The 72,089-nt window shown below is 43.8% G+C and overlaps 1 protein-coding gene across 1 annotated transcript; it reads left to right on the top strand.

Annotated features, from left to right (window-relative positions):
* The first annotated feature begins 55,931 nt into the window (after positions 1-55,931).
* LOC122099969 (transmembrane protein 250-like) lies at positions 55,932-65,206 on the top strand. The gene is made up of 2 exons (XM_042670410.1): positions 55,932-55,974; positions 64,434-65,206. The coding sequence occupies exons 1-2, from the start codon at positions 55,932-55,934 to the stop codon at positions 65,027-65,029; spliced, it is 639 nt and encodes a 212-aa protein (XP_042526344.1). The 3' UTR covers positions 65,030-65,206.
* The last annotated feature ends 6,883 nt before the right edge of the window (positions 65,207-72,089 follow it).

Here is a 72,089-nt window from a genome sequence, read left to right as displayed (position 1 = left end):
TCAGTCACGATGACTGGGCTGGGGGTGGGGACTACCACACCCTGCTCTCTACTGGTTGAGATGAAGATCTCTCTCTTTACTGGTCTGGCCTTGAACTGAGATTCTGCACATCTCTTCCTCCTATCTAGATGACAGGTGTGAGGCACTGCTCCCAGCTGTCTTAATCATTTTAGATTTTCCCTTTGCTCACTGCCTCCCACTCACTTCCCAAGTGGGGCTTGGTGCAGGGCCTGGTGGAGAGTGGTGCTTGGGGAGTTTGGTGTAGAGTCAAGCTATTTGCCCGTTCGACATGGCTACTAAGAATTCTCTTTTTTCTTTGGGTACACTGGACTCAGGTGGAAGAAAAAGTAGAACAGATCCATTCAAAGATCTACTTCATCCAGATGGAGCTGGAGAAGATGCAGATGGAGCTAAGTCACAGGGAGGTGCAAATGGAGTTGGAGAAGGCAGCCAGCAAGAATGCCAAGAATTGTGAGGTGGGATCAGGTGGGTTGGCAGCAAGTTAGCCAGCCTGGGGTGCAAGGAGCTGTGTATAACATCTACCGGGCTGTAAAGATCATGGTAGGGAGAGGGGCTGGGGACGCTCGGGGGGCTCTGCCAGGCTGCTCCTCTGAGGCCACCTTTGCTGTGGGGCAGGTACCAACATTGCTGGTATAGGATTGCCTGAAGTGGTGACAGCCTCAAAATGTGTTGGCTGCTCAGGGAGGCCATAGTACCAACAAACCTGCCTGTACTGGGCCTCTTTCTCCTCCTTCCTCTGGAAGACTTGGAATGTGGGTGTGGCAGGGAATACCAGGTGGTGTGGGGAGGTTTGGTATAGGAAGCATGGGGTCCATGTTGGGTCTGCTGGGGTGGTTATAAGGGCCTCGGCAGAGCATCTGTCTGTGTGCTGGCTTGCCAGCAGCCCTGTGCTGAATGAGAACTTCTGTCTGCAGCATTTTGGTTAACAGCACTTTGCTAGAGGTCTTGGCTAAGTCTGCTCAGTGTGGAAATGCCTTGTAAGTCTCAGGCAGAGATAAACCATTGTCTCTGGACTCCCTGCTTTCATGAGGATGGCAGTCTGGCCTCTATCTTTATTCAAATGCCAACTACATCTTTCCTAATCAGATAAGCCTTTTTTTCTTTTTGGTGTTAGTATTGTGGCTTGAACTCCAGAATCTTTGCTCTCACTTTTGTTCAAGGCTGGTAGTCCATCACCTTCGGTTCTGGATTTTTGCTGATAAATTGGAGATCAGAGTCTCTCAAATTCAGTCTCTGGACTAGACTTAAACTGTGGTCTTAAAGTCTAAGTCTCCTTAATAGCTAGGATTACAGGTGTGAGCCCTGGGGCTCAATCTGGTCTTGATGGGAACAGCTGCTAATGGGTCTGTTTGAGTTTGCAATGCGTATTCCTGGCCATGGTGTGTTGTCTTGGCTCAGAGAGCTATCTCTGTTAGGGAAGGCAGGTGCAGGGGCCTAGGATTGGTATCTAGTGGTCATAGCATCTACCCAGAGGCTCTGGTTTCATTATGGTTTTTCTGGGCAGAGTCTCTTGAAGGCAGGACCTGCTTGTCTCCACTGTCCAGCACTGAATCTGGCCTTATGGGTGCTTAGAACATTGGGATTCATGAGGGGGTCACTGCAGGGCCCTGGAAGGTTCTTCCTTAGAGAGAAAGACTGAAGACACATAGGGGCGACCTAGCATGGGCCTGGCCTTGTCAAACTGCCCTCCTAGAGGCCTGTTCTTCCAAACCCATATGTATGCTGAAAATTGGGGACCCATGAGTTATCTGGCCATGAGTAAGTAGCACAGGGCAAGTAGAAATGCTATTAATGGTGAGACTAGGGTCTGAGGAGCTGCCTGACCCCCTCTTCTGTGCTTGGGAGCATGCAGTATCTGTAGAGACAATGTTTGTGCCATGTGTGTCCTTCTCTGTCTCCCTCCCTGCTTGACTCAGCTAAGAGCCTCATGCATGCTAAGCACAGGCTGGACACAGCTGTGTTCCCCTAATGTAGCATGTTTGTTCAGACAGGGTCCCCTGCATGTTTAGGGGCTGTACTTCCAGTTACTATTCCCTCAAATCCCTTTGAGTTATTTGTCAGCCTTCTCCCATGGGGCTGCAGTCCTGTGTGTGCTTTTATTAATCCTTCCTTCATCTGGGATTAAAGTACCTTGGGTAAGAGTGACAAGGTTTTACTCTGAGTAAGACTTGAGCAAGTTTCCTAGTATGAGATTACTTCCTTTCTGTCATTCATTTTTCTTAAAAGTGTCTACTTTGTCCTGCTTCTCTCTCTCTCTCTCTCTCTCTCTCTCTCTCTCTCTCTCTCTCTCTCTCTCTCTCTCTCTCTGTGTGTGTGTGTGTGTGTGTGTGTGTGTGTGTGTGTGTGCTTGCTTTCTTGCTTGCCATATTTTTGGTTGATGGCATACCCTTCTGCAGGAGTAAATTTTGCTTGAGTTCCTTTTGAGTTGGCATACTTATTCCTATAGGACACCCCAACATCCAGAGCCATTTCTAACAGTAGTGGCTCTAGGTATTGTTTGTGTAGGAGCTGTCATAGAGGCGTTCAGGGAGAGAGCAGCAGTGCTAGGTTCAGGTGACCAGCCGTCACCTCTGTCCTTCCAGAATCCTGGCCCTGTGCTTTGCTTCCTCCATTCTCTGTGGCTGACAGAGACCCTGTGAAATCCTTGTGGGATCATGGAGTAGGAGGTCTGAGCAGAGGTTCCAGTTTTGTCCCCTCCTAACCAGCTTCCCCAAGCTTAATTGTTGTGGCTCTTAAGGGTCTGCATAGTGTGGCAGTTGCAGGTAGGCCAAGTGTAAAGTGATTGTGTTTGCAGGTCAGTGTTTGTGCCTTGTCTTGTTCCAGTTATCTGGTGGTTGCAGGAGTGTACTCATTTAAGGATGATTTGAAGCTTCTTTCCAAGGTTGATTCTGAATTTAAAAATTTTCCATGTTCCATCTCCTCCCTGCAAAGATGGTCTCTGTGAACAATGTAGAGTATGGTGTGATTCATGGCAGGTGCCTTCTGGGACCTGGCTCCTTAGAGTGGGGCCTGGCTCCTTTGAATGGAGCCTGTCTTCTTGCTGTGCTAGGAACATTGGTGCATGCATGGCTTTTCAGATCTTGTCCTGGTTTTACTTTGGCTTGGCTGATGGGCCTGTGGCTTTTCTGTGGCCTGAGTGGCCTGAGGCTGTCCTGATGCTTCTTTGTGTTTGCATCTCACTCTGGCCAAGTTCTTCCTTATCCAGAGCATGAAGTGGACTGCAAGCAGGAGCTTCTGGCCTGCATTTAGCAACTTCAATAGTCAGAGACCTATGTGGAGGAGAAGATGCAGGAGCAGCTGGAGCACTACAGAGCAGTGCATGCAGAGTCTGGACACTGCCAACCAGCATTTGCATGAGTAAGAGCATGGCCTGGCTGCAGCCAGTGAGATGAATGGCAGACTCGGGGAAGGCTTGTCAGGCTCGGGTTCTGGGGGTCACCCTTAGGCCTTTAGCTACTTTCCAAGGAATAAGAATATGGTTATAACTCCACCATGGTGGCACTGAGAAATCTTCACTTTAAATTAGACCTCTCATGGTGTATCTGTACTTTGGCTATGATGGTAGTGACAATATTAATTTTTCCTTCTGTGTTTTCTAGTAATACTGAGTACTTTTTTGGTCTTCCTAACTAGGAATTTTAATGACTGGCTGATACATCTTGTTTTCGTGTGTGTGTGTGTGTGTGTGTGTGTGTGTGTGTGTGTATGTGTGTGTGTGTGTGTGTATGTTTGTGTGAGATAGATGGTCATATGTTCTAGAAACTTGGTTATCTTTTTTCCCAGAAGATGCCAGTGAGTGGCATCTGGATTCCTCTGGATTTGCATTTCTTTGATTACCAGCGAGTTCTGTTAGCATCTCCTGCATCAAACCAGGGTGTGAATGAACTGTAGTCCAAGGGAAAGCTTTGCTTCATCACTGTATTTTGGAAACAGCCTGACCCTGACTGTTGGCATTAGTGGCAAGAAGATCCCCCCCCCCCCGACCTTTCCTGTCCCTCTGTGTGTTGAAGATCACGGGTGCCTAGAGGAGACAGATGAATGCCTCTGGGGAATGTGTTGCTTCACATCATTGGTATTCTGCTTCTACAAGCTTTCTCCATTTGATAGACTCAGAACAGACTGCAGATTATTTTGTCTCTGTAGCACCAGGGGCATGTTAAGATTGTTTCTTCATCTGTCTACTTAATGAGCATTGACAGGAAACACAGGATGTGACTGGCTTTTAGGGAATTTAGCCCCTATCCTTCACTGGCTGCCCTGGGCCTTGGGTTCTTGGCCCCATGTGCTACTCTGTGATGGAGGGGAGCCTTGCATATCCTTAATAAAGTGAAGAGGTAGGGCCCAGAGAAGCCGCTGTGGCTCTTTAGTCCTGAGTTAGAGCCTGCATGTGGCTGCATTGCCCTTTACCCAGTTTATGGCTCTCCTTAATGTGAAGCTGTGGCCCCAGCCCCCTATGACACTGTCCTCCATCACAGTGCCCAGTGCCTGCGTGTTTTCCTGAATCCAGTGACACATGCTCCTTGTTGGACATGGAATAATACCTCTGTCCTCTCAGGGCTAAGTCAATGTGCACTGTTGTGACAGAGAAAACTGTGCAGGTTTGTTGGAGGAGAGCACTATATGCCTTCCCAGAGGGATGTAGGGGAACAGTGTTGCTGTGTTCGAAAGGGTTGTTAAGGACAGGGAACAAATGCTATGGCCTCTTTGCAGAAGGTGCTAAGGTACTCTGGCCCAGGCTACCCAGCATCACTGTGCTGCTGGCTGGATCCAGTGCCTTGCCCTCTGAGTGCTTGTTCTGTATTTTTGATGTCAGGCCCCGTTTGCTTGTTTGTTTATGCAGCTGATCTGGCTGTTCTCATAATCCTGACCAGCATGCTCTTCCTCCAGTGTTACAGGGACTTTTGCCCAGACAGGTGCTCCAGAGTGAAGGGTGTTGGTTGCTTCATATGGACTCACAAATCATCCTGGAGGCTGCTGGATGGACAGCTGCTCTAGGACTGCCCTCTTTTTGAGTCCTATGTTTCCTCAGTAGTTTCTGGCTTGGCTTGCCAGCTTGGCAGTTCTGTCCCCAAGGCCATCTTTCAGCTCTCCAGTCTGGATGGCTTTCACAGCATAGTCTCGAGGACAGCGTCAATGTCATTTGTTCAGTATTCCAGAGAAGAGATTGCTGCTCTGAGTTATGTCCCCATATACTGTTGGGACACAGCACAGGTCTATTCAGGAAAAGTTCAAGGCAGAGGGTCTGATGACGAGAGGCAAGGTGTTGAGGTGGGTACATGGTGGTCAGGAATGCTGGAAAGTATGAGGCGTTGTGGCTATCAGGCCTTAGGTCAGCTCCATCCTGGCTGGAGGCAGCTTTTGTTCTAGAGCCCCTCAGTGAGACCAGCTTTCTCTGTGGCCTACCTGTTCCCACATCTGTCAGCTTGTGGCAGACAAGGCCAGTCCCAGTCTGGGAGCCTCCCCAAGGAGTTGGTTTCATCTGCTGGCACCACCTTCCTGGGAGAAGGGGCTCTTGTTCTTACCTCCAGGTAGCAAAGGGAAGGTGATTGTCATTTCCTGTTGCTTCTTCTTCCTTGTGGAAACTGTACCTACTTCTCTGTGCAACTGGGCCTCAGTGACTCTCCAGTGTCCCTCTATTTTCAGTGCATTGAAGAGGCAGTCTCAGAGATGCAGTGGAACACGATGGACCAGGAGGTGCAGGTGACACGCCTGGAGTTTGAAAAGCAGGAGCTGGACCTGATGCACAGGGGAGGGGCCTGGGACTCTGCCTTGCACTAAGTCCTGCAGTGCAGTTCTCATCCACAGATTACAGGAGGGATCTACATTGAGGTCTCTGAAGCCAGGACACTTAATTGTCAGAACAGGGTAGCATCTTAATATTTCTGAGCTAGAACTGGAGCTCCTTCCTTTCCTCCATCCTGAGGTGCTGTGTCTTCTTGGAGTGTGATTCCACAGAAGGATTATCATGAGTATGGATTTCCCCTGGGTCCAGTGCCATTGGCTGGAAAAGACATTCCAGGGGCAGAAGACATAAAAATCATGCATGGGCATGTGGCATGTGTAAAGCCACATGTTTTCCCCAAGAGCTGGCCCTCACCTTGAGCAGTTATTATCTGAAGAGCATTTTTCCTTGGAGGAGAAGAGTGGTCAGGCCCCAGTGGGCCTCTGCTACCAGTAGCTATACCAGGACTGCACCCATTGTCCCATGCAGATGAGGATGTGGAGGCCACAGTACTGGTATAGGGGCTAGTCCTGGTTTTGGCATTCTCCTGAAATAATCATGTATGGTCCGTGCTGGGAGCTGGCCTTGCATATGACAAGAAGAGAATCAGAATATCAAAAATCTGCAGGCCAGCCAAGAAACAAGACCTTGAGCAGAAAGTTAAGATGAGTTGCCTTACATCAGCCTGCATGTGGGTCCTGTAGGAAGCTGATGGCCTTGCTCTCCTGTTACTCCAGGCCTTTCTTAGCTGGAATACGCTATGTAGAATGCGATGGTATTAGCTGATTGTCCCTGTGTGTCCCAGTGAGACAGTGCACAGACTCTTTGCTGGCCAGTTGGGCTACAACAATTGCTTTGGGAGGCTCACATCCTGATGATGGAAACCTCTGGACACCTGAGGGGTGAGTAGCCATCAGAGACAAAACCCAGTAGGCTTAAAGAGGATTGTCCCAGAATTGAACTGCCAGAACATAGCTGAATTATGTTTCCAGGCCAGGCCAGGCCACCTGACCCGCATCAGGCTGTGCTGCTTTGCTGGAGTAATGGTGCCTTTAGCTCATTCCTGTGGCTTCTATTGCCTGTAGGAGAGCATTCACACTGTGGGAGAGGTCTCAGTCAGCTGGCTGTCTACCTTCCCTGCTCTCTTTGCTGGCGTAGTCCCCCTTTGCCTTCTTTGTCATCTTCCTGACTTTTATCTCTCCCTCTGCAGCCCTTGGGCTCTCCTCAGAATCTTTATACAGCCATTGGTCCTCTGTGTCAGCTTGTTCCCTTGACTTGACTTGGTACCTAGACAGAAGTGGCTTCGTTGGGCTTGTTGATTGGCTGACTGACTTGGCTGGTCTTAATATTTTACTCATCCTGTTCAGTGACTTGTTGAATCCTAAGGAGAAAGATACAATAAGGGAAAGCCTGTCCTTGCAGTTATTTGGGTGTGTTGCTTGTGCAGCAGCAGCGGCAGATTTAAGTGTCAAGGAGGTATCTTGGGTGACAGGCACATCCTGCTGTCAGGAAACTGAGGGCTGGATGGTAGTGAGGTGCCAAAGACATGGCTTCTGGTGTGTGATGGGCAGGGCTGCTCTAGAAGTGGATGACAAAGGTGCCCTGTCCAAATTACCCTCGTCATCTTAGTCACTCAAAACTTGCTCACCTGAAGTTTTGGCTGCTACTGTGCTGGTAGGAATGTATGACTATGAGTTTGCCTGTCAACTAGAATGTGGCCAGGGATGATCCTGAGTTGTCTGGGTGGGCCAGGTGGCCTCAGGGAAGTGGGGAGGAAGGCCTGCCCCAGCTGTTGCCAACTGTGAGGAGAGTGGGAAGGGTCCCTGAGCCAAGGGATAGAGGTTCCTCTTGCTGCTGGAAAGCAGTAGATGGATACTCTGAAGCTTCCAGAAGGATCATGGTCAAGCTGGTACCTTGTGTTTAGCCTAGTGAAACCCATTTTGGATTTCTCATGTGCAGCAGTAAAAGACTGATTTATTGAAGCTGCTGAATGTATGCAGTTGCCTTAGCAGAGCAGCAGAGACCTGGCTTAGGGTAGGAAAGGCACATGGTATCTGTGAGAGAGATGTGATAGGCACTGCTGTGTTTCTTCTCCCAGCCTCTGCTGGTACTTGGCTGGTGTTCTGAGGGTAAATGCCCATGCTGGCAGCATTGAAACATTGCCTTATGAGCACAAAAGAAACCGAGGGTCAGAGAAGCCTCCTCTTATCTACTGTACAAGTTTGAGTTGCACTAGGTCTGCTGGCTTCCACCTGGGGTCATCTGCCTTTCCCTCTACTGCCCTTCTGGTGATTCTTGCTGGCCTTGCCTACTGTGCCCAGCATGCACCAGGCTACTGTAAATAAATCCTGTCCCAGTCCAGAAGATAGCTAGTGTCTGTCCACCACTTTGGCCCTTGTCAGCCATCCCTACCTCACTGCCACTTCCTGATCTTCCCCATTTGGATGGTGAAGAGTCTATTCTTTCAGGAGAGCTGAAAGCTTGGGGCTACCACAGAGCCTCTGACCCTTGTGCTGTGCCTCAAATCCAGCTTGTCTATCAGGTGCCAAGATGGTTCCACACCAAGTACCTTTCTTTTTCTTTGCCCATAGTATTAATAGCTTTGAAATTAATTTTGAAAAGGTTTAGATCTCTAAAGTCATTATGTGAAGTCCTGCAGGAATGCTTGTTGGCTGTATGACATCTGTTCAATCTGCACAGTGAGGAGTGGTAACAGCATCTGCTCACACTGAGTGCTCATATTGTACCTGTGTGTAATGATGTTATGATGAAAAGTTACTCACCCTGTATCTGCTGGCCCATAGAGGGCTCTGTAAATTTAAGAAGCACTAATCACAATCCTGTGCTGGGCACCCCATTGCAGGCTGATCCAATGCACATGGTCCTCATGCCCTGCTTTATTCCAAAGGACCACATGCCCTGCTTTAATTCCAAAGGACCAGTGAGGATTACCTTTCGGGACTATGGATTGGTGACGTGCAAGCGTGTGGGCAAGTACTGCCCCTTGCCTGGTCCTCTAGGCCTGCTGGTCCTAGCTTGTCCTGGGGTTGGGGGAAATTTGGCTGTTGCATTAAATCCATCTGTATGGGACTTGACATCCTGCAAGATAGCTGGAAGATGGAGAGCAATGGATCTCAGGGTTCAGGACTGGATCTGCCCTGTGGCCACCAGGTTTTCCTGATTTGCACTTGAATCTGTGAGACCAGGATGGATTGAGGCTGAAGTATGGCATGGACCTTTAGCAACTCAGACCAGCAAGACTACTTTGAAGCAGATTTGGATCATTCCTATGTCTGAGATCAGGCAGGCACAGAATGGACTTAGCTTTGTGATTGTCATGGTCGGTTTTACATGATAATTGTTTGGTCTGTGATGAGGAGGTCCATAGTTGTCTTTTCAGAAGCTGCTGGTGAAGCAGTGGAGAGGGGATAGATTTAGGACTAGAGTACTGTTGTTGATTGACAGCCGGATATAGAGTGGGCTGTAGGTTGGAGTTGTTAGGTGGCCTGCCCCTAAGTGCTGGTGTTGTGATACGGCACAGGGGCCATTCCCTTTGCCCTTCCCTTCTGTCTAGTGTTCCGCTGTTTATGTTCTACAGCATAGGCTCTGCTTGCCTTTCCATTGTGATCTGCAGACTAATAATTTCCCATCTTAACCCCTGTGTTCCAGGTCACAGGGAGGTGAAACACTCATCCTTCCAGATGAGCCATTGAGCATGGACCCAGTCCTATGGAGTTTGTTTTGTGTGCTCAGGATTTAAGATTTCCATCTCCCTGGTTATCTTTACTGATATTTTGGGAAAGGAGGCCAGGATTAAGACTGTCTTGTAGAACTGCATTGTCCTCAGAAATCTGCCACCAGCCCATGGCAGAACTGCCTTCATTTCTCTGTCTCTTGGCAGTACTTCTTGAATTCTTTTTGCCTTGAGACTTCAGAGGGTGCATTCTGGGACAGTGTTCCCCTTTGAACTCCACCTGCAGAACAGGCTTATGGAGGCTGTCCCAGCAGGCTGTTATTGGATATTTCTTCCTCTTCTCTGTGAAAGTTAACTACTCACAGGTATTCCTTCTGCCCCTGGGGCCACTCTGGCCTGGTGAGAAACCTCTGGGTCTTGTTTCTTGTTAGGAAGGACACAGGCCCTTTGTGCCCACATGGACTAGCCCTGTTGAGTAGATGGCATACTGGTGTGCCCAGTGTCTGCCACATGGCACTGTGCGTCAGGCAGTAGGAGCTGCCCCTCTGGCCAAAATATCATAGGTTTCCACAGCTAGCTGGAATTTCCACTTTGTTCTTGAGTACTTTGCAACTATTTCTATGCCCAAGGGCCCTGTTATAAGTTTGGCTGGTCCTTAGGAGGTCATGTGCAGCATCAAGTCTTATGTTTTCCCCTCCATCCTGTTCTAGGTTCTGAGTGGGGTTGCCTGTGCCTCCTCCAGGACTGAGCAAGAAGGAGGGAGATGGATTTTGTGCTTCTCTGTTGTCTTCACTGAGGAAAGGGTATCTGTTAGGGTCTGGAAACACCTCCCTGTAATCCAAGCTATTTAGAAGACTGAGATCAGAGGATCTGACAGTGATGTTTTTAAGCCAATCAAGATAGAGAAGTCTGGGAAACTGTCTCCAAAAAACTAGCAAAACTTCTGATACTGGTACCAAAAATGAAAAAAAAAAAGTATCATTCCTCCCAGGTGTCAAGACCCTCCAAGGGGGTGAGACCTCCCCCAGGTAATGAGGTTCCCTGAGATGATGAGGCACCTCCTCTCCTGGAGCACAAAATTGCTCCTGGCTCCTGCTGTGATGAGCTGGCAGGATCACATCCTGCCCTAAGGAAGTGTCTCCTGGCCTGACTGGGCTTTCTGGGTTAGAAGGAGTAAACCTTGTGGTAGCCCTGGTCTCCAGAAGCTCCTTGGGAAGTGGCTTCTGTTCAGGGAAGATTCTTCTGTGCTTCACTTGTGCTGCAGGGAGCTAGTATTTTGGAAGCCTGAATGCTGCTATGTGCCCATCTCCTGTGCAGCCCCAATGTGTCCTACTTGTTGCTAGCCTTGAACTCAGTAGACCTGAGCTCCACTCCCATGTTATACTCTTATGGGGGAGGCAGACCTACTAAATTTGGTCTCACCAGAATCACCTTGAGCTTGAGGGCAGCCAGGGCATGTGCACAGCGTATGAGGCCCTGAGTTCAGATCACATATGCTTCTTGTCACAGCACCAAGGAGGGCAATAAAAAAGAAGGTTTCCACTTTAAGGTGTTATACCTATAGTCCTAGGTCCTTGGAAGGGTGAGGTAGGAGGACTTCTTAAGCTTAGGACTTCCATGGCAACCTAAGTAATACAGTGTTGAGTCTTAGGTACTCCCCAAACAAACAAATCCCATGGAGTTTAGAGAAAAAAGAAGACTTTTCCCCTCCTTGCTTTTCTTGGGGGTGGGAGGTCAGCAGTTTTAGGGTACCTTCGATCCTTCTGGGCAAGGAGAAGCTTGTGCCGAATGAGATTGAGCATGGGGCTGGGACTGGGTGAAAGGGGTAGAAGCAAGGGAAAATTTGGTCCCTCTACTGTGGCTTGTGTCCCTGCAAGAGAAGTTGCACATTAGCAGGTTGGCAAGTCATGTACAGGTATGCATGACAGCTAGTTTAGGGACCTACTCCTAAAGCTGCCTCAAAGCAACCCGCATTTGTGGCCTGCAAATATGGCCTTGATGTGTGTGTGTGTGTGTGTATGCATGTGTGTATGCGTGTGTGTATGCGTGTGTGTATGCATGTGTGTGTGCCAGTACTAGGCTTGAACTCAGGGCCTGGGCAGTCTTAGATTTTTTTGCTCAAGGTTAGCACTATCACTTGAGCCACAGCTCCCCTTTCAGCTTTTTTGGTGGTAAATTGCAGATAAGAGTCTACAGACTTTCTTTCCTGGGCTGGCTTTGAACCATGATTCTCACATCTCCAGCGTCCTGAGTAGTTAGGATTAAAGGCATGAGCCACTGGCACCTGGCTCTTTCTTCTACTTACTTTTTTTTATGATCTTTAGTTGTCAAAGGGGTTACCATTCATTTTGAGCACATTGCCTCTTATTGGGTCTTTTATTGGTTATTTGGGGTAGTCTGACCCATCATTGTTGGTGTATGTTGATGTATGGCTACTGCTGGGTGGCACTGCTCCCTTTGTGATCTTGGCTTTTTGTTGTTGATTGTGAGGCTTGAAGTTGGGGCTTGGGCACTGTCTCTGATCTCTTTTGGGCAAGGCCAGTGCTCTACTTGAGCTACAATGCCACTTCCAGTTTTCTGGTGTTTAATTGGAGATAATGATTCTCACCGACTTTTCCTTCCTCAGGCTGGCTTGAACCATGATGCTCAGATCTCAGCCTCATGAGGTTGGATTATAGGCATGATCTACCAGTGCCCAGCTGATCTGGCTTTTTTATGTGATCACCTTTTGCAGGCCTTCCTCAGCCCCACTGCTTTCCCACTGCTTTCAGCTAACTCCAGAGGTGTGGCTGACTAGTGTGAATAGTCTTTGTCCCAGAGTCTGCCTGCATCTGGGCAGCACATAGCTGTTCTCTTCCCTTTTCTAGGGACCCTTGTCCCTGGGGTCCTTATCAGAAAGATACATGAAGTAAGTGTGGCTCTTTTCTGCGGCAAATCTCTGGCTTCCCACAGGGCTCTGTGTCCTCAACTTTGGATTGGGAACAGTACTCCAGCCTAACATCATTTCCCACAGTGTGACACTGGTCATCTTTACAATATGGATTTCTGTGTCTGATACATCCAGAGGGATTAGGGAGGTGGAGGCAGATGAGCAAGTTGGCTGGGTAGGTCAGTTAGAGTAAAGCATGAGGAAGAGGCTTTGGACTGTCTATCTCATGACTGCTTCAAGCTGTCCTGAACACAAGGTCATGTGGCTTGGGGATTTTGGGCCTGACCTTGAGTCACTGGGTGGGGAATGTAGTAGGTATGTATGATACTGTGACATGGGACAACAGGGGCCTGGTGTGAGCCTGGTGTTGGGTGGTGGCTGAAGGATTTAAAGTGCAGGGCAAACATGGGCAGTGGCCATATGATGAACTTGGTCTTATAGGGTGGTTTGTCTTGAGAGTGACAAGTATGGAAAGTAGATGACCAAAGGCAGCTATTAACTACACAGGAGCTATGTAGGAGATCTGGAGGAAAAGTGGAGATAGTCCTGTAGGAAAGATGGGGACAGTGCAGTTTATCCAGGAATTCAGCTCTATAGAAAATTAGCTATTATAGTAGAATAAGACAAGGGCATGTGCATATCTCACAGTCTTAGAAAAATGCTACTCATTTATGATTGAAATCTGAGTGCATGGGAAAGAAGGGAAATTCTATAACTGATTGATTCCTAGTAATTATGCCTGAACTCAGGGCCTGACCACTGTCCCTTTGCTATTTTGCTCAAAGCTGTTACCACGTGAGCTCTACTTTTGGCCTTTATTGTGGTTAATTGGAAATAAGAGCCTCATAGACTTTGTTACTGCAGGTTTCAACCTGTAGTCCTTAGATCTCAAACTCCTACATAGCCATTATTACAGGTGTGAGACACAGGGTAGTTAGAAAGATATAAAGAGACTATTCTATTGAATTTAAAATGGATTGCTGCCAAGATGATTGACACTGAGGATGAGAAGAAGATGTACTGAACATCTTCACCTGTGCAGTCAGGTAAGGGGAAGAAGGTCATGACAGACCAGATAAAAAATGTAAAACTGTCTCTTATTTAGAGACTACATAATTTTGTAGGAATTCCCCAGGTATCAATAAAAAGCTATTTGCACTAGTTAGCAAGGTTAACAGTTCACAGGGACCAGCACCAAGGGACAGAAATAGATTGTATTTACATATAGTAGCAGTGAGCTGCTCAAAGGACATCCAGTTTACAGTAACATCAAAACCATGAACTGCCCCTCTCTCCTTGGCCCCACCCTTCCCTCTTGCAGATCAGGTACCCATTTGCTGGTACTTATTTTATTGGCTTTGATTTAGTCTTTTTAAAGAATTACACTATTTGTACTCTCCATAGAGTCCTTTACACTTCAGTTAATTCATTTGTAACCCCTTTCTTACCACTATTGTGTTTACTTGTAGATTACTAGGCACATTCTAGCTACCACATGAGGGAAACTATGCTGTGTTTCTCAAGGTCTGGCTCACTTTGCTTAATATGGTGGAGTGATGCACTCAAGAATTCAGTGAATATACCACAGAATTGATAACTGTAAGGGAAGGGGTGGGTTGGAGGAGGGTGAAGATGTTTAAGTGGTGACATGGATCAAGATGCATTGTATACATAAACTATTTGTTATGTGACAAAAACTTCAATACATAGCCTAAGATCATGTAAGGGAAAGGGGTTGGGTGGGCTGGGAAGGGTGGTTAAGAATGTTGAAACGGGTAACATTGATCAAGATACAATGTGGGGCTGGGAAGTTGGCTCAGTGGTAGAGCGCTTGCCTTGCATGCCTGAGGCCCTGGGTTCAATTCCTCAGCACCACATAAGCAAAAAGAAAAAACCCAGAAGTGGTGCTGTGACTTAAGTGGTAGAGTGCTAGTCTTGAGCTGAAGAGCTGAGGGACAGTGCCCAGACCCAGAGTTCAGGCCCCATGACTTGATCCCCCCCCCCCAAAAAAAAAAAGATACAATGTATTTGTAAACTGCTTTGGTGAAGGGCACCTCCTTTGTCTCAGTAGTCGCCTTTGACTCAGAGTACTGTCTGAGTGCTCTGAACCCTGTGTTTTTTGGTTTTCATGGTAGCTTCATCATGTAGGCATGAGCAGTTATGTAAGCCACTGATGATCAACACTGCCTTGGCAGTGTTTTTAGGGTCTCCAGTCTTTTGATCTAGCCTTTGGCTTTCTGGGGCCCAGCCCTAATCTGAGACTTCCATGGGCTGCCCCTCATCAGCCAGCTCAGCAACACACAGCAAGTGTCATCCCTGGGGATCTCAAGAGTTGTAGCAGCTGTGCACAGGCCAGATCTGCCTCATGGTATCACAAGGTACTACATTCATATAGTGAATATCTAGTGCTGCCAGAGTGGCAGTTTATTTGACCATGTCCTAGCAGAAATTTTTTGGGTAGAAATTAACAAACTATGATTTCTACGGTTCTTATCAATATGTAGGATCTGGAATGGGCAGGATAATTTAGAAAAGGAACAAGTTCAAGAAATGTTCATGTAGGCTGGGAAGTGGTAGAGTGCTTGCCTTGCATGCATGAAGCCCTGGGTTTGATTCCTCAGTACCACATAAGCAGAAAAAGCCAGAAGTGGTGCTGTGGCTCAAGTGGTAGAGTACTAGCCTTGAGCTGAAGAGCTGAGAGACAGTGCCCAGGCCCAGAGTTCAGGCCCCATGACTGACAAAAAAAAATGTTAATGCAATGGGGAATCCCCAGGAGCCACCACTCAGACAAAATGTATAGCCAATGGAAAGTCTTTGTAAGCTGTCTGGCAGCCACACTCAGGTGGCAGGTACCCTAATGTAATTGCCCACCTTCCAACTAAGTCAGGTTAATATAGCACCTCACTCAAGGTTTGAAAACACCCTTTTTTACTAATCTACAGTTTCAAGCAAGCAAGTAGGAAATAATATGATCGAATCTAGGTACATTGTGTTCATCTACCCAAACCAAGCCATTTCCTAAAACTAGGCTCTTTCTGAAGCTTACCAATTCCAATGGGAATGAAACTGTTTCTTGAAGCTTATTATCTATTATCCCTGAACAAGCAGGAACTAGTGGGGAGGAAGAAGCAAAGGGTACATGATGGGATAGGGAAGTTGCATGCAGGGTGATAAGGATGGTACTTGGAGGAAGTAAAGTGTATGTGACAGGATGGCGCTTAATCATAAAATAGAAGCATTCTGTTCAATTCGCTACCACGTTACAAAGTACTTGGGACAGTGAGATGCTGGGACAAAGACGGGTAAATGAGTAGGACAGAATGGAGAGTTCAGAAGTAATTGAAGAATATGGTGTTCATTATTTTTTTAATAAAAAATGTCTTAATAATTCAGTGAGAGAACGACTTTTACTCTAAATGGTGGTATAATACAGGACATCTGTGTGGAAGGGGATGAGCCTGAACTGTGGCCTATATACCAAACAAAACTCCAAATGACATGTAGGCCTATAGAGAGAAGTCAGAACTCTGAAAACTGATGTTTGTCAAGAAGTACATACAGAACATGAATTAGTTATACATGGGGAAAAATAGGATGCATTGAACTTTAGTTTGCTTTCAAAGGGAGGTAACAAAAGGACAGGCTATAGACAAAGTGTTGGCAATGTGTGTATATGTGTATCTGACTGAAGATGTATACCAAAACCATATAATAATTTCTTTTCTCTAGTATTGGGGATTGAACTCAGGACCTCAGCACTTGCTAAGGCCAGATTAGAAAAGGCAGAAGATGGGCTCAGTGGTGGTGCATCTGCCTAACACCTGTTAGACTTTGAGCCCCAGCACTACCGAAAAAGGACAAAAGCTTTTTTTTGAACAGTTGCTTTGTAAGTTTTGGTATATGATTGTTAAATAAGGACACAAAAAGCTGTAGCAGCAGTAGTCATTAGGGGAGTCATGTGTTAAGGTCACAAAGTGCTCAACTGGTATGAATATCCCTCAAAGACTCATGGGGTAGTTGAAAGGGGTGAGATCCTTGAGAGGTAGGGCTTGGTGGAAGGATGTTACGTTATTGGTGTGTTCCCATGATGGGGATAGTGGTGCTCTCTCTCCTCTCTGTCTTTGCCATCCAGCTGCTGGGAATTGAGCAAGCTCATTTCTGCCAGGTTGTACTGTGTAGTCACAGGCCCCAAAGGAGAGGTGCCAACTGACACAGACTGACACCATGAATGAGTGATCATTTCTCTGTTGCAGAGAATAATACAGAACATGCATATTGCTGTTGAGCATTGCAAATAGTACAGACAGTCACTCTGGAAATAGATGGACAGCTTTTTGTGCACTTAGAATGTAACCTAGCAATTCCAGTCCTAAATATTTATCCAAACTACAATGCAGCCTCATGAGGACTTGTTCAAAGATGTTTATATGAACTTTATTTGTAGTATCACCCAAAGAGTGGGATACTCATGTGTGTGTCAATAGGTGACAGGAAATGTGAGCATTGTACATCTGCACCATGGAGTAACATCTAGAGCACTGAGGAGCAGCCATGCGAGCAACTTGTGCTGAGAGGTCAAGCTTTAATTCATAAGGTTTGTGATTCTGTATACCTGAAGTGTTATAAAAGGTGACACCAAACTAGAGTGATAGGAAGTTGAAGTTCCTTGAGTCCAAGCTGGGAATCTTCTGGGTTATTGGGACTGCTCTCAGTGGAGGCACTACCTGGATGCATATGTAGTGATGGTGCAGCTTTAAAATGGTTTTCATTGACACGTTTCATCAAGGGTGAAGTATACCTCCATAAAGAGACATTACCCAGAAAGAACAGAAAGACCCCTGCAGTGACTTGGATTGGATTAGGAAGAGTTAAACCAGAGTACTTTGGGGGAGGAGCCAATCCCCTGAGTTTACTTGGGGAGCCTGGATCTCTTAGGTGTTTGAGCTGTTTCCAACTCTGTCAGCTGGCCTGCATCTGGGTTTGCTTCTTGGCACAGGAGGCATCAAGATAGAGCAAGAGCCAGTCATTACTTAGAGAGGAAGCATTTAACTTGTGAGATGGCAACACAATACTGTTTCGCTGTGGAGGTGGCTGAGGAAGAAGATTAGCAATTAATTTTTTTAGCAATTAATTTTTTTAATTTTTATATTTTTTTATTGTGAAAATACTGTACAGAGGGGTTACAATTACATGGGCAAGATGAATACATTTCTTATCAAGCATTGTAGCCTCCTCCTTTGTTTGCCATTCCCATCCCATTCTCCCCCGACCCCCACCCAATCCTCCCCGCCCCCCCCCACCAAAGTTGTAAAGTTCGTTTTCGACATAACAACTTGTACTTCTCGTTGTTGGAACGGGTCCACCTATATCCTTATTTAAACGACTTGTTTTCCCCCTTCCCCTCCACAAATTATACCGACATCAAATTCAGTGAAAGCAGGCGTTATACTGTGGGGGAGGAACATACAAAGCAACAAAGAAATAATCTTATAAATGTGTTAGAAACAATCACATGAAAGAAAAAAATTTGAATATATATCTTAGGATTCATTTCCCTAATATCACCTTATCTGACCTTTTCTGCTTGACTCAGACATATACTAGATATTGCAAATAAGGGAAACCATGGGACCCATGTTTCTTTGGGCCTGGCTTACTTCACTTAATATAATTTTTCCAAGTCTTTCCATTTTCTAACAAATGGGGCAATGTCCTTCTTTCTGATGGAGACATAGAATTCCATTGTGTATATATACCACATTTTCTTGATCCATTCATCTACTGAGGGGCGTCTGAGTTGGTTCCAGATCTTAGCTATAGTAAATAATGCTGCAATAAACATAATTGTGCTGGTAGCTTTAGTGTGGTCTTGTTTGTAAACATTTGGGTAAATGCCCAAAAGTGGGATTGCTGGGTCATAGGGGAGCTCTATGTGGAGGCTTTTGAGGAACCTCCATACTACTTTCCGAAGTGGTTGAATGAGTTTACACTCCCATGAACAATGAAGTAAGGTTCCCTTCTGACACATGCCCTCCATCATCTGTTGTTATTAGAGTTCTTGATTTTTGCCATTCTAACTGGGGTGAGGTGGTATCTTAATGTGGTTTTGATTTGCATTTCTTTTATGACTAGGGAGGTTGAGCATTTCTTCATGTGTCTATTGGCCATCCTTCTTTCTTCTTCAGAGAAGTTTCTCTTTAAGTCTTTAGCCCACTTATTTATTGGGCAGTTGTTTCTTTGAGGATTTGTTGTTGAGGTATTTAATTTTTTGAGTTCCAAGTATATTTTAGATATGAGACCCTTGTCCGTTGTATGGCTAGTGAAGATCTTCTCCCAATCCGTGGGCTTTCTATAGCAATTAATTTTTGATATGTGCAAACTCCTTTTCAGTTCTGAGAACCAAATAGCCCTCCCACAGCAAGGAAGGGGGGCAGGCTACCACCTTGGTTGTCAGTGAACTGCTGTTTGTCTGCTTTTTAACTGACAGGAATTGTTTAAGAGTCTTTGTGAAAGACATTCAGATGTAAGTTCAAGTTCTCTGTATTCCCATATGCTTTTATTTTTTCCATCTTGCTAGTTATTGCACTTTGGTCTCTGGAGTATCATGCCCCAGTCATATTTTAGATTAGACAAGTTTTGTAACATTGATACTAATAGTAGTTTCCTTTAGATCAGATTTTATATTTTTATTTAATTATGAGAAAATTGAAGTTAAGAGTCACTCACTGTGCTGTGTTTCTATAGTTTGTACATTTGTATTGTTTCTGCAGTCTGGCTGTTTTTCTGTAGATATTTCAGTAGGGGTTGCTACTAAGTCATCTGCAAGTAATGGAAGCTTGGTGTTTTGGATGCTGAGACTTGAAATGTACTTTGTCTTTGTTTCATCCATTTAGTCAGTTCAGTTTCTTTTTGTATTTTTGTAAGTAAGCATTGGTATACCTATGCATGGGATGCATTTAGGGTTGTGGCTGTCTAGAAAGTAAAATTTCAAGGCAGTGTAGGGTTTAAAGTTTCTGTCACAGTAGTGCAGAATGGAGCTAAGGAGTTTTCCCTGGGAAAGCAAGACTGTCTACCCTAAAACCAGGCCAGCTGGGAGCAAAAGAGGACCATGGTTATCCCAGTGAAGTGGCCACCATTGACTGTGTGGGAGTGAGTAGACATGGTTTTGTCCTTGGGCTGGAGAAGTGTATTTGCCTGGAATGGGGGATGCTACTGGAAATAAACCACCTTGGGTTTTTCCAAAACAGATGAATCTATTTGGCTCAAGGGCTAGGACGTGAGTAACAGGGCTAATCATGTGGTTTAAGCCAGAGCAGAGCCTTGCTCTCTGCTTTCTGGCAACTAGGATTCCCCTATATCCTAGTGGGGTATACCTTTGAGTGAGAAGCAAGCCAGGAATGTGAGCTGCTGCAGTTTGTGAGTTTTTTGAAGTCTAGTTATCCCATGAGATGGAATTTTAAGACTTTTAAAATCTAATTACAGATATATTTACATATACTTTTTCAGTACCATTGAAAAGAAAGTTGAACTAAATTAATGACAGCTCTTATTTCCTTGGCTTAGGAGCTCAGAAGAGTGTGTGGATGGAGAGGAAAGCCAGTCTTCTCTCCACTTTCCTTGGAAAGTATTTCTCTAAAAACACTATTCCTTGGGGACCCAGTTTCCAAGGTGGCTGATTTTAAGCTGATTTAGTTCTGTTGTCTTAGGTGCTATACTACTACAGGCAGGGCATAGTTTTTCTAGACTATTTCTGGTCCTTAAGGAAAGGGAAGAGGAAGGGATCAGAGCCTCTACTGGACTTTCCTTCAGCCCAGAATGTGGGCTTCTAATGAAGAAGGGCTTCTAATTAATGGCTTACTGATCTGACAATACTCCTACATTATTAAGTAAAAGTGAGTTTACACTCCTTTAAAAAATATTATTTACTTTATTGTTAGTTTAAAGGTGATGTAGAGAGGGATGACAATTACTGGAGTCAGGTAATGACTAAATTTCCTTTTGTACAATGTTTTCAAGTTTACTCTTCTTGACTGTTGTTTGCAGTGAATATAAGACTTTCTGAGATCCCATTCATCAACGGCAGTGTGCTGTGTGGTGCATTTGGACCATCTTGCCTGCTCTGTTCCTCACCACAGACTTGTGGAACAGATAACTAGGTTAACATCTATTTTCCTTATTCTCAGAAAAACGCCTGGGGGGACAAGGATTTCTGGATAACATGTTGAGTATGATTGAGCTTTATGAAATGTAGCAAAAGTCCAGATGAGCCTTTTTCCAGAGTAGCTTCTTTGTTGTGTCCTCCCATTGTCAGTGCCCAAAACATGCTCTGTTGCCAGCTTTTGGAGTCATCATGGGGCAGGGTGCACTTCACCAGCCCTACTGCACCAGTTCCTTCCTTGGTGGCTGGTTGCTGGTGGTAAACACCACCTGTGTCTCCAGTGAAGCATCTTTTCAGTCTTTGGCCTATATTTTAGCTGGTTTGTTGACATCTAGGTCTGTTACTAGAATCCTAGGTCATAGGCCTGATTCTAATGGTTCCAATCGAACAGGTCCAGCTCTTTGCTCAAAGAAAGTAAACAAAAGTAATAGCAAAAGGCATGAAAAGCTTTTGGTGAAAATGGCCATTTTGAGAAGGTGGAAATGAAACATTTCATCTCATCATGACTTACAGACACAAGTGAACTTTTAGGTATAGAGGAAGAATTGGGGAGGGAGAGAGAGTTATGTATATAATTAAGCAGTCTTGATTAATCAGAGTGGCCTGGTTGATCATGACCTCAGCTCTGGTTGTGAAGGGCCTTGGAGAGAGCCTCATCACTGGAGGGCACAGTGTGGCTGTGCTTCTGCTTGTGGGTGATACTGTTGAGTGATATCTGTGAGGCTCTGTTCTTCCTGGAATCCAAGGTGACTGCAGGTTTAGGACAGTGAATAGAGGCATCCAGATACCTTTTTAGTGGACCAGGATGTTGTAAAAAGCTGACAGTAAAATATCTCAGATACTCTTACATTCCTGTCTTCAGCTTTGAAAACAGGATAAGACAGGTCAGTTGTCACTAATTTTTAGGCAGACCCCTTCAGTGACTGAGAGGTTTATATGCAGAGTGACAGAGACAAAATGAAGGCTCAGATGTCTCATTAAATTGTTGGATTCAGATCTCTCCAATTTGTTGATGTAGGAACGCAGAGCTATAAACTTCCCTCTGAGTACTGCCTTTGCTGTGTCCCAGAGGAGCTGGTAATTTGTGTGTTCATTTTTGTTGAATATCATGAACATTTGAATTTCCTTTCTAATCTCTTCTATGATCTACTGGTGATTCAACAGTGTGTTGTTCAGCCTCCATGTGTTACAGGACTTTCTTTGGTGGCTTTTGGTGTTGAGTTCTACTTTTATTCCCTTGTGGTCTGAGAGAATGCAGGGCATAGCTTCAATGTTTCTGAATTTTGACAAGTTTGCTTTGTGACCTAAAATGTGGTCTATTTTGGAAAATGTTCAATGTGTTGCTGAGAAGAATGTGTATTCTGATACTGCTGGGTGAAATATTCGGTAGATGTCTTGTTAAATCTATTTGATCTAAGGAGTTGTTAGGTCTGCGGTTTCTCTGTTGAGTTTTTGCCGAGTTGATCTATCTAGTGGGGATAGTGGTGTGTTAAAGTCCTCAACAACTAATGTCTTTGCATCTACGTGAGATTTGAAGGGAAGTAGTGTTTCTTGGAAGAATTTGGGTGCTCTGATGTTTGGTAAATAGATAGTTAGAATTGTAAGGGGAGATCCCTTAATTAATATGTAGCAAACTTCTATATCTCTTCTGGCTAATTTTAATCTGGTCTATTTTATCTGATATTAGGATTGCAACTCCCGCTTGTTTATGGGGGTCATTTGCTTGGTTGATTTTATTCCAGCCTTTCACTTTCAGAATATGTTTGTTTTTATGGGCAAGGTGTGACTCTTGAAGGAAGCGGATAGAAGGATCTTCCTTTTTAATCCAACTAGACAGTCTATGTCGCTTAATTGGAGAGTTAAGTCCATTAATATTGAGAATTAAGATGGAGAGGTGTTTGGTAGTGCCTGCCATGTTATCCACCTTCTTGGGGGCTGCAACAGCTGGGTTCTTCCTATGGTTCTTGGATTCTCAGTTTGGGTACCTTTATTGTTGTCTTGTTGGTTTTCTATGTGCAGGACATCTTTAAGTGTCTTTCGTAGGGCTGGTTTGGCAGAGATATATCGTTTCAATTTTTCTTTGCTCTGGAAGGTTTTTATTTGACCTTCAGTTATGAAGGAGAGTTTAGCTGGGTACAGTATTCTTAGTTGATAGTTGTTTGTCTTTAGGGCATGGCATACATCATTTCAGGCTCTTCTTGCTTTAATTGTGTCTGCTGAGAAATCTGAGGTGATTCTAATTGGTTTCTCCTTGACAGCTTTAAGGATCCTTTCCTTGGCTTGAATTGATTCTGTGCAGATTATAATGTGACAGTGGGATGTCCTGTTCTGGTTGGGTCCATTTGAGGTTTTAAAAGCTTCTTGTATCTGAATAGGCCTATCTTTTTGCATGTTTGGGAAGTTCTCTGCTAGGATCCTGTTAAATAAATTTCCTAGACCATTAACTTCTGTCTCTAGGTGTTCCTCTACACCCATTATCCTCAGATTAAGCCTTCTGATGGTGTTTTCCAAATGTTGGATGTCTCTATCATATTTCTTGGATTTGTCTTGGATAGTTGTATGTTCTTTCTCTATATTATCTAGGCTGTCTACAATCTCGGAGATTCAATCTTCTGCATGGTCTAACCTACTGTGAGGACTTTTTCCTTTTTTTTATTTCCTTTGCTTCTAATTGGTCAGTTCTGATGGCTTCCAATTCTTTGTTGGAGCTTTGTTTTAGATCTTGTATGAACTTCTTTACTTCTTTAATTTGGTGTTCAGTGTTTATTTTCAAATCACTTAGTTGATTGGTTATGGTTTCCTTGGACTCCCTTTCCTTCTGATGGGCTCCATTCAGCATTCCTTTTGTGGTCTCCCTGGATTCCTTCAGCTGTTTATGGATTCCATGAATGCCTCTATTGATCTTTGTCTATTCTCATCCCACTCATGCAGTTCTGTATTAATCTTGGATTAACTTCCTCACACTCCTGCAATTCCTGTATTTCTCTTTGACTGTTCTCAGCCTTCTCACACAATTCCTTTACTTTTTATTTTTTATTTTTTTGGTCAGTCGTGGGGCTTGAACTCTGAGCCTGGGCACTGTCCCTCAACTCTTCAGCTCAAGGCAAGTGCTCTACCAATTGAGCCACAGCACCACTTCTGGTTATCTAGTGGTTTATTGGAGTCTCATGGACTTTTCTGCCTGGGCTGGCTTTGAACCTTGATCCTCAGATCTCAGCCTCCTGAGTAGCTAAGATTACAGGTATAAGCCACCGACGCCTGGCTGCAATTCCTTTATTAATCTTTGTGTAGCTTCTTCATGCTCATGATTCTTGTAGTAATCTTTGGTTTGCCTGGTCTTGCTCCCTATCATGCTCACACTGAGTCCTTTTCAGGTTTTCAGTCTTTTCAGTCACCATGTTTACCAGTAGCATTACCAGTAGTGATTTTTGGGAATTCTCTGGATTATTCATTAACTGTTCTGTCACCTGATTATCATGAGTTGGAGTTGAGATACCCAGACTTGCCATTTTTCTTGTTTCTCCAGCTTTTTCTGCCCATTTGGTATGAAAGTAACACCAATTTTGTGTTAGAATACTTATTTTAAGGCAAGCATCAACCAGAGTCCTGTAGTTGCACAGTCAAAATGACTGCAGATACAATCTAGTTCAACAGATACAATCTATTCAACATCAAACAACTATGAACTACTGGGCTAAGAACATCCAAGAGGGATTCAGCAAACCAGAAATTATGAGGTTTAGGGAGAATTGTGGGAAACATAAGATTAGAGGGATGTGGAGAGGTAAAAGGAGAGTGAATTTAACTAAGTACTAATCTCAGAAAGGGAACTGGATTGGACAGAATGATAAGCGATAGATTTTTTTTTAAAAAAGGAAAAATGGAAAAAAATAAATTTTAAAAATGAAACAGTTAAAAATTATGTAAATATAAAGAAATGATATTAAGAGAAGAAAAGGATAGGATGAGAGTTGGGGAGAGATAAAAGGAAACATGAAAAAATAAAAAATAAAAATTATTAAAATTGGAATACTTGAAAATTATATAAAGAGATAATACAACTATTAAAGAAGTTAAGCCTAAAAGGTCATGAATTGAATAATAAATTTCTGGATTAACTGTGTACACAATATGAATGCACGATTATATATGAACTTAAGGTCCAGCTAGAAGTCAGACTCAAAGTGGAAGAGCATCCAGTAAGACAGAAGATAAGAACTTGCAGAAATCAAAGCAGTGTTAACTGGAGGTCACATAACGGTGAAAACCGTGGATGTGTCTAGGTGCCTGTTATTTGTAACTAATCCAATAAAGAGATGGATTCATCCAATTCTAGTAAAAAAAAAAAATTAATAGCATCACCATCCAAAATGAGAAACAAGACTTGGAAGTGAAGTTGGGGCTCAAATGGTAACCTTAAGAGTCAGCCCGAAGGTAAAGAAAAGCCAATTAATAGCATGATTCCCGGAGTTCAAATCCTACTATTAGCACATTAAAAATGGGGCATGACTGATAACCTTCAAACTTCTGGCTCAGGGAGAGATGAAAGATTTTTGGTCTGCATTAAGTGATCAGTGATAATTGGGACACACAGGTATCTGCCCAAGACTGCATGATGAGCTAATGGACAGAGAAGATAATTTTGAAAGGGACTGTGTTTTATATGAGCTCTGTTCACAGTGTGAATTTCAACACAGCTCCTTTGAACTACATTATAAGTGTCTGAAGTAGACTATATTTTCCTGAAAAATGAGCCAAGAATGTAGATTCTAGATGTAGGGAAATTCTAAATGGACCATTTATTATAGAGACACAAAGTTGGTCTTGCCACCCTCCCAAACAACAAAGAAGGAATACAACAGAAGTGTGTTCATCAAGGCCTAGGTGCCTGGTACAGGGAATAGACAGTGTCACAGGGAGGGGGAGGGTAATGGGAAGAGAGTGTTGTGTTGACAGCAAAACCACCGAAGTTGCACAAACATGTGTCCTGCACACAGGTGCATGCCACAGCTTAGTTACACTAGCAGATGATGGTATGAGCATGAGAAAGCAACAGTGACTATGTTATTGTAACAGGATACCTGAGACTGGGTGCTTTAGAGGGAACAGGAAGTTATATGACTTATGGTTCTACAGGTCCAAGATTGAGGAGCCACATCTGGCAGGTGCAGGAGATAGGAAAGGGGTCTTAGGGCTGAGCTGAGGACTGACCAGAGCCTTTTTCAAAGAGTCTTAACTAGTTGGAAAGAGAGATACCACAGGAGTAAGACTTGGGCTCTGGGAAGCTCTTTGTCCTATCCCTGGCTCTTTGTCCTATCCCTGGCCTGCATGCCCATGTACATTTGTGTGCCCTGTCCTCCTGTGCCCTTGTCTTCCTAGGCTTCTCCACCCACTGCCCCAACCTGTCCCACCAGGTGTGCCTGAGCAGCTTGCAAGTAAGCAGCTCCTCCCGGCTGTAAATACTGAGCCAGATCAGTCAAAGGCAGGTAAGCTGAGAAAGCTCTTTGCAGTTATGCTGGAAATTTTGCCAACGTCTCCTCAGCATTCCCAGGTGACCCATGTGTCTCCACAACTGATGTACAGACAGAGTTCGGGAGGAGAAAGGGCTATATGTGCACAAGCTAGAATGCCCAGGATTGTTGTAGACTTTGTGGGGGATAGGACATGGGCCTAGGCTTCAGGTTCTCAGCATGCCTTCTCAGCCAAGTGTCTGCTGACTCCTCATTCTGCTTTCTAGCAGCTGGTGTTTCCCAGCAGTTGGAGGTGGAGTTGATGATGCTGAAGTCCCAGCCCAGCTCCTTGGAGCCAAGCTTCTCATTCTGCAAAGAGGAAGTGGATGCATTCAGGTATGCCCCTCACACCTCTGTGCTGTCACCATTACCCTCACCTGGCTCCTCAGAATCAGTCTACTGGATTCTCTTCCTCCCTGTATGCTGGAAGGCCTTCTGGTTCTTAGGCATATTCTGATAATCAGGATTCCTCTGCCAGAGTAACTTATTTCTATTGGCCTGGACCTTTCCCAGCATCCTATCCACAGCCAGCACAGAAAGCAGGCCTCTAAGCTTGCACCCTGTGAGGTCATCTAGAGGGACAGCTTGGTTGCCAGCATGAAACAAGGGGCCAAGCTCGCCTTCATGAATGCTCTGAGAGGGAGTGTGAGGGTTACAGTCAAGCGTCTTTCAGGGAATTGCTCAGAAGCAACAGGAGGGCCAGATATGCTTACCAGGTATCAACAGGGCACTTTCTGTTCACATGTGAGATGGTGATAGCTCCCTGCTCTGAGCCACTGCATTTTCATCTAAGTGTGTCCCTCATTTCTCCTCTACCTTCTCAGGAAACAGAGGCCTCTGGCTGGCTGGGAGTCTTCCTGAGACCTGTGTCTATTTTCCCTTGCTAATAGATGAATTGAGGCCTTCAGGAGACTTCCAAACACTGCAGAGTAGGGTCTGAGTACCCACGCCCTTGGTAATCTGCATCAGCCCTGCCATCCCAACTTTGGACAAGTGAATGTGGATCAGCTGCCATCCGCCTACCCCCATCTTGTGGGAGACAGTAACCAGCAGCAGGGAACAGGGCCAGGTGTGGCTTCTCCCTGCTCAGATCATCTGTTGCCGTCCAGGTACTGATGTCCAGGACTTTATACTCTGGCAGCTGCTGGTGAAAGGAGATTGGGGCCTGGAGACCAGAAGGCCCATTAGACAGACATTGGGTGAGGTGGCATAGAGCTGAAATAAAGTGTCCCTTTTCAATTGATCGGCCAAGACCCCAGTAGGCCAGGGGAGTCCCAACCCCATTACCTGAGTAGCCTTAGCTCTGCAGCTTTGTCTTCATGTTACATGTCAGTAAACCTATCTAAGCCATGTTTGACTGTTGAGATAAAGGCAATAAGAGGCATGTGATGCCTCTTGCCAAGCAGCTAGGCCAGAAAGTGTTGTGTTGAAGAATCCCCCTCATTTCCTGAGCACTCCTTCTGCTGGAACCAAGCCTTATAAATGATCTTGTGTAGACCCTTTGGGATCTCAGTTGTTGGTCTGCATTTGCTTCAACATCATCTGAGTAATGTTAAGGCTGAGTATCAGAGGTGATATAATGGAAAGCAGAGACGTTATACTCTGCCTCCTTTGTTTGATGGTTTAATGAGGACCTTTGGGGCCTTTATTCACAGCAAAGCATCGGCATGTAATTTCAGATGGAAAGGAGCTCAGTGGTACCATGGGTGCTGGTTTCTGGGGGCAAATGCCCCCCAGAATGTGGAGCATGTACTTGTTGGTGTGAGCTAAGAAGATGGGGGGGGGGCGATTGCTTCAGCTGAAGGGATTGCTTCAGCAAGGGAGGTGGAGGCCCAGCACAGCTATGGCTAGGGTTTTGCATTTTATTTGGTAAGCAATGGGAAGCCATTAGACCTTTAAAAGTAGAAGAGTGACACAATTTTGTTTGTAGCACCAAACATCATTGGTCCCCAGGACCAGGCAGAAGAACTTGGCAAGGGTAGACAGCAGTCCTTTGTCCAATTGTTGGGTAAGCATGTGTTATTTAAGGTGAAGAGTTTGTTTCTAGGCAGAAGTGAGCAGAGGCCTCCCAAACTTATTGGATAGAGTAGCCTTGGCTGTGATGGAGATGTTTACTACACAAAGGGGTGTGTTGGGGGGCTCAGAGAGTGGGAGATGTATGAGTGAGGCTTGGAGGTACTGCCAGAAGAGACTCCACATGGGTTCTAAGATCTAGCAGCTTGGAACAGTGAAAGGAGACATGCTCAAATTGTGACTGCTATAGGAGGTGCCACCCACAGAGCAGTGCCTCCAACAATAAGTGAGGCTAGGTGAAGCTGGATGAAGTACTGGGTGCATTCAGTATTGGTTTCTCACTCTGCAGTATCTTGAATTCCATATGAAGCATTCACCAGCCCTTGGGATCTAGGTCATCAGGTGGTAGATACAGAGTTTGGCAAGTGTAGCTTCAGAATGTGGGCCACAGATAGAGAAGTCATCTGCACGTACACACACACACACACACACACACACACACACACACACACACACACACAGTGTCAACTCTGTCACAGACAAGCATTCAGAATTCTGCTAGGCCTCTCAGGGCCTTCAGTCTCTCGTTCTATTGTTGACAGGAACACAGTCATCTCAGAGTTGGAGGCTAGCACACTTTGGTTTTCTCTTTTTCTTTTTTTTTTTTCTTTTTTTTTTTTGAGTGGATCTCATTGTTCACCACTTTTGAACTAAGAGCAGAACTTCCTGGCCTACTATCTGATATGGCGATGGCATCATTCTGAGTAGTTGGGTACCTGAATCTGGCCTGTGTCCCAGGCTGAACTGGAGACCCAGCAGCTATCTCAGCTATCTACTTTTCATCTGTATCACCTGATGGGTTCAATAATATGAGAAATGTCCATATTTGTAGCTTGCTGATGTCTTAAACCAGGCAAATACATCTTGGTTCTGTACTTCATTTTTCTGTGTCACACCTTCTGGGCAGCCTCGCCCTGGCTCAGTGGTAGTCATGAAGAACTCAGACCCTTACTAAAGAGCCATGACTTCAGCCACCAGACATGGTTGCTCCATCTCTCCCATAATGGATACTGGTAGTGTTCAGGCTGGAAGCCTCATGAACAGCTGTCCCTGTGGCTGTGAGGACCAACTTTGGAAAGGCTGTCTTTGAAACAGAGCAGCTTTTCTTTTTACTCCTCTCCTCAACATGAAGAACTTTTCCTGCAGGTTCTGTAGGGACATGCCAAGGAGGAATGTCTTCTGAAGTGGACATGAGGACCCAGAATTCATGATTGTACTCTTCTTCTCTGACCAGGATTATGGCCTGCAAGCAGCCCAGAGAGGAGTGGGGTGGGTGCTGGCAGCATGAGTACTGTGAGGATAAGTGTTGGCCAGATTCATGCACATTTACATAGATGTTTTCTGCTCACATAAAAATATAAACCTTCTTGCTTTACTTGCATTAGCCAGACACAACACATCCCATCCCAGTGTCCTATTGGGAAGAAAGCCAGGGAGGTGTTGGTAAGGAACTCCAAGCAGGTTCTGAAGGACCTAATGACTGAAAAAAATCCAGGTTTATTATTTTCTGCCATCAAATAGTACCACTGACAAATCCTCAGGGTTGTCTGTGTATTTAGAGCCTCAGTAGCCTGTCAGTAATTCCAGAAGTGTGGGTGTCTCATGATTAACTGTGGGTCACACTGTGGAGCCCCTCCCTTTCCAAATAACAGTGCTTACCTGCTAACCAGCCCACGTGGGCTTCCACAAGCTCTGAGGGTAGGGAAATGTTGGACAATGAGGGCACTAGAATAGTTTGTGGTTTCATGAGCACTCTGGCCCTGTCTTGTCTTAGGCCCAGAGACATACTTTTCTACTAGAGAAGGAAGTGGGACATAAGTAGTGTGAGCTTACTTGTGGTTGAGTAGGGCTTCACATTCATTGATTTAAATTCGAATTAGTTGGTTGGTTGGTTTTGTTCTTGTATATGGACTGGCATGTATGCATGACTACTATAGTCCTGAAAGTTCATATGAGGTCAGAGGCAGAAGATAAGACATGGGCTGTCACTGTATTTTGGACTAACAGGCATTACCTTATTCATTTTCCATTATAGATCACTGAGTGAGAGCACTGCTGGGAGTAACTTTCTATGCTTCAGGCCAAAAGAATGGTCTCCTAAAATGTACCCTCCAAGGTCATTCTCCACACATTGAACCAGGTAGCAACTGGAGTAGGCACTGCTGTTTGTGTGTGCACTCCTTTGCACTCCTGTCCTCTGAAAGTCCATGCCACCATGATAGGATGAAAACCAGGATTGCTGGATTTTCTCTTTGCCTGGTGAGGTCTATTCTGCCTTTCAATTCCCTTTGGGACACAGAGACTTGTGACCTTGAATCAGAGCCTATTAGAAATACCACGAATGCTAGAACTACTTGCACTACTACTACAACTTTTTCTACTATGATTACTACTACTACTATTACTTGCAGGGCAGATAAGGAGCCACCAGCCAGGGAGGAAAGGGATGAAGACTAGAGCAGATTGACAAGTCCCTTGGCTGCCATGAAGACGGAGCAGAGGAGTGGGGAGGTCTTGTTAAGGGAAAAGGTTTGAGGACTGTGCTCCTTAGTGAAGAATGCCAGTGGCTTCACCACCTGGGAAACCACTAGAAGCCACCGAATGGAACTCTTTTTGTTTGTTTCATGAGGTCACTGTGCGTCTTTTCTTTTGAAATGAACTATTTTAATAAGTAAGAAGTGTTGATAAACAGAGAGTCCTAAGGGCAGTAGGCAGAAGATTAGTGATGAACCAGGCAGGTAGGAGTATGGCAGGGCTGGTGCAAGTTGAGGCTTAGGGAAGGTGTTGTTTGAAGAGGCCTTTGGCAGGTTCCCATGCACGTGGCCGCTTGTTTATGGTGAAGGCATTGGTCGTGCTGGCTATTATTGGTCTGGCCGGTGGCAGTGGTGGTGTGAGGTCAGCTGATGCTCGGACAGCTGGGGCTGGAGCTGACTCCGCAGCTGTGAGAGGAGCAGAGAAGGTGTAGAGCCTATGTTAGTGCAGGAACACAGTCCTGTCCGCTGCCTTGCAGATGGAGCTCTGCCCCCTGAGGCAGCCCAAGGTGGATGGAGGCCCCGATGGCATCCACCAAGTGATGTTTTTGCGTCTTTCCATGATGCTGGCCCTCCTCCCTATACACATACACTCTGTTCCTGGTCCCTCCTCGCTATGCAGCACACACTCCTTGTGCCCTTGTCCAAGCCTACCTTGCATGTGCCACTGGGAGTGTGTGTGTGTGCGCATGTGCACGCGTGCGCATGCGCGCGTGCACACATGCATACTTGCTCAAGCACATGGACTCCTGGATGTACCTAGGACTGGCTATCCCTTCCTTGGAAGGCATAGCTCCAGGGCAATTCACCCTCACCTGCAGCCTCTGCATCAGTGGGTTCCAAATGCTGCAAGCGGAATGAGAGGGCAGGAGCTGGCAGTTCCATAGGAGAGTTCCATATGTCTAGGTCCAGCCAGTCCTTGCCAGCGTGTGGGGTGGCAATGTGGTCAATGTGGTGCAGGTCTGAGAAGAGAGGGAGGGGCAGGAGGCCAGCAAGAAGCTTAAGGGGGGGAAAGCAGGGAGGTAGGGTGGGAGAGAGGGGCATGATGAGTGGCTGCTGTTGAGGCTGCATGTGGGCCTAGAATCTCCCCCAGACAGCACCAAGCCCCACGGCCTTGCAGGACTGATGGCTGGGCAGTGAGTAAGCGGGCACACCCCAGGGCTTGTAGGAGGAGGGGTGACGGTCAGACCAGGATGGCCTCCCAGACTAGTGTGAGGGCTCTGAGTGTTTGGAGATCTCCTGCCTGCCCCAGGGGAGGAAGGACAAGGAGTGCAGTAGGGGACTCACAGGCCTTGGCTGGCCAGGGCGAAACAGCACGGGGCTGAGCAATGGCAGCAGCAGCTCCGTGGGAGAGTAGCCTGTAGGAGAGCTCTCTGTGGTCAAAAGGAGCCTGCACTTGCATCCATGTGGACTGGGGGTATGGCACCAATCCAGGCTTAGCAGCCCCAGGCAGGAGTGACAGCCAGCCACGAAGCACCTGGAGGAAAATGCAGTAAAGAGGCCACCGCAGAGTGAGGGTCCTGGCAGTTCTTCCTACATAACCCACCTTCTTGCCTGCCCAGGTGAGAGCCTGGATGAGCTGCAGCTTGCCCATGGCAGCCAGAGCCTCGCAGGACGAGGCTTACCTAGTCACAAGCAGGGCCTCTTGACCAAAGCACAGTGTCTCCATGGGGCCCAAAGAGCTGGGGCTGTGCAGAGGGGCAGGTGCCTGGTACCCAATCCCCTACAACAAGGTACCCTGTGTCATCATCTGTATTCTCCAGATGGTGTAGGATTCCTCCAAGCTCAGGACCAGCATCCGGTTTTCAGTCTAGGGAGTCACAGAGTTGCTTGGTTTTTTCAAATGAAGACGCACAAACCCCCGCTGGAAGCTTGGGGCAGGTAGGAGCTCAGAACAAGCCCCAGCCCCTTAGCAAGGCAGGAGAAAGCCAGGCATGCATTCTCTCTTTGTCTCTTCACCCCCCTTTCTAAAACACACACCTGCACTCATGCACACAAGTGCACACAGGTGCGCACACTCATGCACACCTGCTTATACACCCACTGGCAAGCAGGCATATACACACACACACAGACATCGGGAGCCTGCAGTAGCAAGTGTGCCCTTTGAATTTGATTAAAGCAAGCCTCCAACCCGATGGTGGATGGTGAAAGCCTACAAAGGTGAGGAAGCTGTTAGGTCCCTGGCACAAGGACTGAGAGGCGGTGGGTGAGCCCAGGATTGGGCGGGAGGGGACTTGTGAGAATGTGGCCAAAGCCCAAGAGCTTCCTGGGTGCATATGTGGGCAGTGAGCCGCTTTCACATGTGGTGAGTGTCAGAGTTGTGGGCAGGTGTGGTGTGGCTAGTGGGCATGGAGATGGGGGCTTGATTGCATTGGGTACTGGACTGTTTGGCAGTAGTATCCCTGCCAAGGAAGTTCAGGGACTGGAGGGGGAGCTAGGGCTTTGTGGGGCTGGCAGAGATAGCCCCACTTGACTTTGTCCAAGCCTAACCCAGTGTGTGTCATGTGGGTTGGGTGTCCTTAGAGGAACCGACATGCATCCACACTCACCCAAAGCCAGTGGCACCTAACAGTCATACTGTATGAGATGGAGGTCCTGCTGGGATTTGCCATGCACTGGCCAAACTCCTGTGTGCAAGCCTGCAAAGACAGGGGTAGGGGTGGCCACAGGGCCAGCAAGAAGCGTGAAGGTGAGGGTGCGAAGGAGGGAGGGAGGGATATGATGTGTGGCCACTGTTGGGACTGTTTGTGACTGTATGGAAGCCTTAGGGGCTCGGCCCTCCCTGGACAGCAGTGAACCCCATGGACTAGCACGGTTAATGGCTGGTATGCACTGCGCAGGAGTGGGGTAGGTAAGATGAGAGTTGGGCCAGCCAGGGATTGATTGCCTCCCAAACATCCGTGACAAGGTGCCGGGAAAGATGGCTCTGGTTCTGCCAGGCCCACCATCCCTGGGGAGACCCCATTGGGTCCCACTGCCGCCCAGGTCTGGGCAGAGGAGGAAGGACGTGGAGTTGATGAGGGTACTCACAGTGCTAGTGTTGGGCTGGCCACAGCAATCCTTCCCCGGGGCTGAGTGGTGGCAGCAGTTCAGTGGTGGGAGGGAGGCTGCCAGAGCTGTGGCCCCAACTGTCTGGACCGGCCCATGGGACAGCCATGTGGTTTTCACGGGGTAGGGCCTCCCCTGGGCTCAGGGAACTCACTGCTAATGGTGGGCTGGCCACAGGGAACCTCCCCAGGACTGAGTGGAGGCAGCAGTGCAGCAGTCTTGGGGAGGCTCTGAGAGCCCAGTCCTGGACCGTTAGGATCAGCCCCATGGGTGAACCACGTGGCGTGCAGGGCAAGGCACATCCCGTGGGCTGTGCTGGATTCGTGGACGCTGCCTGCCAAATATCCCTGCTGGTGTGGCATGGGATGTGGGCCAGCGTCTCAGGTGCCAGGAGCCTTGTGGCCATGTTCAGGGCAGTAGCCACAGCTTCCAGGCAGTGGGAGACAGCAACCAAACATTGCTGCCTTTCTCTCTGGCAAAGAGAGGAGCACTCGACACCATCTCTTCAGTCGGGGTCAACTGGGCAACTGGGGTTCCAAGTTCTGTGGCTGTTGGTCACCGAGGAAGTGAGGTCACATGACATCTCGGGCCCTCCCCTCTTTTCCCCCACTTGGCAAGGCCCAGTCCCCCTTGTCATCGCCTACCTGCAGGCCCCATGCCCTCTGATCTCTTGACCCTTTACAGCCTTTTGCCTCCATGACCTCACAGTCCTGGTGGGAGTCTGGTGGGACCACCCTTCCCTCCTGGCAGGCTGTTGTGCACCCAGGAGACAAAAACATGCTTTCAATCCTGAGTCTCCTGGGGATTCTGAAGGACCCTACACAAAGGGGGCATTGTGGCCTCTTAGGGCCTCCTCGCATCCTCTTCCTCTTGCCGCCCAACCACTCCCTCTCCCATTCCCCTCCCCCGCCCATCCCTTCCCTGGCCAATCACAATCTTTACCCTTTCCCCTTCTCCTAAGTAGGGGATCTCACATGGTGTCCTCAGGAGTTCCCTTGAACCTTAGTTATAGTTGAACAGTAGGTGTTTTGCTGTTGTTTTGCCCAGAATGGAAGTGAAAACAGGATGCACTCTTCCAGGCCGAGAGAAGCTGTTTGCTCTCTGAAATGATCTAATAGAATGGGTGGTAGTGGTTGAGGGCAGAGTGGTTGGTTGGTTGGTGACTTTGTTTTTCTTGGCAAGCCTAGGAAGAGGGCCCAGCTGTGGCAGGACGTTGAGCATAATGGCTGCCATGGGGTCATTGGCCGACTTGCTGTTCAGTAATCTGTGAACCGTACACTTTGGATTTCCCTTCACACTTGGGATTAGCTAGATGAGATCACACATGTGATCCCCTTCCTTGCAAAGCTGGGAAAGCAGTGCTGGGTTCTCTTGTGCTGAGGGATGGGGTGAAGGGAGAAAGGGAAGAGCTGGAGAGTAGGAAAGGGCAGGGAAGGGGAAGGGAAGGAAAAGGAGGGACAGGCGAGGAAAAGACAGACATAATGCCTCCGGGAAACTCTCCTCCAAACCTGTCTTACCCACAAGAAAGAGGGATCCTGTGAATTAATTGAGTGAGGGATTGGGCCAAAACTCTAGTTGAGAGCACACATGGCTGTGGTGCAGACACCCATCCTTCCTTGCCTGGGTCACTTTTCCTTTCCCCACATTCCTACTCCTGGGACATTCCCTTTGCTCTAAGAAAAGTCCTTGTGTCCGCTTGAGCACCCTTAAGCTTAAACACCACCTATTTCTTTGGCTCCTGAATGAGCTGAAGACATACAGGCTAGATGGATCATGTGATGGAACATTCCTCAAGGAAGAACAGGCCCATGAGGAAGACATTGCAGTCTGAGGTCCCTCCGTGTAGAAATGGCTGTGAACATTTCTGTCCTGGCAGAGCTGGTCAGGGCCTTTGAGTTGGGTCCGGTGGGCCTGCTTTCAGGATGTGTTTAGTCTCCTGAGACTGAGAGTCTGGGTCATGTGGTGCCAGGGATTCTCTGGCCTCTTTCTGCTCACAGGTGAACATCTCAACTGCATGTGGTGCTTTATGCTCTCCACAACTGCCTTGTCAGGAAAAGGAAGGTTTTTTCCAGGCTTCCTGCATTCTTCTTCAAATTTTACTTAATTTTATTGTAAGGGAAGCTTTCTGCATTCTCAGTGACAGAGACTGGCCTGTCCAGCCTCCCCTCCTTCTCCCCTTCCTATTGCTGCTAATGCTGCTGCTGCTGCTCTTTGTGTTGCTACTGATGCTACAGTGTTCCCTGGTAGCCATCAGTGCTTTCTGTGGGGATGCTGTGGAGCTTTCCACACTCTTGTTCTTGCAAGTGCTGTCAGGAGTAAGAAGAAATCCTGCAGCGTTGTGCAAGAGTCCCTGTGGCATGAATCCCCAGCAATGGCACCATTAATTAATTCAAGTGACCTATTTCTTCAGACCTTGGATGGGTTCCCCGAGCTACCCCAGATTTGTCTAGGGTCCACCTACCCCCATACTCTCTTTTCTTGAGTGCTGGCCAACAGCTCTTTTCACCCCACCTGCCAGGGTACTGGCCAGAAAATGGTACCCAAGGACTGTGTGTATTGGTTTGCACAGGAATTGGTTGATTGTTTGGTTGGTTGGTTCTTCTGCATATGTCTATGTGAGTGCTTGCATGCATTAGTTCTGACTGTGTGTAGTCATCGGGTGGAAGATAAGACAGGGGTAGTTCATGTCCTTTGGATTGACAGGCTATCCCTTCCTCTTTGCCTCTCCTTAATTGATTCTTGAGGGATAGGGCTACTGGTAGGACCTTTTGTGCCCTTAAGCCTACACCACCTATTTCTTTGGCTCCTGAGTGAGCTGAGGATGTAGAGGCTTTACCCCTCATGGATCCCTCAGTGAGAGGGTGCTTGTAGGACCTTTTGTGTGTTTCAGGCCCAAGGAATGTTCTCCCCAACATGTACCCTCCAGGGTATTTCTCCCCATATTGGACCAGGAAGTGCCTGGAGTAGGTCCTTCTCTTTGCGTGTGCACTCCTTTGCACTCATGTCCTCTGAAATTCCATGCCACCCTGGGAAGGTGCAAATGAGGATTGCTGGGCTTTCTCTTTTTCCCTGTGAGTTCTGTTCTGCCTTTCAATTCCCTTTGTTACACAGAGACCTGTTACCTGAATCAGGTCCTATTCCTAGTCCTACTTCTGAATCCTACAACTACTAGGACCACTACTACTACTACTTGGAGGGTAGGTAAGGAGCCACCATCCAGGGAGGTGAGGAATGAAGACTAGGGTATATTGACAAGTCCATTGGCTGCCATGAAGGAGGAGTGGGGAGATCTTTTTAGGGGAGAAGTTTGAGGACTGTACTCTGTAGTAGACTGTGATGGTGGTTACACACCATCTTGCAATGAGTTGAGGCCTGGGATTGCTACTCTTTCTTTTCCCTAGAGAGCTCATTATTTGCCTTTTTTAAAAAAAGGAAGTTTAATAATAATATAGTAGGTATCAGTGAAACAACAGAACATAGGTGAAGAAAGTGAAATGATTAATGAAGTAAATGGCAGTCGTGGTGCAGGTTATTTTTTAAGGTGGGCTTTAGCTTTGTAGTTGTATTAAGAGTCCTTAGGCAAGGTGTTCTCTATATACAACAAGTTTTGGTCAAATCATTTGTGGTGGTGGCTCTTTCCTGTAGTACCAGCTGTCAAGCTCAAAGATGGTGCCAGTGGAAGTGCTGGTGACAGTTCTGGTTAGAGCTTTGGGGATGCTTGGACAGCTGTTACTGGAGCTGGCCCTGCAGCTGCAAGTAGAGCAGTGAAGATCCAGGGCCAGAACACAATCCTTCCCTCTTACTTTCAGATGGATCTATACCCTGTATATCACCCCAGAATTTGATACATGCCCCAACTCCATCCACAAAGTGATTGTTTGGTTAATTCCATGAGACCATCCACTCACCACTCCTGATTATACCTACTCCCCATCTGTTTCCCACACACTAAACACACTCCTCTGCCCTTGTATAATCTTGTCTTGTGTGCATAGTAGGGCTGTCTTTTCTTTCCCTCAGACCCAAAGGGCCTAGCTTAGTCACCCTCAGCTGTAGCCTATGCCTCAAGAATTTCCAGGTGGGTTCCAGATGGGTTTTTTACATGTGCATTCAGGCATTCTCTCCAATTGAGTTTCCTCTCCAAAGGATATCCTTTGTAGTCTTCAGTGAGCTCTGAGTTTTTAGCATGTACTCCCAGCCTTTCTTCCCATGCAGTTTTTCATTCCAAATGATATCTTCTGTAATCTGCAGTCAGGTGTGAAGGCATGTCACAATGCTCCTGAAGAAAATCATGGGCATAGGGTTGGCATCAGAGTATGTCCCAAACAATTCTTTGATATCCCCATCTGGGCAGTATACTGCTGATGGGACTCCTTCCCAGTTGGCCCTCCTTAGCCATACCTGTCTCTGCCCAGCCCAGTGCCAGTCATTGAGGTTCCAGGTCATGGAGGAGTTCCTGATAGAAGCTTTCCTAGTTGGTTCAGCTTACCACCCCCCTTCTAAGGAAGCCTCTCTGTGTCTCTGCCAGTTGGACACTGACCTGCCTGTCAACTCCATCTTACAAGGAAATTGTGTGTATACACACATACTTGTGCATGGGTTACCGACCTATGAACTCTAGAGTGTCATATTCTCACCTGGCTTCCCACCCCCACCCCCCCCCCCCCGCTTTTTGTTTTTATTTTGTTTTGTGTGGGTCTGGGCCCAGTCTTTGAGGGGTTTTGGGCAGGGGGTTGTTTTTGTTTTTGCTTAAAACTAGTGCTCTAATCCTTGAGCCATAAGCTGTACTTCTTTTTTTGTAAGTGCAGATAAAACTTTCATGGGCATTCTTGCCTAGGCTAGCTTTGAATCATGATCCTCAGCTCTCTATCTCCTGTGTAGCAAGGATTATAGACATGAGCCAGCATACCAGCCTTACTCAGCTTTCTTGTTCAAGGCTAGTACTCTGCCACTTGATCCACACACTCTAGTTCCAGGTTTTTGCTGGTTAATTAGAGATCAGTTTTATGGAATTTTCTGCCTGTGATGGGTTTGAACCTTGATACTCTGGTCTCAGCCATCTGAGTTACTAGGCTTACAGTCATGAGTCAATAATTATAGGCTAGAAGTTCATTTCTATATAAGACACAGAAAGCTGCTCTTATCTCTTCCTCAAGTTTTGGGTATTCCACACCATCTTTCATAGGTCCTGGGAAGAAGTCGTGTTGGTGGTCCACTGACATAAAAGTGCTCAGGGAGCTGTTCTGGCTCAGGGTATTGGCTCAGGAAGCTAAGTGGTTGATGAGCATAGACTAAGTTGTTGCTGTATTGTCTTCCTGCATGGAGAAAAGATGGAGAAGATGACCAGCAAAGAAATTAAACACAGAAACCCAGACCATACATCTAATGACATCTGAACCCAAACTGGACAATCGAAAATTACAGTATATGTACAATAACTTTCAATAGAAGAGTCCCATCATTCTTTTTTTTTATTGGGAAAAAGCTGTACAGAGGGGTTACAATTACATGGGCAAGATAGAATACATTTCTTATCAAGCATTGTAGCCTCCTCCTTTGTTTCCCCTTCCCATCCCTTCCAAGCCTCCCCCCCACCTAAACCTCCCCCCACCCCCCACCAAAGTTGTAAAGTTCGTTTTCGACATGACAACTTGTACTTCTCACTGTTGCAATGGGTCCACCTGTATCCTAATTTAAACGACTTGGTTTTCCCTTCCCCTCCACAAATTATAACGACATCAAATTCAGTGAAAGCAGGGGTTATACTGTGGGGGAGGGACATACAAAACAACAAAGAAATAATCATATAAATGCCTTAGAAACAAATGCATGAAAGATAAAAAAACATTTAAATACATATATTAGGGTTCATTTTCCTAACATCGCCTTATCTGACCTTTTCTGCTTGACTCATACATTAACTATTGCAAATGAGGGAAACCATGGGACCTATGGTTCTTTGGGCTTGGCTTACTTCACTTAATATAATTTTTTAATTTTTATTTTTATTTTTTGTGAACATACTGTACAGAGGGGTTACAATTACATGGGCAAGATAATGAGTACATTTCTTATCAAGCATTGCAGCCTCCTCCTTTGTTTACCCTTCGTATCCCTTCCCAGCCTCCCCCCGCCCCTTAATATAATTTTTTTCCAAGTCTTTCCATTTCCTAACAAATGGGGCAATGTCATTCTTTCTGATAGAGACATAGAATTCCATTGTGTATATATGCCACATTTTCTTGATCCATTTATCTACTGAGGGGCATCTGGATTGGTTCCATATCTTAGCTATGGTAAATAATGCTGCAATAAACATAGTTGTGCTGGTAGCTTTAGTGTGGTCTTCTTTGTAAACATTTGGGTAAATGCCCAAAAGTGGGATTGCTGGGTCACAGGGGAGCTCTATGTGGAATCTTTTGAGGAACCTCCATACTAGTTTCAAAAGTGGTTGAACAAGTTTACACTCCCAACAACAATACAGTAAGGTTCCCTCCTGTCCACATCCCCTCCAGCATCTGTTGTTATTAGAGTTCTTGATTTTTGCCATTCTAACTGGGTTGAGGGTGGTATCTTAATGTTGTTTTGATTTGCATTTCTTTTATGGCTAGGGAAGTTGAGCATTTCTTCATCTGTCTATTGGCCATCCTTCTTTCTTCAGAGAAGTTTCTCTTTAAGTCTTTAGCCCACTTATTTATTGGGCAGTTGTTTCTTTGAGGATTTGTTGTTGGGAGATTTAATTTTTTAAGTTCCATGCATATTTTAGATATAAGACCCTTGTCCGTTGTATGGCTAGTGAAGATCTTCTCCCAATCCGTAGGCTTTCTATTGATCTTGCTAGCCATGCAGAAGCTCTGCAATTTCATGCAATCCCATTTGTCCAATCTTTCTTTGATTGGTTGTGTTTCTGGGTCTCTATTAAGAAAATTTCAGCCTTTGCCAAGGAGACCTAGGGTTTCTCCTATTCCATCCTGTAATGTTTTCAGAGTGTCTGCATTGACTCCAAGGTCTTCGATCCATTTGGAGTTGATTCTGGTGCAGGGTGATATATAAGGATCTAGCTTTGGTTTTCTACAAGTAGTTAACCAATTTTGCCAGCACCACTTACTGAAGAGGCTGTCTTTCTTCCATTTTAGTTTTTTAGCTCCTTTATCAAAGATTAGATGGTTATAGGTCTGTAGGTTCATTTTTGGGTTTTCAATTCTATTCCATTGGTCCTGAGGTCTGTTCTTGTGCCAATATCAAGCTGTTTTGATTACTATGGCTTTATAGTAGAGTATGAAATTTGGTATTGCTATTCCTCCAGCAGCATTCTTTCTGTTCAGAAGTGTTTTTGCTATTCGGGGTCTTATATTGTTCCATATGAATTTTTGGATTGCCTCTTCTATTTCCTTGAAGAATGAGGTTGGAATTTTGATAGGTATTGCCATTTTCACAATGTTAATCTTTCCAATCCAGGAGCATGGGAGGTTTTGCCATTTTTTAAGTTCTGTTTTGATTTCCTTTTTCAAGATTTTAAAGTTTTCATCATAGAGGTCCTTCACTTCTTTGGTTAAGTTAATTCCTAGGTATTTTATTTTTTGAGGGGCTATTACAAATGGAGTTGCTTTCCTAATTTCAGCCACACTTTTCTCATTGTTGGCATACAGAAAAGCCATTGATTTTGGGGGTTAATTTTATACCCTGCTACTTTGCCAAAGTTTTGAATCAGCTTGAGTAATTTGGGAGTGGAGTCTTTGGGATTCTTTAAATACAAGATCATGTCATCTCCAAAGAGGGAGAGTTTTATTACCTCTTTCCCTATTTGGATCCCCTTTATGTTTGTGTCTTGTCTTATTGCTGTAGCTAGGCATTCTAATACTAGATTGAAGAGAAGTGGAGAGAGTGGACATCCTTGTCTTGTTCCTGAGTTAAGAGGAAATGGCTTTAGTTTTTCACCATTGAGTATAATGCTGGCTGTAGGTTTGTCATATACAGCCTTTATTGTATTAAGGAATGTTCCATGGATTCCTAATTTTTCAAAACCTTCATCATAAAGGGGTGTTGGATCTTGTCGAATGCTTTTTCTGCATCTATTGAGATAACCATGTCGTTCTCATCCTTGCTCCTGTTGATGTGATGAATAATATTAATTGATTTGTGTGTATTGAACCAGCTTTCCATCTCTGAAATGAATCCTGTTTGATCGAGGTGTATAATTTTTTCGATGAATTGTTTAAGTCGATTGGCCAAAATTTTGTTGAGAAGTTTTGCATCAATGTTCATCAAAAAATGGGTCTATAGTTCTCTTTCTTTGATGAGACCCTGCCTGGTTTTGGGATGAGGTTTATGATGGCTTCATAGAATGTGTTCGGTAGTGAACTTTCTCTTTCAATTTCATTGAAGAGTTGGAGGAGTATTGGTATGAGCTCTGCTTTGAAGGCCTTGTGGAATTCCGCTGTAAAACCATCTGGTCCTGGACTTTTCTTAGATGGGAGGTCTCTTATTGCTGTTTCTATTTTAATGCTTGATATGGGCCTGTTAATATGGTTTAACTCATCTTGGTTTAGTTTTGGCATGTCAATATTTGGTAGGAAAAGGTCCATTTCTGCCAAGTTCTCAAACTTATTACCATAAAGTTTGAGAAGTATTCCCTTAAAATGTTCTGAATCTTGGTTGTTTCTGTGGTGATGTTTCCATTCTCATTTCTGAGTTTATTTGGATGTGTTCTCTTCTTTTTCTGATAAGATTTGCTAAGGGTCTGTCAATTTTGTTAATTTTTTCAAAGAACCAACTCTTTGTTGATTCTTTCTATAGTTTTTTTGGATTCTAATTCATTTAATTCTGATTTAATTTTAATTATTTCTTTCTGTCTACTGGATTGGGGTTTATCTTGCTGCTCTTTTTCAAGGAAGTTCAGATGTCTCATTAAATTGTTGGTTTCAGATCTCTCCAATTTGTTGATGTAAGAACTCAGACCTATAAACTTACCTCTGAGTACTGCCTTTGCTGTGTCCCAGAGGAGCTGGTAATTTGTGTACTCACTTTTGTTGAATAGCATGAACATTTGAATTTCCTTTCTAATCTCTTCCATAACCCACTTGTGATTCAGCAGAGTGTTGTTCAGCCTCCATGTGTTACCAGACTTTCTTTGGTGGCTTTTGGTGTTGAGTTCTAATTTTATTCCCTTGTGGTCAGAGAGAATGCAAGGCATAACTTCAATGTTTCTGAATTTGGACAAGTTTGTTTTGTGGCCTAAAATGTGGTCTACTTTAGAAAATGTTCCATGTGCTGCTGAGAAACACGTGTATTCTGATGCTGCTGGGTGAAATATTCAGTAGATGTCTGTTAAATCTAGTTGATCTATGCAGTTGTTTAGATCTGCGGTTTCTCTGTTGAGTTCTTGCCGAGTTGATCTATCTAGTGGGGAGAGTGGTTTGTAAAAATCCCCTACAATTAATGTCTTTGGATCTCTGTAGGATTTGAGGGAAAGTAGTGTTTCTTGGATAAATTTGAGTGCTCTGTTGTTTGGCGAGTAGATATTTAGAATTGTAATATCCTCCTGAAAAACAGATCCCTTAATTAGTGTGTAGCGACCTTCTTTATCTCTTCTCACGAATTTTAATTTGAAATCTATTTAGTGTGATATTAGGATTGCAACTCCTGCCTGTTTATGGGGGCCGTTTGCTTGGTAGATTTTGCTCCAGCCTTTAATATTGAAAATGTGTTTGTTTTTACGGGCAAGATGTGACTCCTGAAAGCAGCAAATAGGAGGATCTTGTTTTTTAATCCAACTAGACAGTCTATATCGCTTAATTGGACAGTTAAGTCCATTGATGTTGAGAGGTAGGACCAAAAGGCATTTGGGAGTTCCTGCCATGTTATCCACCTTCTTGGGGGCTGCAAAAACTGGGTTCTTCCTATGGTTCTTGGATTCTCAGTTTGGTTGCAGTTTCTTGGCCTTTATTGTGGTCTTGTTGGTTTTCTATGTGTAGGACATCTTTAAGAATCTTTTGTAGGGCTGGTTTGGTGGAGATGTATTGTTTCAATTTTTCTTTGCTATGGAAGGTTTTTATTTGGCCTTCAGTTATGAAGGAGAGTTTATCTGGGTACAGTATTCTTGGTTGATAGTTGTTTGTTTTTAGGGCATGGCATACATCTTTCCAGGCTCTCTTGCTTTGATTTTCTCTGCTGAGAAATCTGAGGTGATTCTAATTAGTTTCCCTTTATAGGTGATTAATCTTTTCTCCTTGACAGCTTTAAGGATCTTTTCCTTGGTCTGAATTGATCCTGTGTGGATTATAATGTGACAATGGGATATCCTATTCTGGTCTGGTCTATTTGGAGTTCTAAAAGCTTCTTGTATCTGAATAGGCCTATCTTTTTGCATGTTTGGGAAGTTCTCTGCTAGGATCCTGTTATACAAATTTCCTAGACCATTAACTTCTGTTTCTAGGTGCTCCTCTACACCCATTATCCTCAGATTAGGCCTTCTGATGGTGTCTTCCAAATGTTGGATAGATCTGTCATATTTCTTGGACTTGTCTTGAATGGTTGTATTTTCTTTCTCTATAATATCTAGGCTGTCTTCAGTCCCTGAGATTCGATCTTCTGCATGGTCTAACCTGTTGTCAAGAATTTCTACTTTGTTTTTTATTTCTTTTCCTTCTAGTTGGTCAGCTTTGATGGCTTCAAATTCTTTGTTGAAGCTGTGTTTTAAATCTTGTATGAACTTCTTTACTTCCTTAATTTGGTGTTCAGTGTTTATTCTCAAATCACTTAGTTGATTCGTTATGTTTTCCTTGGACTCCCATTCCTTCTGTTGGGTTCCATTCAGCATTCCCTTTGTGGTCTCCCTGACTTCCTTCAGCTCTTTGTTAATGGATCCCATGAATGCCTTTAGTGATCTTTGTGTATTCTCATCCTGCTCTCTCAATTCCTGTATAACTCTTTGCTTAGCTTCCTCCTGCTCCTGTTCATGCCATTCCTGTAGTTCTCTTTGAGTATTCTCAGCCTGTTCATGCCATTCTTGCCTTTCTCTTTGAGTATTCTCAAGCTGCTCACGCAAATCCTGTATCAGTTTTTAAGTAGCTTCCTCAAGCTCATGATATTCCTGTATAAACCTTTGGGTTGCCTCCTCTCTCTCCCTATCACGCTCATACAGAGTCATTTGTATGTTTTCAATCTTTTCATTTATCATGTTTGCCAGCAGTGTTTGTAGAGCTATTTGGGAACTCTCCTCTGGATTATTCATTATCTGTTCTGTCCCCTGATTATCATGAGTGGGAGTTGAGATACCCAGACTTGCCATTTTTCTTGTGTTTTTCTGGCTTACTCTGCCCATTTGGGATGAAAATAACACCAGTTTTGTGCTAGAACACTTAACTTAAGGCAAGCATCAACCAAAGTCTGTATATGCACAGTCAATAGTCTGCAGATACAATCTAGTTCAACAGAAACATCTATTCAGCAGCAAACAACTATATATTAATGGACTATGAACCGCAAAGAAGAATTTGGTGAACCAGAAATTATTAGGTTTTGGAAGAGATGTGGGTATATAAATAGGAATAGAGTGATGTGGGAAGGCACAGGGAGAGTTAACTAAGTCCTAATCTCAAAGCAGGAAATAGGTTGGATAGGATGAAAGTAGAGAGAGAGAGAAAAAGAAGAAGAAAGAAAAAGGGAACAAAAAGAGACCAGAAAAAATAGAAAGGTAAAAATTAAAAATATTATACAAATTTCAAAAACAAACTATTCATTGAAGAACGTGAATATAATGAGAGAAGGGGAGGGATATAAAGGAGACGTGAAAAACTTAAAAATAAAAATACTTAAAATATTATATAGGTATAAAGAGGTAGTACTGCTAATCAGGAATTTAAGTCTCAGAGGTTTTTAATTGAGTAATAAATCTGTGGTTAAGTGTGTACACAATAGGGGATAGGGTCTAATAGTCAATTACAGGTTTATCTGAGGATGTGCAGAACCACAATTAAGTCACATAAAGAAGAACGAAAGAGAAGAAAAGGTGAAAAGGATAAGAAAGAAAAAAGATCAGAAGTTCAGTAGAGCTAAACAAAAAACAAAAAGAAATTTTTTTAAAAAAAGAAAGAAAAAAAACGCACACACACATATATCCCTAAAATAAAAATTATAAGAGGAAAAAAAGTTACTAGAAAACAATTTTTTTCAAAAAATTAAATATTAAAAAAAGTTTTAGAAGAAAATATTTTTTATAAAAGGTACAAAACATAAAGAAAAAAAAAGTTCTTTGATTTTTTTGGGGGGAGGGTTGGGAAACATCCTGTATCTCCCTTGTGTCTGTAACCAGCCTCTTGTTGGAGTGTCTGGTCTGCTTGTGGTGTTTGATTTTCCTGTGGCTTGGTTGGTTTCTTAAGTCAGTTTGAACAGGCAGAAAAATGATCTGCTTTACCCAGGATTTTGTGATCCTCCTCCCAGACTATTTCAAATGGAGGGAGATCTGCTTTGAGTATCACAAAAGAGGGAGATGGCTTTTTCCTCAGGTTTGGAGATGCTGTGATGAGGCTAGGTTCTGGGTAGAGTTGAGGCCTTTCAGCAAACAGTAGCTTTTCCTGGGGGCTAGTTTGTGAGAAACTCACAGAGCCCAGCCTGGAGCCATTCTCAGGGTTTATGTTTACTGAATTTCAATTGATTGTCAAGCCTGCTAAAGGGAGGGGCAGCCTCTGGCTCTTCTTACCCAGTGAAGAAAGCCACTCTTGGGAATGGTGCCTGAGCTGGGTGACTTTTCCCTGGGTGGAGCTGAGTCTGGCAGGTCAGCTTAGGTTCTTGTGAGCTGCTAAATGACTCTCGTTTTCTTCCAAGGCCTGAGCTAGCAGCTCCGCTGAGCTTTGTCGGTATCCAAGATGGAGATCTCCTGCACTGGGGGGGGGGGGGGGTGGGTGGCCTTCCCTCCTCTGCTCCCTGAGAAGGAGTGAGGACATTAGGCTTCTACTCACGCTGAGTCTTGGTTCTTGGGTCGTCTCCGGTCTCCTAACTGCATGATGAAGATGTCTGCTCCTTGTCAGTTCTTGCTGGTGTTGAGTAGAATCCGCTCACCTGCCAGGTCTGGCTCCTTCATCCTGGACTCTCTGTTTTTCAGGTATGGCGACTGTGGCCACCGCCGCCACCGCTGCCACCGCAGCAGCAGCTGCTGGCAAGTGCTCAGAGCTGTCTCCTTGCGTGGATTTTACCTTTCTGGCCTAACTCTCTGTCCTGTGATGGCACACTTGGTGTGATTCTCTGGCTTAGGACTGTTCACTGGATCTCTAAAACTGCTTTCTATGCTAGAGCTTGTTTAGCCTCCAGCTTCTCCTCCGCCATCTTTCCCATCATTCTTATACCACATTTGAAACACATCTTGATGCTATCTTCTTCAAATATTGAAAGGCAATTTCAATTTATGAGCATTCCATCATGTTCCTACTCTGTTATGTTTTAGAGTATTTCCAATTGATTAAATACCATTAGCATGAACTGGACTCCATTCTAGTAAATTTCTTGTATCATATTTTATCATATTTTTTTTGTCAAAATTTTGTGAAAATTTGTCAAGTATAGAAGATGAGGCAATATTAAAACAGAACAACTTAGCAGGATGCTGGTGGCTCGCACTTTTAATCCTTGCTACTAGGGAGGCTGAGATCTGAGGATTGTGGTTGAAAGCCAGTAGGAAATTCTGTGAGACTCTTTTTTTAATTTTTTTTTTCTATGAGACTCTTTTATCTCCAACAAACTACTCAGAAAAAGCCAGAAGTGGTGCTGTGATTCAAGTGGTAGAGTGCTATCCCAATGACACAGAGGCTAAGAGATAGAGCCCAGGCCCTGAGTTCAAGCCTCAGGATTGGCAAAACAAAAAAAGTACAACCTAATATAACAGCTGTTTCTTCTTTCAGTTTGTCATCCTCATAGTAATGTGTGCATACCACACCCTTACATTTCCCTGTGGTCAGGAGAGGCAGGAGACTTTGTGCCCCTCTCCCCGAAATTGTGGCCTTAAAGATCTGGCTCCATTCACAATGTCAAGCTCACAGAGCTGTGCCTACCTTAGTGAAGCTAAGCAACCTTACCCAGAACACATTCAAAAAAAGATACAAAGAGATCTATGAACTATCATTTTCTGGTGAGGGTTTGAGTATTTTAAAGATCTGAGTGGTGAAGTTTTTCCCTTTGATTTCTATTCAGTACAGCTCCACTTGTAATCCTAGCTATTACAGGAGGCTAAGATCTGAAGGTCACAGTTCAAAGCTAGCCTGTACAAACAAATCTGAGACTCTTTCTTACCTCTATAACCAGCAAAACACTGGAAGTGGAGGAGGTTTGACTCAATACATCAACTGTTTGGGGGAAAAAAAGCTAAGCAAGAGCCTCAGTAAGGCCTTGAAATCAAACCCTTGGCACACAGAAAAATTTTAGTGGTTACTTGGACTGAGGACCACAGGATTGATTGGCAAGTGTTACGCCAAATGAGCCACATCTCTCCAGCTCTTTTTGCTTTTGCTCTTTCTTGGGTAGGGTTTTGAATGTTTCTCTCTCCTCTTCCCCCGCCCCTGCTCTGTGAGTGTGTGTGTTGGTGTGTTGTTTGTTTTTTGGCTAGGGCCTTACTGAAAGTCTCCTATTTTATGTCTCCTGTGCAGCTAAGTTCGGTTAACACCTTGTGAGGCATTTTGCTAACTTTTGTGCCTTGGGTTCCCTTTCAGTTGTGATTTCCCTCAATTTTTAAATATGCTGAAAACCTAGGATCACAGGCATGAGCCAGTGTACCTGACCTAAGACACCAATTTTTAAGTCTAAGCAGAATTTTCTGTTTTTTTCTTTTTTGTTGGTCATAAGGCTTGAACTCTGGGCCCGAATACTGTCCCTCAGCTCTTCAGCTCAAGGCTAGCACTCTGTCACTTGAGCCACTGCAACACTTCCAGTTTTCTGAATGCTTTATTGGAGTCTGCTCGGGCTGACTTTGAACTGTGATCCTCAGATCTCAGTCTCCTGAGTAGCTAGGATTACAGATGTGAGCCACTGAGCCCAGCTAGACTTTCCTTTGAATGACATATGTTAATACTATCTGACATCACTTTTTTGGTTACATGCAGTTAAAAACCAAGTTTTATTAATAAAAACCTAAGTAGTAGGACGTCAGGTAAACCCCAAATCCTTTAGTAACACTATAAAGCTACATGAAAATTTTGTTCAATCTAATATACATGCATCTTTCTTCTTGCAACATACTATCCTTTATAGAAGGAAGGCAAAGAGAAAGAAGAAATAAATAAAACTTGAGGCCTTGGCTAAAGCCTAATATTCACATAATGGGACATGAAATGTTCTATTACAAACTTATACAGTATGTACTCAGTATGTATTCCATCTGACCAGTTCTTCTGCCCATTTTGAGACCATTATATTAATAACTTTTTGTCAGTTGTGGGACTTGAACTCTGGGCCTGGCTGCTGCCCCTGAGCTCTTCAGCTCAAGATGAGCACTCTACCACAGAACCACTTCCAGTTTTCTGGTGGTTAATTGGAGATAGGGGCTCATGGACTTTCCTGCCTGGGCTGGCTTTGAACTGTGATCCTCAGATCTTAGCATCCTGAGTAGCTAGGATTACAGGCATAAGCCACTGGCATCCAACTTGATAACTTCATTATGTGCACCAAAATGACTATGAGACCCACTAACAGGACAATTCTACTTATCAGTTTAATAGGATTCACATCTCACTGAAACTAGCATTTATCAAGATCCATTATTTTTTGGCAAAATATGTGATCCACTAATGCTAGGTCTAGATATAATGAATTGAATTTTTGAAAATACTGATCTTTTACAACTGAAAGTCTCCATGAATCTTATGATATCCTTCCTGGCACCTGTTTCTACAGCATGTGTTACATGTCCATTGAGGTGTGGTGGCCATGCAGATCACACTATCTATACCAGTGACATAGCTTATCATCATAAAGTAGAGGCATGGGCTGGGTACCAATGTTCTAAAGCTTGGGTGTACAAGAGACACTCACCCAAATATGGAAATCATTCTAAAAAACAACTTTAAGTCATTATCACCTCTCTAGAATCTTCAATGAACAAAATTTAAGCCTTTTATTGTTCATGGTGACAATATTCTAATTTGTACTAAAATATTTGACCAGACTTTATGTTTGAATCCAGCTTCTTCTAAGATATGAATCAAGAACTTACAGAATTTAGCCACAGTGTCTTGCAAGGTCACTTGTATAAACAGACCAGAAACATTCAGGATATATTGTGAAGTATATGATATGTTTTTCGTGACAAAGTCTGCATGTAAAAACTTCCTATTACTATCTTGGTTTATGTGACAACAAAAGGCAATTTTCTATCCCTGGTAGACAGCATCTATGAGCTCCATAGGCTTGAAGGTAGTCAAGCACAGCTTGCTTACACAGGGATGCTAAAAATTGACTGAATCTTAAGTTCATTTTGGTAGTTGGGAGAAATAGCATTGGCTTACATAAACCTGAGCTCATGGTTTCTATTTCCTATAAGATTTTTGAGAGCCTGTGTCATTCATTTGGTTGCTTTAGCTTCTCCCCTGGATGCAAACGTGTGTGTGTGTGTGTGTGTGTGTGTGTGTGTAACAAATCTAACTTGTTGCTTCTCTTCTCAAGAGGAGTAGGTGACTTTATATGTAGAAAATTTGAAGTGTGTCTTTATGATGGATTTTGTGTCTCAGGAGGTTATTGAGGGCTATCATTTGGTTAGGTCTAAGGTGGAAGTAGGTTCTAAGAAAATACGTACCTCATACAGGTGCACATACATAGCGTCACACATCCATTCAGTCAGGAAACGCAGAATCACATAAAATCCCAGCAATCACAGAGTATACAACCTCTCTCATAAGCTAGATTTCTTCCAGAAACTGGAAAAACTTGACCGTGAGTTTTTCCAATGCTTGTATTACATTAGTTCTTTTCAGAAACTCAAAAATCAGGGTGGCTTTACAAAAGAGAAACCAGTAAGGCTATCGGACTTATGGGAATGCCACCTGAAATGATAGGAATATAATTAGCAAGATGACTTACATTATAATTTTGACTTATTTGAACATGATCTATTGGAAATAATGGCAAAGTCAAAAGGATCTCAAAATGAAGGGTAAAGTTAATGTATAGTGATCCCCATCTAGGGGATGTGTATCTCAACTCTGTTTAGGTCATCCATCAATCATGAAATAATCCAAACAAGAATCATTTCCAAAGAGGATCCTGTGCATGCAGATTTTAACTCAGTCCTACCACTTGCAAATGTCCACTTTCAACTAGCCTTGTTGTTAAGGATGGACATTGTGCGAGTTTGCTGAGACTGGTATTACTCTGGTATGTGAACTCAGTTCAAACACTCACTCATTAGACAAGCACTTTACGACTTGAGCCATGTTTCTAAGTCTGTTTTTGGCATTCCTTAATGTTGAATAAGATGTCATTTTTGGCCTGGATTACTAGTATGCACTGCGATCTTCTAATGTTCCACAAGTGGCTGAGATGGCAAGTATGCTCTGTCACACCAGGTTTTTTATTCGTTGGGGTGAGTCTCATGGACCATGTTCAGGCTGCCTTAAAAGTGAAATCTTCCCACTCTTAAGCATTCTGAGGAGTAAGACTGCAGGCATGAGCCACTGCAAATCAACTGTTTTCAAAGCTAAACTCAACTTAAAAACAGACAATAGACAAAGCAACATTTCTATTTTAAGCAAAAAAAGGTTGTCTTACTATTTCAGTGGAAGTCTCAACTAGCACATTGGGGCATCTAAAAAGACACAGAATTTTAAGTTAATCTTTGATTAAATGTGACTTGGGTGTGTCTCAATCAAATCAAGTTGACAACCAGGACTAATGGTCATAGGTAGCCTGGATAGAGACATGCCGGTTTTTACTGATCTTTCCAAAGAATCAGATTTTAGTTTCATTGTTTTTGTAATAATTGTTTTATTTAAAAGTTTCAGAGACTTTTAGAGTTTCTATTGTATTGCCTTACTTCATACCATTTTCTAAAGACTTTACCAATTTCAAATCATATATATATATATATATGTGTGTGTGTGTGTGTGTGTGTGTTGATTGACTGGAAATATCTATATATAGATATATAGGATATGTAGATATGATATATAGACATATATGTTTCCAGTTTATAAATTACTTTGTAAGCATTGCATGGATTTAGACTGGAAATATCTATATATAGATATATAGGATATGTAGATATGATATATAGACATATATGTTGCCAGTTTATAAATTACTTTGTACGCATTGCATGGATTTCACAGATTTATTCTACTGGAATTTTTATTCATTTAACTCACAAATTTATGAATGGTCAATTGAGACTTCTTTGTTCCAAGAGAATTGAAAATCAGGCATGTAACAAAATTATTCCCCCTATACATCTGTCATGTAACAACTGATATCTCCTTGAAATAAAACAACTAATGATTGTGCTGAAAATTTCTTTATCATTTTGTTACTACTAACATTTGAGCTCAAAGCTTTGTGCTTAAGAAGCAGGCACTCTCCCATCCCATTCTGCATCCCCTCATACAGTGTTCCATACGGTCAGTGTTCCATATGGTCTAGAAAGAGTAAATACTCAACCTTATTCACAGGACTCTATTTTTTTGTTGAGAAACATCATCACCTTGGCCTCAGGAATTTATCTTAGGCTCCCCTTCCTACTTGAGCAAAGCCTCATTATCAATTGCAGGTGAGATACTAGGACATCCCCAGGATTTTTTCTGATCTTACAGCTACAGCCCTGTGTGTGTGAGTAGCCCTACGTAAGAGTGCATTGCTCACTATTTACTCAACATTTGCTCCAACATTTATCCCATCACGTTATATACCTCCAAGAGAAACACTGTATATAACTTTTTACATCAAATGTCTGTAAGAAAATGCTGTCTTCACTCAGGAAGTTGGACTTACTTGAAGTACACATCAACATGCATATAGAAATATCAGACAGAAAAAGTGATGTATTGCATGAAAAGAGGCACTGAGGACTTCTAGGTATTCACCATAAATATTTTCTCTCTCATTTTATATTTTTTTCCTTTTCTTTGCTGATCTTGGGTGTTGCCCCTAAGCTTTTTGTGCTCAAGGCTAGTACACTACCACTTGAGCCACAACTCCACTTCCAGCTTAATTTATTGAAATAGTTTATTTAGTAGTTTAGAAGTTTATTTCGTAATTTATTGAAGATAATAAATTAAACAGGTCTCTACGCATTCACACACAGTGTTACCAAAGAAGCATGTTCTTAGGAACACAAACACATCTTTATAGTAACAATAGAAAAATGCTGTATGCCATGAAATGAGATGTGAGAATGACATTCATGATCAAACTGTACTTGTGGCAGAACTGATTATGTCAATAATTGAAAATTCTCCTGAAGGTCTTCAGTTTCCTCTCTCTCTACTGGCAACAGGGTGTTGTATAATTCTTGTCCCTGACTCAAGCTAATGATTGAATTTCCACAGTACCTTTAACTATGTCTGGTGTTGACAGCACCACAGGGAGTGGATGGACTTCATTTTGGACTTCTGGTGCCACCTTCAAAGGTCTTCAGATCTCATCTATCATGATGGTTGCTACGGAAGATATTTGCAGAAAATGGTGTAATAAATCAGCTTCATGACAGAAAACCAAAAGAACTAAGTTATGCAGAATTTATACCTCTGATGTGTGGTTTTTCTTTTTCCAAAGTAGAGCCCATGCCTGTCAGAGTGGAGTTCTGCAAGTTCATGGTTAGTATTGCATTCCCTTTCCCCTTCATCTATCTCTCCACTTACACTAACTCTTCCCTCCCTTTCAAACTATGTTTCAGCTCTGCGAATTACTCAAAGGGTCTATTCCAGGGAGTTTCACTCCTGTATCTATTATACATTCTTTATCTAGGGGCTGTGTCTTTAGGCAGTGATTCCAGAATTCTTACTAAATTTCTTCTTTTTCTTTCACACCTCCTGCTGTTGGGGGAGGGGGTGGGAATGACACAAAGTACAGCTCATGGTGAGCTCTGCACAGCTCTTTGGCTCTCCTGGTAACGTGTGTGTGTGTGCGCGCGCGCGCCAGTCCCAGAGATTGAACTCAGTCTTAGGCACTGTCCCTTGAGCTTTTTGGATAATGCTGGCACCCTTATCACTTGAGCTTAACCTAACCCAGTTCTGGCTTCTTGCTAGTCAATTGGAGATAATTCAGTCTCGAAGACTTTCCTGCCCAAGCCAACTCAAACTTCAATTCTCAGATTGAGGTAGGATTATATATGCCACAGGGCCTGAGCTACCTTGGTGACTTGAAGTGACTTTAGGAAAGAAGTCAAAGGACCTATATTCCTTTGTTATGATTTTCCCTCATGAAAATGTCAGCAAGTGGCCACTTTATAACAAGAATATATTTCCATAATTTGCTGATTTCAGAATTCAGTATCAGACAAGCTCCTCTGTTTGAATTCCAATGAGTTGTCCCTGTTTACTGTCATTATAGGGCCGAGAAAATAGAAGGTAACAGTCCCATGGAGAAATGCCTGAGCATATGTGGTAGCCCCACTTTATAACAGCACCTCTAATGTACCTGGCAGAATCATCCTCAATCCCTGAACTTTTGACTTCAAGTTCCCACTTCTTTAACATCTCTCTATGCTGGATTAGACAGCTTCCAACATACCTCCCTTTGAAAAACTCGATCAAGCCGAGTGCCAGTGGCTCACACCTGTAATCCTAGCTACTGAGGAAGCTGAGATCTGAGGATCATGGTTCAAAGCAGGCCCAGGCAGGAAAGTTCATGAGACTCTTATCTCCAATTAACCACCAGAAAACCGGAAGTGGTGCTGTGGGTCAAGCAGTAGAGTGCTCACCTTGAGCTGAAGACCCTAGGGATAGCACCCAGGCCCAGAGTTCAAGCCCCCATGACCAACAAAAAAAAAACACAAACCATATGCAAACCCCAAAGCAGTGGACAATTATGGAAAACAAGCTTTCAGCTTTCACACTTCCAGCTTTTTGCTGGTTAATTGGAGCTAAGTATTTTCACAACCAGCCTAGGCTAGCTTCAGGTATCAATACTATGATCTCAGCCTTCTTGCATTTGCAAAGATTACAGGCATGAACCACCAATTCCAGCCTAGAATTTCATTTGTATGTAAGAAACAGAAAAGTGCACTTAACTTCCTTAAAGTCTTGCTATTCCATGCCATCTTTTGTGAGACCTACAAAGAAATAGAGCAGCAGTGTATTGGTAATTGGTGATATAAATCACTTGAGCTGTGGATGTGGGATGGGACCTGTGAGTGGTTGACAAGGATAGATTGAGTTGCCCATTCTGCTTAGAGGAAAGATAGCCATAAAAATACACAAGCATTCCTCCACTGGAGGAAGATGGCAAAGGAGAAGCTGCTAAACAAGCTCTCAAATATAAACCAGTTTTAGTGTTCCAGTGGAAAATCTAAGGCTAGAGAGTCACACCAAGTGTGCCATCATGATACAGAGATTTTGGCCAGAGGAAATATTCAGGCAGCTTGGTTAAGGACACAGATTTGAACACTCAAGTGTCTGTGGTGGCAGTAGTGGCTAGTGCTGCAGCCACCATATCAACAGAGAGAGCCTAGAACAATGGCGCCAGAAGCAGTGTGTGAACAGATTCTACTCACTGCCAGCAAGAACTGACAAGCAGAAATCTTCATCCTGCTGACTATAAGGTCTGCCCCGGGCTCTGAAGGCCTGGTGCAGACACCTCCCTACCTCTTGGCTAAGTTTCCACCCAGTATCTGTTACCTAGGTAACTGGCACACCAGGAAGCCGACACCTTCCCTTCCAGATTGGTTATATCCTTGGCCACCTCTTTGCACATGCCTCCCATCTGACCATAGGAGGGTCCCAGGCCATGAGGTCACATCCTGATCCAGTGTGGCCACACCTCTTCTTGTCCCTGGCCTACATAAGTTCTGGAACAGGGGTGGGTCACCTTTTTTCAGTCATGCTTCTCCACCATGTATGGTAGAGGCAGCAGTTTGGTAAAAAAAACTTCTTTTTCTGCCTGAATAACGCATGGTGTTCTCTTCATTGATTACCTAATGAAAACTACCTATTTAATATACCTTACACTAACCACAGATAGTCAAAGATGGTGGACGGCCTGGAAACCAAAGGAAAGGTGTGACTGCCCCCAAGACATCCTCACTCCTTCTCATGGAGCAGCAGTGGGAAGATGGCCCCCACCACCACCACCAGAGAAGCCTTGGAAGAACACAGTAGGAGCCATTCAACAGGTCATAGGAACCTGAACTGCAGGGCTCAGCTCCACCCCTGGGGAAAGTTGCCCCTCCCAAGCAGAGAGAACTACACATGGGCAGAGCAGACTCTTCTTAGTGGGTGAACAGTACCAGGGGCTACTCTATCCATCTGCAGCATGAGCAGCAACTCCAGCTGTTAGAGGTTAAAAGACAATCAATTGGATACTCATTACACACAAATCCTGAGATTGGCTGCAGGCTGGGCTGCTTGAGTTTCTCAGGAGCTAGCACATCAGGGTAACACTACTGATTGCTGACAGGCCACAGCCCTACCTACAACCCAGCTCCCTCACAGCAACTCCAAGCTAGAAGAAACAGCCAGCTCCCTCTTTTGTGATACTCAAAGTAGATCACCCTCCCACTGAGCTAGCCTGGGAGGAGGGTCATAAAGTCCCAAGTAAGGCAGAGCTTCATTCTGCCTGCTTAAACTGATTTAAGAAACCAAGAAAACCAAACACCATAAGCAATCCATAGGCTCCACCAAGAGACTGGTTACTGACACAGGGGAGACATAAGATCCCCCCCCCCAAAAAAAAAATTCGAACTTTTCTTTCTACCTAATTTTTTTGAAAAAAAAATTTTAACTGCTATTTTTTTCATCATTTTTATTTTAGGTTTGTTTTGGGGGTTTTTCTTTTCTTTTTTTATTCTCTTTATACTCTTGTCTTTTAGTCCTTTCTGGGTTTGTTTTTTTTTTTTGCCTTAATGGCTGTTCTTTTCCTTCCCAGATATATACCTGTCTTAGACCTTAGCCTCCATTGTGTGCATCCTTAATTACTCAATTCACAAAATCCCAGTCTTAACTCCTTTAATTGTATTATTTCTTCATACTTATACAATTTTTAAGTGTTTCATTTAAAAAAAATTTTTTGTCGGTCGTGAGTGCTATCCCTAGGCTCTTCAGCTCAAGGCAAGTGCTCTACCACTTGAGCCACAGAACCACTTCTGGTTTTCTGGTGGTTAATTGGAGATAAGAGTCTCACGGACTTTTCTGCCTGGTCTGGCTTTGAACCATGATCCTCAGATCTCAGCTTCCTCAGTAGCTAGGATTACAGGTGTGAGCCACCAGCACCCGGCTTCATTTTAAATTTTTTTATTTTTCATTTTTCTTTATCTCTCTTTTCCTTTCCTTCTATACCTTCCCTCTCTCTGAATTTAGATCTTGGCTATATTCCCTCTCTCACTTTCCCCTTCCTACATTTTTCCAATCTTATTTTCTCCTCACAATTCTCCCTAAACCTATTAATTTCTGGTCTGCTGACTGCTTCTTTGATTTTTCTTAGTCCATTGAGCCCTAGTTGTTTGTTGTTGAACTAGACTGTACCTGTTGACCTAGATTGTATCTGTACTCATTTTGACTGCATCAAACAATTGGTACAACTACAGGGCTCTGGTTGATGCTTGCCTTAAATAGTATTCTAGGTCAGAATTGGTTTGGCTTTCATACTGGAATGGGCAGAAACGTGAGAAAAACGGCAGGTCCAAGTATCTCAACTCCCACTCATGATAATCAGGCAATAGAGCAGTTAATGAATAATCCAGAGGAGAGTTCCCAAAATGCTCTACAAATGCTATTGGTAAACATGCTGAATGAAAATATTGAAAGCCTGCAAAGGACTCTGTATGAGCGGGAGAGAGAAATGCATGAGTGTGATGAGACTAACCAAAGATTAATACAGAAATATCATGAGCATGATGAGGCTAATCAAAGATTAATAGAGGAATTGCTTGAGCAGGATGAGAATAGATGAAGATTAATAGAGGCATTCATGGAATCGATGAACAGACAGCTGGAGGAATCCAGGGGGACCACAAAGGGAATGCTGAATGAAGCCCAACAGAAGGAAAGGGAGTCCAGTGAAACTATAACCAATCAAGGGATTTGAGAATGAACACTAAAAACAAATTAGGGAGGTAAAGAAGTCCATACAAGATCTAAAACAAAGCTCTAGAAAGGAATTTGAAGCCATCAAATCTGACCAATTAGAGGGAAAGGAAATAAAGTAGATGGGGAAAGTCTTGTAGGTAAGACCAATCAGAAGATCGAATCTTGGTGATTGAAGTCAGCATAGATATTATAAAGAACATACGACTATTCCCAACCCAATAAATATGACAGATCTATTCAACTTTCAGAATATGGTATCAGAAGGTCTAATTTGAGGCTAATGGGTGTAGAGCAGCACATACAGATAGAAGTTAATGGTCTAGGAAATTTATTTAACAGGATCCTAGCAGAGAAGTTCCCAAAAGATAGGCAAAAAGATAGGCACATTCAGATACAAGAAGCTTTTAGAACCCCAAATAGACCAGACCAGAACAAGACATCCCACCATCACATTATAATCCACACAGGATCAATTCAGACCAGGAAAGGATCCTTAAAGCTGTAAGGAGAAAATATCACCAATAAAGGGACCAAACATGATAATAACTTCAGATTTCTCACCAGAGACAAAGCAAGAAGAGCCTGGAATGATGTATGCCTCACCCTAAAAACAAACAACCATCAACCAACTGTACTAAACTCTCCTTCATAATGGAAGGAAAAATAAAAACCTTCCACAGCAAAGAAAAACTGAAGCAATATATCTCCAACAAACCAGTCCTACAAAAGATACTTAAAGATGTCCTACACATAGAAACCCAACAAGACCACAATAAAGGCCAAGAAACAGCCCCCAAACAGAGAATCCAAGAATCATAGGAAGAACCCAGTTGGCACAGCCTCCAAGAAGGTGGATAAATAACATGGCAGGAACTACCAAACACCTCTCAGTCATGTCAACATTAATGGACTTAACTGTCCAATTAAGTGACAGACTGTCTAGTTGGATTAAAAAGCAAGATCCTTCTATCTTAAACTTTCAAGAGACACACCTTGACAAATATATTCTAAAAAGCGAAAGGCTGGAATAAAATCTACCAAGCCAATGGCCTCCATGAACAGGTGGGAGTTGCAATCCTAGATAAATTAGACTTTGAGTTGAAATTAGCAAGAAGAAATAAGGTCATTACATACTAATTAAGGGATCTCTCTTTCAGGAGGATATTACAATTTTAAACATCTAGTCACCAAATAACAGAGCACCCAAATTTATCCAAGAAACACTACCTTCCCTAAAATCACACATAGATCCAGAAACATTACTTGTTGGGGACTTTAACACACCACTATCTCCACTGGATAGATCAACCTGGCAATAACTCAACAGAGGAACCGCAGATCTAAACAAATGAATGGGTAAACTAGACTTAACAGACATCTACCAAATACTTCACCCAACAGAATCAGAATACATGTTCTTCACAGCATCACATGGAACATTTTCCAAAATAGACTACATTTTAGGTCACAAAGCAAACTTGTCCAAATTCAGAAACATTGAAATTATGCCCTGCATTCTCTCAGACCACAAGGGAATAAAAATAGAACTCAACACCAAAAGCCACCAAAGAAAATCCTGTAACACATGGAACCTGAACAACACACTGTTGAACCACCAGTGGGTCATGGAAGAGATTAGAAAGGAAATTCAAATGTTCATGATATTTAACAAAAATGAACACACAAATTACCAGCTCCTCTGGGACACAGCAAAGGCAGTATTCAGAGGCATGTTTATAGCTCCGAGTTCCTACATCAAAAAATTTGGAGAGATCTGAAACCAACAATTTAATGACACAGCTAAAACTCCTTGAAAAAGAGCAACAAGCTAAACCCCAATCCTGTAGGCAGAAAGAAATAATTAAAATTAAATCAGAATTAAATGAATTGAGTCCCCCCAAAAAAACATAGAAAGAATCAACAAAACAGAGCTGGTTCTCTGAAAAATTAACAAGATTGACAGACCCTTAGCAAATCTTATCAGAAAAAGAAGAAAACACATCCAAATAAACAAACTCAGAGTTGAGAATCACAGAAACAATCAAGATTCAGAACATTAAAAGGGAATACTTCTCAAACCTTCATGCTAATAAGCTTGAGAATATGGAAGAAATGGATGAATTTCAAGCAAATATTGATATGCCCAAACCAAAATGATTTAAACCAACTTGACAGACCCATATCAAGCATCAGAATAGAAACAGCAATAAGAACCCTCCCACCCAAGAAAAGCCCAGGACCAGATAGATTTACAGCTGAATTCTACAAGGCTTCAAAGCAAAACCCACACCAATACTCCTCCAACTCTTCAATGAAATTGAAAGTTCACTACCAAACTCTATGAAGACATCATAGCCCTCATCCCAAAACCAGGCAGGGACTCATCAAAGGAAGAGAACTATAGACCCATTTCTTTATGAATATCGATGCAAAACTACTCAACAAAATTCTGGCAAATTGACTTCAACAACTCATCCAAAAAAATCATACATCATGATCAAACAGGATTCATTTCAGGGATGCAAAGCTGGTACAATATATGCAAATCAATTCATCACAACAAGAGCAAGGATAAGAACCACATGGTTATCTTAATAGATGCAGAAAAAGCATTTGACAAGATCCAACATCCATTTATGCTGAAATCTCTGAAACTCAGAATCCATAGAACATTCCTCAATATAATAAAGGCAGTGTATGACAACCTACAGCCAGCATTATACTCAATGGTGAAAAACTAAAGCCATTTCCTCTAAACTCCACAATGAGAAAAGGATGTCCACTCTCTCCACTTCTCTTCAATCTAGTATTAGAATGCCTAGCTACAGCAATAAGATGAGATGCAAACATAAAGGAGATCCAAAGAGGGAAAGGTAAAGTAAAACTCTCCCTCCTTGCAGATGACATGATCTTATATTTAAAGAATCCCACGGACTCCACTCCCAAATTACTCCAGCTGATTCAAAACTTTGGCAAAGTAGCAGGGCATAAAATTACCCTCAAAAATCAATGGCTTTTCTGTATGCCAACAATGAGAAGAGAGTGGCTGAAATAAGGAAAGCAACTCCATAATAGCCCCACAAAAAATAAAATACCTAGGAATTAACCAAAGAAGTAAAGGACCTCTATGATGAAAACTTTTAAAAAACTGAAAAAGGAAATCAAAACAGAACTTAGAAAGTGGAAAAACCTCCCATGTTCATGGATTGGAAGGATCAACATTGTGATAATGGCAATACTTCCCAAGGCTATCTACAAATTCAATATGATGCCTATCAATAGTCCAACCTCATTCTTCAAAGAAATAGAAGAGGCAATCCAAAACTTCATCTGGAACAACAAATCCTCAAAGAAACAACTGCCAATAAGTGGGCTTAAAGAGAAACTTCTCTGAAGAGGAAAGAAGGATGGCCAATAGACACATGAAGAAATGTTCAACCTCCCTAGCCATAAAAGAAATGCAAATCAAAACAACTTGGAGATACCACCTCACCCCAGTTAGAATGGCTAAAATCAAGAACTCTAACAACAGATGCTGGAGGGGATGTGGACAGAAGGGAACCCTACTGCATGGTTGGTGGGAATGTAAACTTGTTCAACTACTTTGGAAAGTAGATTAGATGTTCCTCAAAAGACTCCACGTAGAGCTCCCCTATGACCCAGCAATCCCACTTTTAGGCATTTACCCAAATGATCACAAACAAGACCATACTAAAGCTACTAGCACAACTATGTTTATTGCAGCATTATTTACTATAGCTAAGATCTGGAACCAACCCAGATGCCCCTCAGTAGATGAATGGACCAAAAAATGTGGTATATATACACAATGGAATTCTATGCCTCCATCAGAAAGAATGACATTGTCTCATTTGTTAGGAAATGGAAATACTTGGAAAAATTTATATTAAGTGAAGTAAGCTAGGCCCAAAGAAACACAGGTCCTGTGGTTTCCCTTATTTGCAATAACTAGAGTATGTCTGAGGCAAGCAGAAAAGGTCAGATAAGTTGATGTTAGGGAAATGAACCCCAAGATAAGTATTCAAATATTTTTTTCTGTCTTGAAATTTTTTCTAATATATTTATAAGATAATTTCTTTGTTGCTTTGTATGTCCCTCCCCCACGGTATAATCCCTGTTTTCATTGTATTTGATGTTGGTATAATTTGTGGAAGGGAAAGGCAAAAACAAACCGTTTAAATAGGGATACAGGTGGACCCATTGCAACAATGTTGAAAAAACGAACTTTAGAACTTGGGGGAGAATGAGGAGGGGAGGCTGGGAAGGAATGGGAAGGGGAAACAAAGGAGGAGGCAAAAATGCTTCATAAGAAATGTACTCATTACCTTGCCCATGTAATTGTAACCCCTCTGTATGGTATTTTCACAATAAAAAAATTTTTAAAGATCAGTGAATATTCTGAATCCCTGAAACACTGAAAGACAAATTACGAGTATCATGAATGATAAAACAGACATTGCAAAGTACGATGATAACGGAAATGTTTGAAAAACTGTACCCACTACAGCTTAACTACTTTGACATTTCTGAATATTTGCTTTATAAAATTCAATTCTCTTTCACGTTCAAAACATCAACTAATTAAGCAACCAAAAATGCATGATCACAAGAAGTAAATCTCTTGTAACCAAGGAAAAATAATAATCCCTCTAGCTTCATTTGCTCTTAGTTGACTTGAAATCACTGATTTTGGCTAAGCATTAGTGACTCACACTTGTAATCCTAGTTACTTAGGAGCCTGAGATCTGAGCATCACCATTCAAAGCCAGTCTGGGCAGGAAAATCCTTGAGACTCTTGTTTACAGTTAACCCGCAAAAGGCTGGTAAGATAAGAGTCTCTCTGACTTTTCTGCCGGAGCCAGGATCAAACCATAAACCCTCAGACCTCAGTCCTCACAGTCTTGATCTTGGGAATTATGACTCTGCTTCTTACATTCATAGCCACCCTGTATTTTAATCTATTTTTAAATGCTGTTTTTTTTCTTTTAGATCTCATGCTTTTGCTCTGGCACAAGCAAACAATTCCAGTCACTTGACTAGAATTATGAAGGCTTTAAGGCTGGGTTAGGTGGAAAAGATTTCAGAAACTGCCTAATTTGGGGAGTGTAACAGGTATATTCTTTCTTGCATCCTAGCTCCCCTGACCCTCTGTGTCCCTGGATCATCTTTTGAAAGGACATAGATATACTTACAAATAGGGAGGTTGTGAAAAGTACAAGGTGCAGTGGGTGTCTCACATTTGTAGGCCTAGATACTCAGGAAGCTGAGGCCTGAACTTAGTCAGAAAAGTCTAGGAGGTTCTAATCACCAATTGTCTACCAAAAAGCCATAAAGAGAACTGTGGCTCAATCACTAGCCTTCAGAAAAAGAAAAAGCTCAGGGACAGAGTCCACAAGCCCAACGAACAGTAAGAAAAGGAAGAGAGAGACAAGAGAGAATATAAAAATATAATGTTTGTTCTAAAAATAACAAGGGCCAACATTTTCATGCTTCTTAAATCCTTTACAGGTGATACTTAGCTCCACAAACCACATACCACAAATCTGCTTCATTTTCATGTAAGAAATATAACATATTCAAGTGAGAAGAGAGAATTTACCTGGGATTTCTGCTCCCAACCTCAAGTCCTTGGTGGGCTACCAGCCTTGCACTTTGTGGTAGGTTCATGGTGGGTGCATTCTTTTTTTGGGGGGGAGGGGGGTCCGGTCGTGGGGCCTGAACTCTGGGCCTGGGCGCTGTCCCTCAGCTCTTCAGCTCAAGGCTAGTGCTCTACCACTTGAGCCACAGCGCCACTTCTGGCTTTTTTCTTTTTGCTTATATGGTGCTGGGGAATTGAACCCAGGGTCTCATGCATGCAAGGCACGCGCTCTACCACTGAGCCACCTTCCCAGCCCCATGTGGGTGCATTCTTGTTCCCACAGTTCAGACCACAAGGGAAGCATCTACCCACAAGAACTCTGCCCATCATTGATCCATACACCCCTTGTGGCAAAAGAGATTGATCCAAAGACCAGTGATCAATAGGCTAAAACCAAGCAAGTGAAAATATGTAAAAGTGAAATCCAAAGATAAATCAGGGGTACAAAAAATATTTAAAGAAAGGATATCTTAAATTTGGGATCAGATCCTAGATCTGAATCAACTGTAAACCCACAAATCCAAAGAGTTTAACGGTCCATAGACACCATCTCACACTGAACTACAAAAAGACATTAACATCATACAAGGGACTAAGGTAAGATTGCTTGCACTCTTCTTGTCAAATCCCATGCAGTCCAGAAAGTGAAACAGACTTCAGAATGAGGTTAAAGAGGACTACCAATACAGGATTGTATATCCCATGAAAATGAAGAGGAAATAAGACACCCTCAGACAAAGTAGAGCCAAAAAGTTCTGTTGGTGGCAGGTGGCAGACCTACATTATGAGAAATGTTGAAGTCCTGGCCTGGGCCGCAGCCCGGACAGAGCGGGGGCCCGTGGCCTGCGAGCCACTCGCTCGTGTGAGCAGAGCCGGGCGCCGCGTGCGGTGCACGAGCCAGGGGACGCGCGGCCCGGGTGACCCGTGCGCAGCCGGCCCGCGGCGCGGCCTCCCAGCCCCGAGCGCCCTTGTGCGGGCCCTGGGTTGAGGAGCGCGCGACCCCGGCGCGGAGCCCGCGGGGGTCCGGGCTCGGCCGCGCAGGTTCCCTTCCCGTCATGCCCATCCCGCGCCGGTTGCACTCCTTCCACGACCCCCACACCACCTGCCTGCACGCGGCCTGCGGGCCCGTGCGCACCTCCCACCTGGCACGCACCAAGTACAACAACTTTGACGTGTACATCAAGACGCGCTGGCAGTACGGCTTCATCCGCTTCCTGCTGTACTTCAGCTGCAGCCTCTTCAAGGCTGCTCTGTGGGGAGCACTGGCCGCCCTCTTCTGCCTGCAGTACCTGGCCGTGCGTGTGCTGCTGCGCTTCCAGCTCAAGCTGTCTGTGCTGCTGCTGCTGATGGGCCGCCGGTGCCTGGACTTCCGCTTGCTGAACGAGCTGCTCATCTACGCCATCCATGTGACCATGCTCCTGGTCGGGGGTCTGGGCTGGTGCTTTACGGTCTTTGTGGACATGTGAGGGAATCGGCTTCTATGGGCTTTCATGGTGCCCTGTTCTGGTTCTTCCTGGCTGCCTGCGGCTGGTCTGGGCTTTTTCTGTCCCATCCTGCAGGCGAGGCCTACAGCACATGCTCCCACGAGGGAGCCAAAAGGGCTGAGACTGCTCGCTCATGGGGACCCTGACCCCTTCCTCCTGCTGGCTCTGTGCTACGGTTCCTGGGTTCCAGTCCAGGCCCAGCAGCCCTCAGGGCCTCCTGCCTATAGTTCTCACGGGCACTTTTCCGTGTTGTCCTCTGGGGTGGCCTATCTGCCCAGTCTGCTCCTGAGACCCGTGTCACCCAGATCAGCATTAGGCCCCACCAGCGAAGGGTCCTGGACACAGAGGGGCCTCCTGGCCTCACGGCCCCTTCCCACTCACCACTGTTCCCCCACCCCAGCCTCAGGGACTGGTCAGGGTCCACTAGCAGACACCCCACACTGCCACAGAGCTGTCCTGAGGCTCAAGAGTCGCTTGGGTTGGTTCATGCAATCCAGCAGTGTGCCAAAGACAACACTGGCGGGTGCCTGGGGCAGGATCCCCGGGAGCACAGGCCTGCGTGCCTGCGCCCGCAGACAGCCCCATGCCTTCACTGGGCAGGCGCGCTGAGAACAGCAGGGCAGCGGGGTGACCTCGTTGGCTTTGGGGCCTTTGATTCTCTTTCTCTGTGGGGTTGGGAGCTGCCTGTCTCCAGCAGAGGGCAGAGGTCTTGCTGGGACCCACCACAGAGAACATAGTACATTGTCTCCTAGACTGGCATGTGCAAAGGCTGTCTGTAGGCCGGTAGCGGCTCCTGGTCCCTCCCATGGCTACTAGAGCATGCCAGACGTGACATAGACATGGGTCTAGGAGAGTGTCCACCCCAGGAGCACCCAGACCCCTGTTCTGGTCTTTGTGGGGGGTGGAACATGGCACCTGTGTGTGCTGTGGGCCTGAGTGTTAGTGAGATGTGGGAGTGGTGAGGCTGGGAGTCTGTCACCGGGCTGATCTGAGGATGGTAGTTGGTCAACACTTGCTTCTCCCCAAATTGTCACCCTTACTCCCAAGGCGTGGGTGTGGCCCCTGTGACCCAGCCCTGCCGGGTGAGCCAGTCACTGGGGGTCTGTGAGGACAATGTGCACCTTGAAGGGAAAGTTAGGAAAATCCAAACAGGTAGGGAAAGCGAAAAACACTGGCTGCGAAACAAGCTCTGTAATTCGCAGCCAGCTTCCGTTCACTGGTCTAACAGAAGGGCTCTGTAGAGTTCCGGGGCGGGCAGGTGAGGAGCCTCCCCAGTAGACCCTGCTTCTTGCTGCAGAGAATCTTTTGCACTAAATCATGCTCTTTCCTCAAAGAAGTTTTGTTCTGTGTTAATTAGCTTGTGATACTCAGTGCTGCCGCAGCCCTTGCTGGATGAAGGTAGTATTTGGGGGCTGGTAGCAGAAGGGATGCCGTGCCGGCATGAATGTGAGCAGCAGGGCAGAGGCAGTGAGACCTTGCTGCACGCCCCGCTGCCCAATGTCCCGAGTGCCTGTTAAATTCTTTATGAGATGAACCACCTGCATTAAACCTATTTTTTTAAGTGTTAAAAAAAAGAGAGAGAAATGTTGAAGTCCTTTCTGCAAAACAAAAAATGTTGCCAGATGGAAATCTAAAATCAATACACAGAGAAGGTGCCAGAAAGGGCACATTTAAAGGGCATTAAAAAAAATCACGTAGCTTTAAATGATAATGGCTTCTCCAAAGTAAAATAATAAAAATATAAAAATTGCACAAAAAGGAGACAACTGGAAAAAAATCAGTTTCTTTTTCTCTTTCTTTTTTTTTACATTGAATAGTATAATCTTGGATGCTAGTTGCATCTATCGTGAGCACAGATCAAGGGCCCACAAATCATCACCAGGGTCTACTTCACACCCCTGGTCTGCTAGGGTAGTAGATTTCTACTAACCCAGCCAAAGTGATTGATGACATACATAGTATTCATAGCCACACTGAGAAAGGAAGAGATTTAAGCTACAGGGTGTCCACAGCCTTGCCTCTCTCCCTTCTTAGGGTCTGGGAGCTGCTCTTCTACCTGGTACAGGCTAGTAGTGTCTCCATGTATGCCCTAGGAAAGTCTGGAAGCAGGCTTGCCCCTGCAGGGTCAGGTGTGGGTGTGAGGGAGGGCTTGTTTCACATGGTCTAGGGGCCTTGACCACTGACTGACTCAGAAAGGGTTCCAAGAATACTTGCCAAGCATGTACAAGGTCCTGAGTTCAAACCCTAGTACCACCAAAACAAAGAACTAAATTTTCCTGATCATGCTCACACTATAAGAAATCAAAATCACCCATTTCTTATACCAGGGATCCCAAATAAAACAGCCATGGTGAGGAGTCAGAATCTACATTTAACCAGGGCTCTTTGGCCTGGTGATAACTGGACCCTCTGTTGCCTATTCTTATTTACTCCAACATCATTTAGCACTAGTAAAAGGATGTGAACCCTGCAGTCCAGATTCTTCCCCATTGGCTTTTTGTAAGTGTTAGAAGAAGTATGGGAGGAAAGAATAGATGTTGTCCTTGAAGTTGCAAATTCAGTACTGATGCAGACCCTTACAGTGTAAGCTGAGTGGAAGGCTGGTTGCTACTCAGGAGTGTCTCACTGGAGTAGGAGCAGCCTTGTCATTTCCTATTCATTCTACAGAGCAGTAGCCAATGGCTTAGGACTTACTTCATTTCACCTGCAGCCTGGTTAGCATAAACATGCCTTGAAAGAGGAGCTTGCATACAAACAGGGATAGCTCCATAGGAGGAATGGGGCAACTGCAGAGCTTTAAATAGAAGCAACTCTTATCCCAGTTTTTTTTTCATAGTGTTCAGAAAGCAGAGCCCACTATTGTTCTCCTGAAAGATAATGTCATGCCCTCATTTGACACATTTCTCAGCCAGTGATCAGCTAAACTGTCCAAAACATTTGAATCTGATGATAAAATTTTAAGAAAAATATATGAGAAAGATGTGATAACACTACATTACTCTCCATAATCAAAGCAAGAAATTTCAAACTGTCATAATAAATACAAAGTATCCCCAAGTAAGCAAAGGAATTAGAACAAAATCATTCTCAAACATAAAAAAAGTTTAATAGCCTGACCTTTCTGGCCCTGTGAAACTCATCATTAATGAATAGTTGGGTGGGACTTGAGATTTAGAGACAAGCACCATCCCTGGCTGGGGCCTGAGGAACCAAGAGTCTGTGGCAAACATTTGTGGTGCAATGTGGGGTTAAGAGAGGATACATCTATACTCACGGACTTCCTCATAGCATAATCCTTCCTGAGCATAATATCCAGACCTCTAATATTTTTCCCAGCCCAGCCCCTCTTAGATGGTTAGGAGAGCTACTTTATGCATTTACCAGGCCTTATTTTGATTACTTGTTCATAGAGCTGACTTCTCTGTTTTGCATGCATGGCATGTATGGACTTCTAATTCCAACTTCCAAATCACGAACTACTACTAAAGAGAGATGAAGGGGCTGCGATGATTAGGGCCACGTGAAAAGACCAGAATACGTGTTTTGAGATCATAAAAGTTTTCCACAAGAAAGTGACACACTGTTAAATAAGTGTGTATAATACTTGATTCGAGGCACTTCTCTGTTGAGAGGCCTGTTTAGAAACTAGCATGTTAATGTGTGTATGTGTAAGATTGAGGTTACAATATGCATTACTTCTCATGTTTATTCTCATGGAATCTTTTTTTCTAAGAGTGCCTTGTAGACTAAGCCTGGAGCAGACCATGCTGTGGAAAACCCTGATGAGGATTAACAGTGAGCTCCCCAAAAGGTATCCTGTAAAATTGGGTGACAGGAGCTACTGGACACTTCTAATTTTGAATGATGTAAAATGGATTTGTGCTGTCTTCTTTAGGGGAGGGATAAGAGTCATGTTTTTTGACAAGAAGAACACTCCAGTCTAGTTTCACGTTGTTGATATTGTTTCATTCACATAATCTTCACAACAACTCTCCGATACAGATATCAGTGATCTACATTTCACAGGGAAAGAGACTGACATAAATTATTCAAGCATCAACCACATCTAAGCTCCTTAGCTAGGATTTGATAGGATTTATTTTGTATTTGGAGTCTGAACTTTTTTGTATAGTGGATACACAGGCACAGAATCAATACAGACAGCAGAGTTTGGATATAAAAGAGGTTAAGCTTCATGTTCACATGAGAAATTAATAGTAAATAGTAGGCATTAATGACACACAATCTGAAAAAAATGAGCAAAAGAAAGTCTTCAATGTGGGCTTTTACTAGAAACTCATTTGCAATTAAAGAAAATATTGAAGAATGATTAAAATGTCCATTATGTTGAGTCCATTAATGAGAAGGGTCATGTTACATAAGAGAAACTATTCTGAAGAGTTAAAGAGCAGCAGAATTTTGGGAAACACAAAATATACAGTAAGATGTTTGAAAAAGGCCACAATTCTGCTCTTTAGCATTTTCTTTTTGCCCACTGTGTTGTGTTGTATTGTATTGTATTGTGTTGTATTATGGGATCATCTTCTGATACAACAGGTGAAAAGGCTTTTAGAAATGATTTACTCATTCATCTTTTTCAACTTTTTTTCAGTGCCTGCCTGGGATTTGTACTCAGGGCCTAGGCACTGTCACTGAGCTTTTTGCTCAAGGTCAGCACTTGACTACTTGAGCCACAGCTCCACTTTGGCTTTTTAATTGGAGTTAAGAGTCTCAGACTTTCCTGTCTGGGCTGGCTTTTCTCTTTTGGACATGTTCATGATTTTTAAAAATCCAAATAATAAGGAAAGGGATATTCCGTGAAATAAAAGTTACCCTCACTATCAGACTATTGTGATTCTTCCTTCCGAGGAACCATCTCTCAGTGTCCATCCGGAGAAAATCTGTACATTTGATGAAGCTGCAACCAGGATTTCTCAACAGTAACACCCTCTCCCTTCCTAAGTTTCAACAAGAAAAAAATGTCTCCCTAAAAGGAACTACCGGGCTGAATGGTGTTTGTTGTTCTTGTATCTTTTTCCAAACTTAGGCAACATACTATACATACAGTGGTTACACTGTGTATTTTACCCCTAATATTAGAGCTTACAATTTTTCTGTATCCTTATTTAAAGAACTACCTCTTCCTTTGTGGGTGCATATATTCCATTGAATAGGTTTATATTATCTATTCCCTGTATTTGAGTTGCTTTGGTTCACTGCTGGCATTGGCATCACTCAGCAGCTATTGCTTCAATGGCAGTGTTGTGCCAGGCTCATGTTTGCCAAATCTGTATGCATGACTGAGTGTATCCACCTAAGATTCATTCCTAGATGGAGAATTGGCAGGGGGTGTAGATATCAGGATGCTGAAAAACACAAGTAATGTGCTATAAAAAGTTAACATGACTATAGAGTGTTTTCTGGTTTTTGTAACTTACAACGTAGTTCTCACATTTCTCTCATGAAAATTATTAAATGCTGAGATGTCACTGTTCCACTTCAATTTAGATGGAATATAAACTGACCCAAGAGAACATGAAGTTACTTTCTGGATTTGAAGGGTGTTTATTTCACCTAATATAATTTTTATCAGGAGCAGCCCCTTTTTCAAGTACCAGTTACTTAAACATGTATTTTCACATAGTCTCAAATAGCTATATCTGGTCCAAAAAATTTGGGCTACAGTTTGCATGAAACTTTCTGCTTATAAAGATAAAAACTGAAGCTGGGCCCTGGTAGCTCACGCCTGTAATCCTAGCTACTATCTGAGGATCATGATTCAAAGCCAGCCTGGGCAGGAAAGCCCGTGAGACTCTTATCTCCAATAAACCACTAGAAAACTGGAAGTGGTGCTGTGGCTCAAGTGGTAGAGTGCTCTCCTTGAACTGAAGAGCTGATGGACAGTACCCAAGCCCATAGTTCAAGTCCCATGACCAGAAAAAAAAATCCTTTTTATGTGTACTCTGGAAATATGTCCAGGTAGTTTATTATTTATCATTCTGAATATCTGGTGTTCCCTCATGTTTTTTAAGATGTTATCATACAAAGGTGAAGAAAATTCTTCCTCTGATGACTGCTTTTCTGAAGTCAGCCCACAGTTATGCTTTTCAGATCATTGTGGTCTCCTTATGAAATAACTCTTAAAATCTTAATACTTATATAGTCTATATACCTAATGAAATAGCAGGCCCCAAGATAGAGAACATAGATGGGTAGATATGGCTAGAAAACTACATTTGTGTACCCATTGCGTTTTAAAAAGCATGTTGGTCACTCTGTTTTGTGTTCCTTTCCCTTTTTCTTTTTTGGTGGTGTATCTGGGAATTTAACCCAGAGCCTGGATCATGCTAAGCATATTCCCTACCACCAAGCAACACTCCTAATCACATTTTTGAAACATCTTACTCCTCTATTATGTGCATTCTTTACACCATTGACATTTTTTGATACAGGTCTGCCCTAGATCTAAAACATTCTTATACAGACAGTATAGTCATATTTTAGTGAACCATGTGATAAGGAAACTTTCAGAGATATATCTCACATAATGAGAACTGAACAAGCTCATTTTTTAAGAAAGTCCAAAATCTAAGGAAAATAGCTCTGCTATCAGATACTTTCTCTTTTGTTTTAAAACAAAAGTAACTAGACATGGTGGATAGATATGCCTATAGTCTCAGTACTTCAGAGTTTGAAGCATGAGAGGATTAAGAGTTTGAGGCTAGTACAGACTACCTAGTGAGAAAAACAACCCCAAGGGGGAAAAACTGATTTTTTTCCTTTTTTTTAATTTAAAACTCTTCTATGCAAAGATGTTATTTCAAAACTAGTTGTTTAATACTGTCAATTAATTAACAAGGTAAGTGCAAGGGGAAGTACTTGCTGACCCTGCACAAGGCCTTGGCTTTAATCCCTAGCACTAAAATAAAAGATAAATAACATGCATTGATACAGTGGAACATGAAGGAGACATTTTTCACAAATGTTAATTTGATGGAAAAAGTGGTACCTGATATAAATTAGAACACAGAATGTTTTTTTT

The sequence above is a fragment of the Dipodomys spectabilis genome, unplaced genomic scaffold (genome assembly GCF_019054845.1).
Source record: "Dipodomys spectabilis isolate Male_0828 unplaced genomic scaffold, ASM1905484v1 ptg000551l, whole genome shotgun sequence".
Taxonomy (NCBI): domain Eukaryota; kingdom Metazoa; phylum Chordata; class Mammalia; order Rodentia; family Heteromyidae; genus Dipodomys; species Dipodomys spectabilis.
Note: the sequence above shows the minus strand (reverse complement) of the source record. Positions and strands in the feature narration are given on the sequence as shown.

What these genes read in the sequence shown, in the direction of transcription:
- LOC122099969 (XM_042670410.1), top strand. Translation starts at nt 55,932, where the DNA reads ATGGCCCCCACCACCACCACCAGAGAAGCCTTGGAAGAACACA. An exon ending in AGAAGCCTTGGAAGAACACA is followed by an intron (nt 55,975 to 64,433) that starts GTAGGAGCCATT and finishes TCGTGTGAGCAG; the next exon opens with AGCCGGGCGCCGCGTGCGGT.